The sequence below is a fragment of the Bufo gargarizans genome, chromosome 2 (assembly GCF_014858855.1).
Source record: "Bufo gargarizans isolate SCDJY-AF-19 chromosome 2, ASM1485885v1, whole genome shotgun sequence".
Classification (NCBI taxonomy): domain Eukaryota; kingdom Metazoa; phylum Chordata; class Amphibia; order Anura; family Bufonidae; genus Bufo; species Bufo gargarizans.
In genome coordinates, this window is record NC_058081.1 from 457,925,298 (window position 1) to 457,997,386 (window position 72,089).

At 40.1% G+C, this 72,089-nt stretch overlaps 1 pseudogene; it reads right to left on the reverse strand.

The window, feature by feature from the left end:
- Positions 1-9,411: 9,411 nt before the first annotated feature.
- On the reverse strand, positions 9,412-22,018 carry LOC122926041 (annotated as a pseudogene).
- Between the last annotated feature and the right edge of the window lie 50,071 nt (positions 22,019-72,089).

Here is a 72,089-nt window from a genome sequence, read left to right on the forward strand (position 1 = left end):
ATAGCAGTGCTAAGTTGAAATCGAAATTCGATTATTATAACTTGAATTGCGATTTCAACTTGGACCTGGTTTAGTTGAGACCCAGCAGCAGCATCAAGTTAAAAATCGCAATGAGAATTACGTTGAAATCGCAATTTGATTAATTCAAGTTATAATAATCAAATTGCGATTTCAACTTGGACATGGTTTAATATGGTTGGCATGGTAGAATTAGCGAATATGACGAATGTATTCGTCATATTCCTCAAAACGAAGACAACAAAGTATTCTCCATCTTCTTTTTAGCTACCTATTCGTCAACTTCGCTAATTCTAGCAATCAAATAGGAAGGTTAACTATAGAGACAGCTGTGTTTAATTCGCTATGCGATTATATTACTTTGCTTTTTTTATATAAATAGAATCATTATAATAATAAAGTATTTAACTATTCAATAAAAAAAAGCAAAGTAATATAATCGCATAGCGAATTAAACGTAGCTGTCTCTTTAGTCAACTTTCCTATTTGATTGCTAGAATTAGCGAAGTTGATGAATAGGTAGCTAAAAACAAAGATGAAGAATACTTTGTTATCTTCGTTTTGAGGAATATGACGAATACATTTGTCATCTTCGCTAATTCTAGATATCAAACCAATAGGAAAGTACTAGCCTTAAGTAAAAATCGCAATACACGATTATTTAAATCGCATATTATTTGCGATAAATAAAATAATTACGAATATTAATATTATTATATGTTATATACACCTGTGCTAAGGATTTAAAGCAACACAATATATGTTGCCCACAATTTAAAGACTCTTGAAGATAGAGCACCAGATGATTTATTTAGCATTGGAGTTTTCACAAACATTATATTTATTTTAAGACTGTAATTTGTTATTTGGGGACTACTATTTATACAGTCCAACATTTTTTCTATATATTTATACCCCTAGAGCCCAATACTATCTAATAGTTTCTTTTTATTCCTAGAGGGTCATACTTCCAGATGAATATTTTTTTTTATAGATCTATATTGTGCAACATTGTCTAATAGTTCCTATTTATTTCTATATTTTCCTAGAGCAGTATACAGTTGTAGACTGTTTATATTTAGTTTTGTATTTTTAGTGTTTATATACAAGGGCTATTTTTATGTTTTTTATCTTTTAAAGGTCACACCCACTAATAAAAGAATATTTTAATAATAATCCCCTGCCTTAAGGTGATTCCAGAAATAGAGTGCCAATCCTTTATTATAATTACTTAACTATATGCCCGGGTGAGACATTTCAGGATTAGTGTTCTGCCCATATTGTTCATAGTAAATGTGTACAATGTGCTGTTACAGATTATACTGCAATGTTAGTTTGACGTTGCTGCCATCTAGTGGTCAGAGTTAGTTATTATCTTGCCAGAGCTAGACAGAAAGTGGTATTTTTCTCAGAATGAGAGACAGTAACCTTTTACCTGGAACTGCATTTCCTCCATTTCATGACTGCTCCTGGATCTAGCAGGCTACATGCAGAGGAGCTTTTGATCTATTCCTGGACCTATGATGGAATTGTCTATGTGTACTCTCACTGATGGAGTGAGGCTGATGTATAATGTTTAATGTACTGACACATATGTTTTGTTTATGCTTATGTTGTAGTTTTACAAAGTTATTCAGAAAAAGAATACATACAGATCTGATGTCTCATGTTTCTTGACTTCTGAATTATTGTTAAGCTGTCTGACTAGTGTTATACAACAGTTCAATAACCCGAAGCAGGACAATTAGAGCACCTATTCCTGATAGTCAGCAAATGAGACTCCCTGTTATACTTTATTTCCTATGAATCATGTTAACTTTATTCTATGGGTCATTATTAGTGTTGAGCAAAGTAAAGCATTTGAAGAAGCATTTGTTCCAAAATTTAGGAAAACTTAGATTTACACTAAACCCAATTTTGCGCTTTGTGGTAGCAAAAAAGTTTTTCCTAAAATGGCAGTTAGATGTGTTACAAAGTCAAAGTAAGAAGCCCTGGAATGAAAGATCATTCATAATACCTTGAAACCAGCCAATCCATAGATAGCTATCCCCTTTGATGTCACAGCCCTATAAAACCCTCATCTCGCGTGGTGTCTGCCATTGTCCTGTGAGATAAGCATAGGGAGAGATATGGCAAGCACTCATGCGCTAGGGACAGTGTTGCTGAGAATGATGAATAGAATATTGGATAAGGAAGAGTGCAGGGAGACTTATTATATGTCTGTTTTATTTATTTATTCCTTAATTTACTTATTCCTACATCAGCCTTAAACGAAGATATATAATTCAATGCCAATAAGATGGAAGAATTTATTATTTCACTGCTAGTGTGCCAACCAATACCATCCAATCTGCACCCCTAAGGGGGGGCTAGTTCTTAATGATGACCATCTTTTTTTGGCTTTACTATTTGCAAATTATCCTTCAAAATCTCTTTGTCCAAGGACAGGGATGGCTGACCTCTGGCACTTTAGCTGTGGTGAAAAAACGACTCCCAGAATGCTCCATTCATTTCTATGGAGCTCTGAGAACAGCAAAACAAGTGTATATCTAGGGAGTCATAGTTTTACCACACCTGGACTGCTGGATGTTAGCCATCACAGTCCTAGGAAAAACAGCAAGATACAAAGAGATGAGGAGCTGGATGTCCCTGATTACATACAGGTCCTTCTAAAAAAATTTGCATATTGTGATAAAGTTCATTATTTTCTGTAATGTACTGATAAACATTAGACTTTCATATATGTTAGATTCATTACACACCAACTGAAGTAGTTCAAGCCTTTTATTGTTTTAATATTGATGATTTTGGCATACAGCTCAAGAAAACCCAAATTTCCTATCTCAAAAAATTAGCATATTTCATCCGACCAATAAAAGAAAAGTGTTTTTAATAAAAATAAAGTCAACCTTCAAATAATTATGTTCAGTTGTGCACTCAATACTTGGTTGGGAATCCTTTTGCAGAAATGACTGCTTCAATGCGGCGTGACATGGAGGCAATCAGCCTGTGGCACTGCTGAGGTGTTATGGAGGCCCAGGATGCTTCGATAGCGGCCTTAAGCTCATCCAGAGTGTTGGGTCTTGCGTCTCTCAACTTTCTCTTCCCAATATCCCACAGATTCTCTATGGGGTTCAGGTCAGGAGAGTTGGCAGGCCAACTGAGCACAGTAATACCATGGTCAGTAAACCATTTACCAGTGGTTTTGGCACTGTGAGCAGGTGCCAGGTCGTGCTGAAAAATGAAATCTTAATCTCCATAAAGCTTTTCAGCAGATGGAAGCATGAAGTGCTCCAAAATCTCCTGATAGCTAGTTGCATTGACCCTGCCCTTGATAAACACAGTGGACCAACACCAGCAGCTGACATGGCACCCCAGACCATCACTGACTGTGGGTACTTGACACTGGACTTCAGGCATTTTGGCATTTTCCTCTCCCCAGTCTTCCTCCAGACTCTGGCACCTTGATTTCCGAATGACATGCAAAATTTGCTTTCATCCGAAAAAAGTACTTTGGACCACTGAGCAACAGTCCAGTGCTGCTTCTCTGTAGCCCAGGTCAGGCACTTCTGCCGCTGTTTCTGGTTCAAAAGTGGCTTGACCTGGGGAATGCGGCACCTGTAGCCCATTTCCTGCACATGCCTGTACATGGTGGCTCTGGATGTTTCTACTCCAGACTCAGTCCACTGCTTCCGCAGGTCCCCCAAGGTCTGGAATCTGTCCTTCTCCACAATCTTCCTCAGGGTCCGGTCACCTCTTCTCGTTGTGCAGCGTTTTCTGCCACACTTTTTCCTTCCCACAGACTTCCCACTGAGGTGCCTTGATACAGCACTCTGGGAACAGCCTATTCATTCAGAAATTTCTTTCTGTGTCTTACCCTCTTGCTTGAGGGTGTCAATGATGGCCTTCTGGACAGCAGTCAGGTCGGCAGTCTTACCCATGATTGCGGTTTTGAGTCATGAACCAGGCTGGGAGTTTTTAAAATCCTCAGGAATCTTTTGCAGGTGTTTAGAGTTAATTAGTTGATTCAGATGATTAGGTTAATAGCTCGTTTAGAGAACCTTTTCATGATATGCTAATTTTTTTAGATAGGAATTTTGGGTTTTCATGAGCTGTATGCCAAAATCATCAATATTAAAACAATAAAAGGCTTGAACTACTTCAGTTGGTGTGTAATGAATCTAAACTATATGAAAGTCTAATGTTTATCAGTACATTACAGAAAATAATGAACTTTATCACAATATGCTAATTTTTTTAGAAGGACCTGTATTATCATCAATATTAAATGATGTGGAAAAGAAGGAAAAGCAGATGGCAGAAGGGCTCCCACCTGTAAAGCAGGAGAGTGCTAGGGTTATGGAAGCAGCTAACTAATATTCTTTGTTTACTGTCAAATAACTTGCAGGAGTAGGCAAGAACAGCAGTAATATGTTTATTGTCCTCCAACCTAACCAGCCAAACCCCATATCAGCAACAGCCCCTGTTTAAAGGTGCATTAAAGGCGCTGCATAGCATTAACAATGAAGACCAACTACCGTATTTTTGCCCCATAAGACGCAGTTTTTCCCCCTGAGTTTTATGGGACGAAGACTAATCAACACTTCCATTACGGAAACGCTCACTAGTACCGGAGGACCAGGAAGCGGTGAAGGCTCTGTACTCACCGCTTTCTGGTCCTCTGCTGTCGGCTGTGCTTGAGGGCACTCTGTGACCTATTGCTGTGCGCATCGCGTCAAAGCACAGCTGCAGCAGGAAGAAGATAGAGCGCGTTGGAGGTGAGGCGCGGCGGAATCCAGAGCAGGAGAGGTGTTTTATTTTATTTTATGTGATCTGTTGCATGGAGGCTCATAATTGAGTCTTATATGTGACATGGGGGCTCATAATGGAGCCATATAAGTGACATGGGGGCTTATAATGGAGTCTTATAAGTGACATGGGGGCTCATAATGGAGTCTTATAAGTGACATGGGGCTTATAAATGGCACTGGGGCTTATAGATGGCATGGGGGCTCATAATGGGGCTCATAATGGAGGCTCATAAATGGCACTGGGGCTCATAGATGACATGGTGGCTTATAAATGGTATGAGGGCTGATCTGAGGCAGGGGAGGTGGATCTGAGGTAAGGGAGGCTGATCTGAAATCTGATTGAGGTCTTATTAACATTGGGGGTCTGATTGAAGGTCTTATTAACATTGGGGGTCTGGTCTGAGGTATTATTGAGGGTCTTATTAATATTGGGGGTCTGATTGGGGCTGTCAGCTGAGGTCTGATTAACATTGGGTGTCTGATTGCTGGCCTGATCTGAGGGCTAATGAAAACATTTTTTTTCTTATTGTCTTCCTCTAGAAACCTAGGCGTGTCTTATAGGCCGTTGCGTCTTATAGGGATCAAAAAACGGTGTATAGTGTGGTATTTATTATTAAATGAAAGGCAACTGTGGGCTATTTGGTGCACGGCCGTACCCTAAGGCAGAGTGAACTAGGTACAGCATACCTGATTTATAGCTATCTATTCAAGCCAAATTAATTCAGAATGAATATAATTTCTTGGCTAACTTTGGTGAAGTGGTCAAGTAAAATTTTTCCAAACTTCACAAATCTCTAGTCATTATGATTATCACAATTAAATGGCAACACCCCTTTTTGCAAAAAAATAAATAATACATTGCAAACAAGGTCCACTACTTTTCATTTTTTTTACTTTTTAGAATGATACATTTTCATTTACACCTTTTGGGGCAGAGTACATAAGACTTCAGAAAATGGCTATTCTGGAGCTGTGTTTAATTTTTTTTTATAGCATTTATTTTCTTTTAGTATAGGTCATTATAGATTTTATAATATAAATTAAGTGCAGGGTTTTACAAAAAAAAGTTTCAATAATAAATTAATTTGCAAAGCAGTAAAAGGGTGTTTGCATTTCTTTGTCAGACCGACTTATTTGATAAAATCAGCATTGGTTACACATCTGAGGCAGCATTGATGACGGAATTTGAAGGGTTCAACGGTCAAGATGAGGTGCGAATAAACAGACTAATTAGCAGAAATAGTTTATTAGATAAGCAACTACTTATATTCTTACTCACATTCTGGAAACATTAAAGCCACTGATATGTAACAATTAGAGAGCATATATAAAAAGGTGTGATAACATGATTAAAAGTCCCTCTCCTTGGTTCATCTAAAGCCATTATGAGAAGGGAGGATTACTAAGTTCATATCTACTTTCTCTCCCTACACATTAAAATGAGAGCTGTAAGTATAGTAGTGTATAAGCAGTACTGCATATGCTGTTTTTTCTTCAACCTGCTCTAGCTCAGACTATATCTCAGCAAGATCTATGATCACACTTTTATTTTAAATCCAAGATTAAAACTGCATCTATGTTCTAACCTAGGCCAGAGATTTTTGAGTAACATCTCCCTCTATAGCCACACTACTAAAGCTGTCAAACTGTCCTTTTCCTGAAGTCTGACCAGAACTTTGACCAGAACATTGTGGATTGTACCACAATTAAATATTTAACCTATTAGATTGCTCAAAGCAGGACCAGTTTATATTTGTAATGTTAGTTTTCACAAACTTGTAATGGCATCCAAGTGTTCTTTTAATTCTCTTTCATACTGCCCAACTAATGTGCTAAGTGCCGATGAGAAATATATATACATTGTGGGAATTTGCTCTGGTAGGCAGGTTAGCAGATGCAGTATAGAGGCAATAATAAAGTCTTTAACTTAAACAGTTCAGTGTTTATTCACACGTTTAAGTAAGTGACAACAAAAATCAGTTTCCAGAAAAAAATGTCACCTTGATTCTGGTGTTCTTTTACACCAGGCAGTAATGCAGAAGTCCTTTTATAAAGCAGAGTCCACGTGCTTTCACAGAAACACGGTAGCAGGCCTTAATCCCGGCCCAAACTCCCAGGCCCCAACACAGAGACTGGCAGTGCTACACTGTCAGAGAGAAGACATCCACACCACCTGACAGTGCTGCCTGTGTTTTATATCCCAAACCAAGACCCGGCCTGGAACGTGGGGAGTAGCCACCCGCCCATCACTTTGACTACTCCCAATAAGAGCCATCCCCGGTTAGCTTTGCAGCCAATACTAAAACAGCTGAAGTGTCAGACTGCAATCTGCAAAACTGACACTTTTGGCACTGTTCCGTCCACAATTATTTTGTTTTGTTTATTATATATTCTTTACAGATCCCTTGATAAAGGTCGACCGAAACATTGGGTGTACTACTTAATTAATTATAATGCTTGAATAATTACTCTGGATGGAACAAAAAGTTGATGTATGAACTATCATGAATTAAAAAAACGTTAATTGATGAAATTGTAATGGTGTGCCATGGATTTCCTCTGTGATATTCGTGTGCTCGGCTGAGCACCCAAGGATAATGGAAGTTAATGGGAGACAACCAGGCACCCCCTGCTCAGAAGAGAAGAGAGTGTCTAGTTCATAAAAAAAGGTTAGAGATTGATGAAAATCCCATCAAAATGGTTTGGAAACAGCATTAAAAGGATAGCTGGATGTGTCTTAGACTCCTATTATGGGCAACATACAATGAACAACCACACAAAGGCTATATGCCAAAATCCAGGTATGCGCAAGCCATCAATATATCCATGAGACAGATGACAGGCTTAGTCAGCATACCTTACAATGGCAGCCTTGTGCACTACGAGATATTCCAAACCAGCTCTGACTGAGAACCAGTAAACCTCAAAGTTATTTGGAATTTGTTGGATGGCTTGAGTGGACCTGCACACCTAGATTAATATCATTAGGGCGACAAAACGTTTTTAGATTGTTCTAATATAATATTCAATAACCTTTCTATATAGTACTCATGTGCCTAAACATGGGCATATGGGAAAGACATGCAAATGAGCAGAATCTGCCTTGTTTTTCAGCTGTCATAAGACTATGAAAACCAATAGAGGGCGCTATTGAGTTATGAACAGCGCCCTCTATTGGGTTTCACAGTCTTATGACAAGTCTAATATTCTTGTCAGAACACTATGAAACCAATAGAGGGCGCCGTTCATCACTCAATAGCACTATCTATTGGTTTCATAGTCTTCTGACAAGAATATTAGACTGAGTCTTATGACAAGCTTGACAAACTTATTAGCGTAACCTTTTGCATGGAAAATTCGAGATAAAAATTTGCAATTAGAATATTTGCGATCTACACTAGGATGATATTTGACACTGGGAAAGCTGGGTAATAACTCGTGATCTACACTGAGTTATTACCAGCTTTTCCAGTGTCAGATATTATCACTGACTTACTACATAATTATTTCATAATAGTCGCTATATTGCTATATATTTGTTTTTCAAATATGATCTCAGCGAATAGTCTTGTCATAACACTATGCAACTAATAGAGGGCGCTGTTCATGAGTCATGACTCATAAATCATGACTCATGAACAGTGCCTTCTATTAGTTGCATAGTGTTATGACAAAACTATTTGCTGTTGTGAGTGAATAGTCTTGTCATAACACTATGCAACTAATAGAGGGTGCTGTAATTATGACTCATGAATCATTACTCATGAACAGCGCCCTCTATTAGGGTTCATGAGATATTCTGTTCATTTGCATGTCTTTCCCATGTGCCCATGTTTATGCAAATGAGTTTTTACATGACAAAACTGTATAGAAAGGTTATTGAATATTATTTTATGACAATCAGAAAACTTTTTGTCGCCCTAATGATATTTATCTAGGTGTGCAGGTCCACCCAAGCTATCCAACAGATGCAAAATAAATTTGAGGTTTACTGGTTCTCAGTCAGATGAGAGCTGGTTTGGAATATCTCAGTGTATGAGGCTGCCATTGTAAGGTATGCTGGCTGTTATCTGTCTCATGGATAGGTGGATGGCTTGTACATACCTGGCTTTCGGTATATAGCTTTAGTGTGGTTTTCTATTGTATGTTGTACATAGTAGGAGTCTAAGACACATCCAACTATTCTCTTAAGGACCTGGATATTTTTTGCAAATCTGATATGTGTTACTTTATATGGTAATAACATTGGAACGCTTTTACTTATCCAAGCCATTCTGAGATTGTTTACTCATCACACATTGTACTTCATGACAGTGGTAAATTTAAGTCAAAATATTTCATTTTTATTTATAAAAAAATACCAAATTTACCAAAAATTTTCAAACTTTCCATTTCTCTGCTTTTAAAACAGATAGTAATACCTCCTAAAATAGTTTACTTTACATTTCCCATATGTCTACCTCATGCTTAGATCATTTTGTAAATGAAATTCACTGGTCACACAGCTCCCCAAACATAGCACTAAGGAAGGGCTATGGATGTGTGAGGAGTACTGAAGGGGTTAACTCTGCAGCTGAGCAGGCTAATCCACAGCTTTGATCTCCTCAGCACTAGAGAAGGATAATTACAAGTAGCTCAGTTCTTATCAACTGTGTGTTTACTCACAGTGACAGTTTAACTGCAGGACGAAATTGTTCATCCTAGTGCTTTAAGTACCTCAATGTTAGGATGAGTATTCTCGTCCAAGGTCCTGAACGTGTTAATGCTGTTGCCAAACCATTTTGATGGGGTTTCCATCAATTTCTAACCTTTTTTTATGAGCCAGTCACCTCCTATCTTCCGAACAGGGGGTGCCTGGGGTTCTCCCATTAACTTCCATTGTATTAAATTGTATTCAAGCACCCGAATTATTCAGCCAAGCACTTGGATCTACTGAACATAGCGATGCTCGAGCCGAACAGCAGTTTGGCCGAGCATGCTCACTCATCACAAGTGAACATTAGAGGTTAAGTATAGAAGTATGACATCTATTATTTCTGGTACAAGTAATATACTGGATGATGTTCTACGATATAAGTAGCATTATTATTTTTAAAAATAATACTGAGACAAGGGAGATATCCTATTTAAAACTTGATAGAGATCAGTCTATATTGTACTGTGTTGTTTTTTCATAGCTGATATTGTGATTTTCTCAAATTCAGTTGAAGGATTTGTAACTATAAGATACATGACGAATGCAAACATATCACACTGTGTGTTACCAATTGCTAACATTTTTGTGTAATAAGCAAAACTTCCTAATAATTGCATTTTCAGGAGACAGTCATAATTAGATAACTTAGGTATGAAAATGTTGTAGGACTGTGATTTTTCACATATTTGGCTTAAAAGCTAAATGCTATAAATCCTAAATCCTTGCTTAACATATTTTGTATGTCTTAAATTAAAATAGAAATTGCCATATATAATAATATTGTAAATTATAATTTATTAAATATTTAAAAGGTTTTACAACTCAAATATAAAAAAATACTAAATCATCAATCACTATTATACATATCCTTAAAAGCTAAAGCTAAGTGCATAAATGATGTAATAATATATAGAAAAGCACTCTAGTAAACAATGCAAGAAAAGTTATTAGGTGATAGAAGAGTGGAACAAATCACAGTACTCAAGCACTGTATGGATTTGTCATTATCCAATTGTCATTATTTATGAACTAAAAACATAATAGTTCTAAAACTCATGGAGCATCAAAGGTTTTATCTCATTAACAATATCATTTTAAGTTCACCCCCTCTTGGTGATTTGACAAAGGTTCATCAGTAATCATTAGCTATCAGCTATTATTACCAAAAGAAGCTGTAAAGTTTTTATCCTAGCTTTTCTTTTGAATGACTTACTGTGAAATAGGTTAGGTATAAAATTGAGTTAAATGTCCTCCATTAGGGCATATAAAAAGGGGTTGTTTTTAAGAGGCCCATCTTTAAAAGGGTTTGTCTGTTATTAGACAAGGTCTGTTTTTTCACAAAACAGTGTCACTGTAGTCCATGAATAGTGTTGAGCGCGAATATTCAAAAAGCACATTTTTATCTCGAATATCGCAACTTCGAGAATTTTCATCATTTTTTCCATTTGAACACATGATTCCTCCCTGCTTCTTGCTTGTGGGCCAATGAGTCATTGGCCCACAAGCAACTTAAACAGGAAGGAATCATGACTTTAGATGGAAAAAAATGACAAATATTATAAAAAACGAATATATAGCACTATATTGAATATAGTGCTATATACTAGTTTTTTTGAATATTCGTAATTTTTTTCCATCTGAAATAATAATTCCTCCCTGGTTTTGCGAAGCAGGGAGGAATCATATGTTCAGATGGAAAAAATGACAAATATTCTAAAATCTAATATATAGCACTAGTGCTATATATTCGTTTTTGGCCCACGCCTGTATTGATCACTTAATATTCGCATATTACTCGATCATTACCTTGCCTATTTTTGAGTAAGAAAAAAGAATGTAGAATATAACGAATATTCGAATTTCCAAATATTCAACAAAATATTTGCGAAATATCTCAAATTCAAATATTGTCCCTGCCGCTCATCACTATCAATGAACTGCGTTTGGTATTCCAGCTAAAAAATATATATATATATATATATATATATATATAAATATGTTGAACTGCTAAAAATAAATATTTCTGTATGAAAACTATTTTTAGATACCAATTTTCTGCTAGTCTCTACTCCAATATCATATACCATTGCATCAAATGTGTTCATATCCTTCAAAGACTATCTTAAAAAATCAATGTTGATTAAAAAAAATATATTGTAATATTTTATTTAATTTCTAATCAGAAACAAGCATATTAGCTACTATTAGACCCAGCAATTGAGGAAGTCCAACTTATGTAGCATCATAAGTTAATTCTGAGTTTTAAAGAAGGCCAATATAATGAAAGAAAAGCCAATAAATGTAAAGAACATAGCAGAAACCAGCAACCCCATTCCAGTATTTGCTATAGGCCTTGTTATTCCACTGCTACTAAGATGATAGATATAACCATTTTTTTGTATATTGATCACATACCAATGCTGAATTTTTTATGCCAAGCTTCCAGTATTAGAATTTGCATAACCTAATGATGATTGAGGAAAGCTTGGAGTAAAAAGAATCTAATAATTTTTTGGTGGGACGCCATTTAAGTTGAGTTTATACTGAAGTTGTTGAGAGTAAGTCCAGCTCCCAACAATACTAGGGCACATTCTATTTTGTTTTAGTTCATTAATTTCCTGGGCATATTTATTCCATCTCAGTACTGTATATTTCATCAATGTAATAAGGAATACCCTATATATTAAACAAATAGACAGAATCAAGTCTTTTTTTTTTCCTCTGGAAGCTCAATATCTTTTCTTCTTTCTTTCTTTTGATAAATCTTCACCAGGGTCCACAAATACAAGGAAAACAGTAATTGTTGTTGACATTGCTGGGTCTCCATTATCTTTCAGTATATAGGACAATCTGTGTTCATTATCATCTGACTCCAAAGGTTGACGCTCATAAGAATCTAAAGCATTGTAGCCTGAATCTGCATCAATGGCTTTGATTTTAGTCGCAAAATACGCAAATTTACCTTATCTTGGGACAAGTTCTGCAATTTCAGAGTCAATATTTGCTAAGGGAGCAATAACATATGGAGCATTATCATTAACATCTTCAATCAATATATAGATCATCACTTCACTGCTAAGTGGTGGTAATCCAGCATCTATGTCTTTTATATGACAATGAAGTTGCGCAACCTGTTCATTGTTAAAGGACATAAGTGCAAATAATTTCCCATTCTTTGGATTAATGAATAAAAAAGTTGGTGGATTGCCATTAACATCATTTACTAGAATTTTTAGTTACTGAAAGTTTAGGAGAACCTTCATCTATAGCTATAATTCCAATTTCATATTCTGGTATTGTTTCCCTATGAAGTTGTACATTTATCATTAATGAAAAATATTCTCTTAAGGTAGGAGTTTTTATAAATGGCAGATTTTTGGATATGTGGCAGCTAACCCTCCCATTTTCACCAGAAATATTTATCATAGGCTCGGATGACTGCAACAACTGATCCTTTCAAGGCGTCTCCAGGAACTGGGACATTGAGTTATGTCACCACTATCTCTGGAGTATTGTCATTCATATATATGATATTAACTAATATCTTACAATGCCCAGTCATGGCTATTTGCCCTTTATGAATAGTAGCAAGCTGAATTTCATATACATTTTTCTTCTTATAATCAATTTCACCAGCAACACGAATAATCCTGGTTTCCAATTCTATTTTGAAAGCTGATAACACCTGCTGGGATACTGGTTCATTAAATGTATAGAATACTTCCCCATTTTGTCCTTGGTCAGAGTCTGTTGCATTCAATGTGATTGCAATAGTCCCATCAAGAGCATTTTCCATCATGCTGACTAGATAAAATAGCTGACTAAACAGTAGTGCATTATCATTGACATCTAGCACTACAATAAGGAGTTGTGCAGTGCCACTTAATCCTGGTTTACCTCCATCATATGCAAACATTATTAAATTATGAAAAGGAATCTGTTCTCTGTCCAAATGTTTCTTCAGCACAAGCTGAACAGATTTGATTCCATGTGTGTATATCAAATGCAAAATATCCACTTGCACTGAGTTCGTAATTTGTTTACAAATACAATTTGTACCTATATCTCGGTCAATTGCTCCATCTAGAGGAAAGTGAGATCCAAGTAGCTTCACTTCAGATATAGACAGTTTTAATTCATTTGCAGAGAAAACTGGAGAGTTCTCATTAATATATTCAATTTCTATATTAACATGATGAATCTGTATAGGTTTATCTACAATTATTTCTAGCTGCACTGTGCAATTGCTTATCTCAGGACACAACTGATCCGTGTCTACAATCTTATTCACAAATAATATACCATTTGTTCAGGTTTACCTGGAAATAATTTGTGCCATCTTTTGGAACAATTCTCAATCTCCTAGAGTTGATATTACTGATATGTATTCTGAGATCCTGAACTAATCTTCCAACAAATGTTCCATGCTTAGATTCTTCAGGTACAACATAGTGCAGCTGGAATAGTATTAGATCAGCAGTCATTTGTAAGATGAAAACAAATCCAAGCTTTTGTCGAAATAGGTATTTATAGAAATAAATATTACTTATATGGAAGGAGATTGTCCTTTAAATAAATAAAAAGTCAGAAGCAGTAAAATCTAACACAGTGAAGAAATGGATAATAAGCTGTATTTTTCACAAAATATTTCTAAGAGTGACATCTAGTGATAAAATGTTTAATTGCTATACAAAGAATTTTTTTTCAGAAACTGAACTATAGTTTGCATTTAAAGATACCAAAGTTGGCATTTAAGTTCAGGAAAATAAATTAAGCAACCAATTTATTTTAAATATTTGTTTTCCGTTACATTTTTAAATTAGTTATATATGCTATGACAAAAATAATATATGACAACCTATGCAAATAGTATACAGTGGGTAGGAACGTAGGATAGACTAAGCTCACCTCCATAAGTGAACACAGGGCTGGGTCCCAGGATAAACACGTTGTCTAAAGAGTAGTCTGCTTAGCACTCAGAGAATAAGCATAAAAAATGTTTTTTTCATCTCAGGACATAAACAAATTAAAAACATTGTGTTGACCAGTTTCCGGCAGAGGAGACCTTAGTCATGGCATAATACATCAAAGATAAAATTAGTTTAAATGCAGAAAAGCAAGGCATGCATGGAGAACAACTCTTTGGAAAATCTACAGGGTGGGCCATTTATATGGATACACCTTAATAAAATGGGAATGGTTGGTGATATTAACTTCCTGTTTGTGGCACATTAGTATATGTGAGGGGGGAAACTTTTTAAGATGGGTGGTGACCATGGTGGCCATTTTGAAGTTGGCCATTTTGAATCCAACTTGGTGTGCTTGGTTTTAACATAACTTTATTCTTTCATGAGTTATTTACAAGTTTCTGAGCACTTATAAAATGTGTTTAATGTGCTGCCCATTGTGTTGGATTGTCAATGCAACCCTCTTCTCCCACTCTTCACACACTGATAGCAACACCGCAGGAGAAATGTTAGCACAGGCTTCCAGTATCCACAGTTTCAGGTGCTGCACATCTCGTATCTTCACAGCATATGCTGAACACATTTTATAAGTGGTCAGAAACTTGTAAATAACTCATGAAAGAATAAAGTTATGTTAAAACCAAGCACACCATTGTTTTTAGTGTGAAATTCCCAATAAGTTTGATTTGTCACATGACGCTCTTCCTATTGAAAAAACAAAAGTTGGATTCAAATTGGCCAACTTTAAAATGGCTACCATGGTCACCATCCATCTTGAAAAGTTTCCCCCCTCACATATACTAATGTGCCACAAACAGGAAGTTAATATCACCAACCATTCCCATTTTATTAAGTTGTATCCACCTGTAGAATGGAACAGTGAACTGTGCCTATAGAGACTATGGAAGAAAGCCCAGAAATACATGAAAAACGAAAATGGTTTTCAGTAACATAATGTGGACAGACACCAATAAAAAATAATTATAAAGAATAATCACATAATTCTGAATCGTGCTCCCACCGTTTAAAAATGCTATTTTATATTATTCCATTGTTAAATATCTCGGATAGTTTAATAAGGTCTTAGTTTTGGTTTCGTCCATGGAGAATTTAAGGTGTACGCCTGCATCAGAGAATTTTAATGAACAAAATAGACTATTCAAAGTCAAACAGATTTTTGATTTTAATCCTATGCAGATTAACAAAAATCCTTAGCTAAATATAACCATCACTGAATAGAAGAAATTAATGCTCTCAGTGATACGAACTTATGCACTTAATAGTAACGTATGAAAGTATACACCTGATTGAACTATGTGACAAAATCATCACAGTCACCACACAACTAAAACAGGACATATTCAGAACAATAGGTTAGTTGGATGCACAGGGTGGCTGATACACCAAAAAGGGTGCTCACAATCTTGCAGCGTCACCCTGCTGCTAAAAAAGGCAGAAATATGAGGGAATGATTGGGCACACCTAAGATACTTGGTAACTGATATTTATTAAAGTAGTTAAAATAGTTTGAATAATTAAACAGCAATATAGATTTAACAGCAATATAAATTTACGTAACTGCCACGTGATTAGACAGCATTCAAGTGGAAATCAAGCGTGTTTGTGACCGAAAGGAGGCTCAAAGTGGTCACTTGCAGATGATGTTGGTGACTAGCAGCCTCATTGCGACCACAATAGACAGGAGGAATAGATAATAAACTCCAATAGTAATGAATCAAATAAATACTTGTAAATTTAAAAATGCATTGCAAATGATAAACAATATAAATGTCTGGATGTAACAAGTTGGGATCCCTCAGGTGTTATAACCAACTTAAAGCAGCATGAAAATGTTAAAAAGTGGTTTCGATATTCAGAATCAAAGTTGCTCCGTCACTGACCCAGCGGCGTCCCGCTTACGGTCAGAGATCAATCCAGCAGTGAAACAACAGTCAGTTCAGGAACACTCTTACTAATGTTGGAGGGTTCTCCTGATTCGGAAACACCTCAGCCGTCTGTCGAAACCCTCTTTCGGTTTTTCTCTTTGCGGTTAGGTGGATCCAGCAGTTGTTAATGTGCGTCACTTGTTGGCAGTGCGGTTGCTGCACGTGGTCCCGCTTGTTTGGATCCAGAGATGCCAATTTTCAGGCTAGGTTTCAGATCGGCTCCGTTGGGTACACTGGTTTCGAGTGGTCCTTAGGTCAGTTAGATGCGGTGCACTCGCATGAAGTTGGGGGGTCTTATGAACAAGCTATTACCAACATTTTATAGGACAAGGAAATATATCGCCAACTTAATAGAGACCCAACAAAGGATCTTAGTGAAGCACTCAGACGAATCTTAGAGGAAGGATCTTCTATTGCAGCCATTAGCAATAAGGAAAATGAGTCTCTATGTTTAGCAAACCCTTCCTAAATCTCATAAAAATGTTGCACTGTCATACCGCCCCATTGCATCTTGCTCAGGGTCGTTATTTGAGAAGCTCTGCCAATGGTTGGACAGTCACCTTCAGCCTTTGGCTGCACAGGTTCCCTGTTTTTTGAAAGACAGTAAAAACATTTTGAACGCCATGAATGAAATCCATAGGGACTCTTGTGGGTCGTAAGTTACCTGTGATGTCCAGGCTTTGTATTCCTCCATTTTCCCCTCAGCTGCTATCTCTGCATTATCATCCCACCTTCATATATATAGTGATTATCTGTAGACTTGAAGAATATATATACTTGAAGTCACTGATTTTTTGCTTTCCAATAATTATATTTCTTTTAATAATATGTTTTCTTCTTAAGACAAAAGGCTGCCTTATGGGTGCCAGATTTTCACCTATTGCTAGCCATTTTCTTTGTGACATGGCTTTAGAAAGGCGATATTTACTCTGAGGGTAACCTCTTTTTATATTGATGACCTGTTCATCATCTGTCATGGTCCTGTGGCCTCCATACCAGCCTTCGGACAATAAATCAATGATAGTCCATTTTCCTTATGGTTTACTCATGCTATTCACCCCAATCTGATTACAGTTTTTGACCTAACCTTACCAGGCAATGATACAAGTAATAAAATTACTACTAAACTATATAATGAACTGACTTCTCGTAATACTATACATGCTGCCGATAGTTGTCATCCAAAGGAGACTATCCACAGCATACCTGTAGGTAAATTTAACAGGGCACGCCATGCCTGTTCCCTTGATGCAAATTTTGAAAGAGAGTGCATCACCATTAGTAATCATCTGAAAGAATGGGGATACCCCGTATGGATGATAAAACGTGCCATGAATATCGCCCACACCAAAAATAGGACCCTTTTGCTAAGCAAAAATAAAAATAAACAGCAAACATCAAGCAATGAATGTATTATATTCTCAACTGAGTTTTCTCTTGAGTATAATCACATTATTTCCTTGGTCACCAAATACCTATATTAGATTATGATCCCCAAGTAAAATATATATTATCTAATAGGTGTAGGTTCTTGGTAAGATGGGGTGTAACCCTAGGCAACATGGTATTCTATGTATTCCTCTAAGACCAGCAAACCCACTAAATGGCTTTACTGTAAGGGTTTTATTCAAATGAGGCTTGAATAGATGCCGCTTGTGTAAATATGTTGTAGCCACTAAACAAGTGACATCTACCTACAACAATTAGGCCTCATGCACACGACAGTATTTTTTCCGTGATCCGTGACCGTTTTTTCGTCCATGGGTCTTCCTTGATTTTTGGAGGATCCACGGACATGAAAAAAAAGTCGTTTTGGTGTCCGCCTGGCCTTGCGGAGCCAAACGGATCCGTCCTGAATTACAATGTGTGCGCCCCCCCTCCCTCCCTCTATTGTAATAATATCATTGGTGGCAGTGTGCACCCCCCCCTCCCTCTATTGTAATAATAGCATTGATGGCAGTGTGAGGCCTAAAAAATGCCCTTTTTGTCGCCTTCCATCACAAAAAGTGTAATACCAAGTGATCAAAAAGTCATATGTACCCAAAAATAATACCAATCAAATCGCCATCACTACGGCACTAATTGCCATCACATGGCACTAATTGCCTTCACATAGCACTAAGACAATTGTCACCAAAAATAAAAAAGATTTGGCTCTCAGAAAATGAAGACACTAAAACATAATTTTTTTGTTTCAAAAATGCTTTTATTGTTTAAAACCGAAATATATTTAAAAAAACAGACATATTAGGTATCGCCACATCTGTAACAACCTACTCAACAAATATATCAAATTAGCTAACCCGTCTTGTGAACACCGTAAAAAAATGAAATAAAAACCATGCCAAAAAATTCTTTTTTTTGTCACCTTACATCACAAAAAGTACCAAATCATCAAAAAGTAATATGTACCCCAAAATAGTATGGCTTTTTGAAAATGCTTTTATTGTGTAAAACCAAAGTAAATATATAAAAAAAAAGTTAGGTATCGCCGCGTCCGTAACAACCTGCTCTATAAACATACTACATTATTTACCCTGTCAGGTGAAAACCGTAAAAAAAATAACCTTACGTCACAAAAAGTGTAATACCAAATGATCGAAAAGTAGTATGTACTCCAAAATAGTACCAATCAAAACATCACCTCATACTGCAAAAACTATGCAATTCAAAAAATGGGGGCACAGCCAAAGATAGAGGAAGAGTGCCGGCTCACGGTATACAATGCACAATATAACAAAAAAGAGAAAGAATACCGAAACAGGAGCCGCACATCTAAAATATAGCAAATTTATTCAAGAAGACAGACACAACACAGAATAAGTAAAAATTGTTGTATACAACAAATCAAGGCCCTGTGAACCATATATCAGCACATGCCACCCTGGCTCACCACAAACTCATAGACATGCCCCCACATCAATAAGTATACGACATTATAAAGTGCATGTAATCCATCAACAATGAATAAAAGCTCAAATACTTAACATAGAAGTAGCATGGTGGGGGGTATGCGTGGCGGTCAGGAAAAGAGCCCAATGCGTATCGCTGGCTTCCTCAGGAGTGCCTGGTCCTAAATGACCTATGATCATATATATATATATATATATATATATAGTAATCAAATAATAATAGTCGTTACCTGTGTCTCAGGTCCCCATGTGGAGAGAGGGGGCGGCGGCGGCCACCTCGTTAACATGGAGGAGGAGAGAGGAGAAGGAGGTGGACGGCGCCCCGGGCCTTCAAAGAGCACATGGATATGGCTAATGGAGGATGCCACAAGCAGACGGCAACCGGACGTGCTGTCTGCCCATGCGTACAGTCGAGCCGGCGTGTGCTGCGTTCCAATCACCGGGTGCAGCAAATCACGCAGGCTCAGAAGACATTTGCTGCGTGTCAGCAGCCGGAGGTAACATAACGGAAATAGAACGAAGGTTTGCGCATGTGCATGGGATACTGTGGGCAACCGCACGGCAGCGGAGATAGAAGAGAAGATAGACATACAAAGAATAGGACAACATTTATATATACGGGCAATAATTAATAGATAGAGTCCTTATATGAGACCTAGTACCAATACTAGTTTACAGGATTCAAGGTATTCAGAAAATAAATCAAAATAGAAAGGGGTATAAATATATAAACAGAGAGATACACATAGGAAAACCCATTTGTGAACAATGATGAAAAACAAAAGTGAAACAAACTAATGTGAAAAATTGAATTGTGATCCATACAAATAATCTAATAGAGGATCAATTATATTAGTGAAGAATAATATAAATAAATATAATTCATTGGTGCATAGAAAGGCCCCATCAAAGCCCTAAATTAACCCTATATTTTTATCCTGTGATTAATTCATGTTCAGAATTAACATCAGTCAAATTAGACTTGATATGCTAATTAAACTGCACGATTTTCACCCAAAATTATGTGATTAAACACACGTGCCTCATTTTTATTCCTTACCCCGACCTTCTTATATTTAATTTGTATTATTAATATTTAGTTTTATCTATTTATGTTCTTGGTATAAAATTTATTTTTTCTTTTTATTAAAAATATTCATTTAAAGATATATATTTTTCATTATTTATTTTTTATTATTATTTTTTATATCTTTATCATTTTTTATTTTTTTTTATTGCCATTTTTATTTTTTTTTGTATATTTTATATTTTATATATTTTTTTATTTTTATATTAATGTATCTAACAATTATTTTCAATCTAAATTTTATTTGATTATTATTTTATTATATATCATTCTATCCTGAATACCTCCCTATTCCACATAATATGTTGTACAAATAAAAAAATAAAAATAAAAAGAGAAGAAAGAGAAAATTAGATGAGAAAATTGCTCCGTGCCGTCCCCCACAGGACCCCACACCAAGGCCACAGGGGTGGAAGGATATTACAAAAGGTAACATTCAGGGAGGTGCTACACCAAATAAGTGTACACAACAAATAAAAGTAAAACGTATCAAATGAATCATTCACTACATGTCCAATCAGATGGTGATAATTAGAAATCCTTTTCCATGGTGGTCCAGTGAAATTCTTCCTAATAGGCAGTAGTCGGATCATTCCCGAACTGAAATGCAGAGAAGGGGATAATCCAGCAGGCCCAGGATAAGAGGCCAGATAATCACGTGCAGGTAACAAAAAGCATGTGCATCATTTATAAAGTTGTCCTTTCCCAGCATGAATGGGCAGACATTGCATTGGCCGCAAGGGTGTGTACCCTTCAATTTGATGCCTCTATTTAGTCCCCGTGTAGGATGCTGAAAGTGACTGCGTACAAGTTGGTCTTTGAGTGAGGGTGCCTTACGAGCAATGATCTTCGGCTTATCATCCATATGGGGCATCAACCTATGATCATCCCTAGTTTTTGGTTTCGGGGTGAATAATTTCATTCGATCAGTGCCCTTAGCTTCCTCGTAGGCGTGGGATATAAGTTTCCTGGGATAACCCCTTTTCTGGAATCGTGATGTCAGATCTGCTGAAGCTGTCCTGAAGTCGGTTAAGTTGGTACAATTGTGCCGCAATCTGAGAAATTGCCCTTTTGGTATCCCTCTCTTCATATGGGCTGGATGAAAGCTCTGATAGTGCAACAAATTGTTGGTAGCCGTACTTTTTCAAAAGAGGGCTGTAACAATCCGTTCGTGCTCCTTACGTAGTCTCAGACCCAAAAAGTCCACTGTATCATCCGATATGGTGTACGTTAAATGGATATTCAGATCATTTTTGTTCAGTGTGTCGATGAATTGAACACAGGTCTCTCTGGAGCCCAGGAAGGGGTGGTGGGCTAGCTCCCCCGAGGCTGACTTCTCCAAGAAATAAGTAGTGGCCCTGATACCATCCTTATGCGCAATATTCGTGTACAGAGACTCAACGTCGCAGGTCACCAATGGTACGTCAGAGGTGATTGACACTTGTTCCAACGTTTCAATCGAGTGGAGAGAGTCCCGTACATAAGATGGTAACCCTCAAGGAATTGGTGCTCCTTTTTGGTAATGATAAACATGTCCTGGGCTGATTTCAATAATTGGTCAAATTTCTTCTTGAAGACCATTGTAGGATCAGAGGGTAAGGGTATGTAAAAAGTTCTGTTCTTGAGCTGTCGATTCGCCTCTTGTATGTATAGATCCATATCCCATAGGAGCACGTTTCCACCCTTGTCTGCCTCTTTGATGACAAAAGTGCTGTTGGCCTGTTTCTGATTCGTTTTCCCGCAGGAGGTCCAATCAGGTCCATAAATACCCCACGTTCGTCCTCCGCCAAGGTTTGTAATATTGATGGTTGGGTGTATAAAAGTTTAAAGCAAAGTTGTCATTTAACATTGTTGTAGCCGTCTCTTCTGGAAGAGTGGGTAGTTGTTGCCCCTGCAATGTTGGGGTCCTCTTTTTCTTGGATTTGCGTAATCCCCTCCTTGACCTCCGTCGTCGCTGGCTTCTGATAAAAAATCACCCTCACTCAAACTCTGATCGCTAGGATCAGTATGACCCCCAGCTATTCTTGTTGATGGATTCATGGTGCTACTTCTACCCTGACCACGCATATTCCCTGCATGTTTCCACTTGAAAGCCTGTTTTTTTTCAAAGTCAGTCTTGTCACGTTGGAATTTGGACTTCTTCCCCATCATTATTTCTTTGTCATATTTGTCCAATATTTCCCTTAATTTAATATAATAGTTTTTGACCTTTGTTTTATCATGTGAGGCCAACCTCGCCTCCAAACCAACTAATCTCTGCTTTGTCGAGCGTAGCAATTCCTTATTGTGCTCAATGAGCATGCCCATAAGGATTTTGGAACATTGGGATAGACCCTGTTCCCAGGTGCTCCTGAATTCAGGAGTGACCTCCCAGGCAGGAAATGTCTGCACCCTGAGGCCCCTGGGGATAATACTGCATTTAACATATTCTTCTAAGCTCTCAACATTCCACCATACCCTGGAGAATAATTTGTGTGCATCAGTAAGCTCATTACTCAAGGCCCTAAAGTCACCACCATCCTCCAAATCTCCACCCTCCTGGAAGATCGCAGACACCTGAGAGTTCCAAGCCACCTCCCTGTCCTCCACATGTCACCTCTGGCTGCTGACATGCAGCAAATGTCTTCTGAGCCTGCACGATTTGCTGCATCCGGTGATATGAACGCAGCACATGCCGGCTCGACTGTACGCATGGGCAGACAGCACGTCCGGTCGCCGTCTGCTTGTGGCGTCCTCCATTAGCCATATCCATGTGCTCTTTGAAGGCCCGAGGCGCCGTCCACCTCCTTCTCCTCTCTCCTCCTCCATGTTAACGAGGTGGCCGCCGCCCCCTCTCTCCACATGGGGACCTGATACGCAGGTATAGACTATTATTATTTGATTACTATGTATATATATATGATCATGGGTCAGCAAGTCTGGCGATATGCATTGGGCTCTTTTCCTGACCGCCACGCATACCCCCCACCATGTTACTTCTATGTTAAGTATTTGAGCTTTTATTCATTGTTGATGGATTACAAGCACTTTATAATGTCATATACTTATTGATGTGGGGGCATGTCTATGAGTTTGTGGTGAGCCAGGGTGGCATGTGCTGATATATGGTTCACATGGCCTTGATTTGCTGTATACAGCGATATAACTTATTCTGTGTTGTGTCTGTCTTCTTGAATACATTTGCTATATTTTAGATGTGCGGCTCCTGTTTCGGTATTCTTTCTCTTTTTTGTTATACTGTAAAAACTGAGCGCCTACATAACATAATTGCCCAAAAATTAAAAATAATATGGCTTTCAGAAAAAGACACAAAAACATAATTTATTTAAAAAATGCTATATTATGTAAAATTGAAACAAAAAAAAATGAGACATATTTGGTATTGTCATACTCATAACAACCTGCTCTATAAAAATAGCACATGTTCTAACTATGTAGGGTTGAGCGAACCCGAACTGTAAAGTTTGGGTTCGTACCAAACTTTAGGATATTTGGACCCCGGACCCGAACCCGAACATTTCAGTAAAAGTTTGGGTTCGATGTTTCGCAATTTCTTAGCGCTTTTTGAAAGGCAGCAGAGCAGCCAATCAACAAGCGTTTAACAGTGTGACCTTAGAAGCCATCACACCTTGATTGGCCAATGCAGCATGTCACAAAGCCTCTATATAAGCTGGAGTGACATAGCGCTGCACATCACTCTGCTGTGCTTAGTGTAAGGAGAGGATGCTGCTGCTGTGAGGGAGAGAATAGGACAGAATCTTTAATCAGAACTCTAAGTGAACTCAGCGATCTACATAGATTTAGTTGTATGGGTGCAGTGCACAATCTTTTTACCCTGCCCTGACTCCAGTGGCAGAGAAAAATTACTTTTATCCATCTGGTAGTAAGGTGGGCGGCGGAGGCCATTTTATGCAAGCTCAGTGCACTAGCACTGCATCTGTGCTTTTGTGACATTCAAATCTAAGCTTGAAATACTGCAATAATAATCTGGTTTTAAAAAAAAATACCCTTTTTTGGCAATATCCTACATCTGGTGCCTTTGCAGCATTATTCAGTGTGCAATTTACGCTGCAAATACAGCTATAATTTTGTGGGTATTCAAAAACACCCTTTTGGTGCATCTGCACATGTGAAATTAAAGCGTTATATACAACTGTCATATTATGTTAGTAAAAAAACACCCTTTTTGGGCAAAATACTTAATATTGCAGCCCTTGCTGCATCTCTGATTGTTAAAAACAAGTTTTAAATACTTAAATAACTTTCTTGCTTTGAAAAAACAACCAATTTTTGGCAATAACTTTCATTTTGGGTCTCTGCCGCATTAGTCAGTGTGCAATTTAAGCTAGAAATACAACTATAATTTTCTAGGTTATAAAAAACACCCTTTTTGGGCAAAATACACAATCTTGCAGCCCTTTCTGCATCTGCACATGTGAAATTCAAGCGTTATATACTGCTGTCATATTCTGTTATTAAAAAAACAGCCATTTTGGGCAAAAAACAACATTTTGCAGCCTTTGCTGCATATGGCATTGTGAGATACACCCTTTAGATACTGTGGTTTTATTCTGCAATTAATAAAAAAACTTTTTCTGGCAAAAATCTTTAATTGCGGCCTAGTCTGAATCTGTAAGTGTGAGATACACACTTTAGATACTGTGGTTCTATTCTGCTATTAATAAAACACCCTTTTTGGGCAAAATACAAAATTTTACAGCCCTTGCTGCATCTGCACGTGTGAAATTCAAGCGTTATATACTGCTGTCATATTCTGTTATAAAAAAAAAACAGCCATTTTGGGCAAAAAACTAAATTTTGCAGACCTTGGCTGAATATTGTGATATACACCCTTTAGATACTGTGGTTCTATTCTGCTATTAGAAAAACACCCATTTTGGGCAAAAATCTTTAATTGCAGCCTAGTCTGCATCTGTACATGTGAGATATCCCCTTTACATACTGTGGTTCTATTCTGCTATTGATAAAACACCCATTTTGGGAAAAAATCTTTAATTGCGGCCTAGTCTACATCTGTTTGTGCGAGATACACCCTTTAAATACTGTGGTTCTATTCTGCTATTAATTAAACACCCATTTTGGGCAAAATACTTTAATTGCAGCCTAGTCTGCATCTGTGCGTGTGAGATATACCCTTTGCATACTGTGGTTCTATTCTGCTATTAAAAAAACATCAATTTTGGGCAAAAAACTTTAATGACGGCTTAGTCTACATCTGTATGTGTGAGATACACCCTTTAAATACTATGGTTCTATTCTGCTATTTAACCCCTTAAGGACTTAGGGCGTACCGGTATGCCCTATTTCCCGTACCGGTATGTCCTAAGTTTAAATCGCGATTCCGGCGCCCCGGGGGTTAATCCGAACAGGATGCCGGCTAAAATCATTCAGCCGGCATCCTGTCACAATGCCAGGAGGGGGGGGTCATGTGACCCCCCCGTATCAGCCATCGCCGCAAACCGCAGGTCAATTCAGACCTGTGGTTTGCTGCGCTTTCTGCAGTTTCTGATCCCTGCGGTCCCTGACCGCGGGGATCAGAAACTTTAGTGTGCCTAAAATATCGATTTTGGTTATACCAGAGTGTCAGCATATTGCTGACACTCTGGTATAAATGGCTGACATCTGTGCAGATGTCAGCCGTTTAACCCTTTCCATACCGCGGTCCGTACGGACCACTGTATGGAAAAGGTTAACTGTCAGGGAGCTCCCTCCCTCTCCCATCGGGGGGCTGCTGTGCCTTTGCAGCCCCCAGTTGGATGGGGTGACAGAGGTAGGGAGCCCCCCTCCTTACCCTTCCCTGTCTGCAAAGTTGTGGCCACAACTGAGCAGACGGAGAAGGTTCCCATGGCAACAGGACGCCTTCCCAGGCATCCTGCTGTCCATGGTGCTGAACAGATCTGTGCTAAAGGCATAGATCTGTTCAGACAAAGTGTAAGTAAAATACAGTACAAAACACTATATAGTGTACTGTACTGTATTATACAGACATCATACCCACTGGATCTTCAAGAACCAAGTGGGTCTGGGTAAAAAAAAAAGTAAAAAAAAAGTTAAGATAAAAAAAAACACATTTATCACTGAATAAAAATTAAAAAAATAAAATACACTACACATATTAGGTCCGTAACGACCTGAAACGGTCATGTTACTTTCCCCGCACAGTGAACGCCATAAAAAAAAAATATAAACTATGAGAAAATAGAAATTTTGCCCAACTTACTTCCCAAAAAAGGTAATAAAAGTGATCAAAAAAGTCACATGTACGCCAAAATAGTACCAATCAAACCGTCATCTCATCCCGCAAAAATCATACCCTACCCAAGATAATCACCCAAAAACTGAAAAAAACTATGGCTCTTAGACTATGGAAACACTAAAACATGATTTTTATTGTTTCAAAAATGAAATTATTGTGTAAAACTTACATAAATAAAAATAAAGTATACATATTAGGTATCGCCGCGTTTGTATCGACCAGCTCTATAACAATATCACATGACCCAACCCCACAGGTGACCACCGTAAAAAAATTTAAATAAAAACTCTGTAAAAACAGCAATTTTTTGTCATCTTATGTCACAAAAAGTGTAATAGCAAGCGATAAAAAAGTCATATGCACCCCAAAATAGTGCCAATCAAACCATCATCTCATCCCGCAAAAAATGAGACCCTACTTAAGATAATCGCCCAAAAACTGAAAAAACGATGGCTCTTAGACTATGGAGACACTAAAACATTTTTGGGGTTTTAAAAATGAAGTCATTGTATAAAAGTTACATAAATAAAAATAAATTGTATACATATTAGGTATCACCGCGTCCATGACAACCTGCTCTATAAAATTACCACATGATCTAACCTGTCAGATGAATGTTGTAAATGACAAAGAAAAACAAGGCAAAAAAGCAATTTCTTGTTACCTTGCCGCACAAAAAGTGTAATATAGAGCAACCAAAAATCATATGTAACCTAAACTAGTACCAACAAAACTGCCACCCTATCCCGTAGTTTCTAAAATGGGGTAACTTTTTTGGAGTTTCTACTCTAGGGGTGCATCAAGGGGGCTTCAGGGGGGCTTGGCTGTTAACCCTTGCTTTGCTAGTGAAAAAAATGGGTTAAAATGGAAAATTAGGCAAAAAAATTTAATTCTCAAATTTCATCCCCATTTGACAATAACTCTTGTGCAACACCTAAAGGGTTAACGAAGTTTGTAAAATCAGTTTTGAATACCTTGAGGGGTGTAGTTTATAGAATGGGGTCATTGTGGCGTGGTTTCTATTATGTAAGCCTCGTAAAGTGACTTCAGACCTGTAGTGGTCCCTAAAAATTGGGTTTTTGTAAATTTCTGAAAAATGTCAAGATATGCTTCTAAACTTCTAAGCCTTGTAACATCCCCAAAAAATAAAATATAATTCCAAAAATAATTCAAACATGAAGTAGACATATGGGGAATGTAAAGTCATCACAATTTTTGGGGGTATTACTATGTATTACAGAAGTAGAGAAACTGAAACTTTTAAATTTTCAAATCTTTCAAAATTTTGGGCAAATTAGGTAATTTTATGCAAAAAAAATAATTATTTTTTACTTCATTTTACCAGTGTCATGAAGTACAATATGTGACGAAAAAACAATCTCAGAATGGTAGAAAAATCAATCTCAGAAAAACTCCTTAAGGTTAAATAGGGCTGAGTCCTTAAGGTGTTAAAAAACAATCATTTTGTGCAAAAAACTTGTGCAGCCTTTGCGGCATATGTCATTGTGAGATACACATTTTAAATACTGTGGTTCTATTCTGCTATTAATAAAACACCCCTTTTCGTAAAAATCTTTAACTACGGCCTAGTCTGGATCTGTACATGTGAGATACACCCTTTACATACTGTGGTTCTATTCTGCTATTAATAAAACACAAATTTTGGACAAAAATCTTTAATTGCGGCCTAGTCTGCATCTGTACGTGTGAGATACACCCTTTACATACTGTGGTTCTATTCTGCTATTAATAAAAACCCCTTTTGGGCAAAAATATTTAATTTAGGCCTAGTTTGCATCTGTACGTGTGAGATACACCCTTTACATACTGTGGCTCTATTATGCTATTAATTTTTTTCGGGGCTTTCTTCCATATTCCTTCACAGGTACAGTCCACTGTTCCATACCATATTTTCCAAAGTGTTGTTCTCCATTGCTTTCTGCATTTAAACTATTTTTGTCTTTCATGTATTATGCCATTTCCTCTGCCTGAAACCAGTTGACACAATGTATTTAACTTGTTTATATCCTGGGATGAAATAAAGACATTTTATTCTTATTCTGCAAATGCTGAGCGAACTACTCTTTAGAAAGATAGTATACTGCACCTAATACAAACATCTGTGTCATCTTATTGTTATCCCTAAATTTGCTGTTTTAATCTAAACTAAATACTAATGTCAAATTCTGAAATATTTTATTTTATAACTGTAAAAGCATTCTATCATCATCATCAACTTAAAAAAAGAAATTATTTTCAAAAGAAATCAAATAATTGGAATACACAAAGTGTTCTAAAATATAAATATTATAACAATATTACCAATTATTTGTTAACAAAAAGTATAGTTCATAGGATTGATAAATCTCTCTGTAGCTTTAAATAATACATTTATTTTTAAATTTCATTATATGTAACATATAAAATAGTTATTTTAGCTGTATTTTGATTTTCCTCACTATTACATGATAATTCATTATAATACTAATGTAATATAAAATATTATTTTTTAAATGTATATTTATAAATATATTGGAATATTATATTCTGTCTTAGCTTATCAATGATAATAGTATTCAGCACAATCACACAAAGTACATTTGAAAAAATACTTAATTTATAACTTTTTATTTCTATACTTTACAGGACAATTTCAAACAGGTGCAGTGTTCACCTTTTAAGTAGCATCATAACTTCATATTGGTTTATCCATCTCATATATATATATATATATATATATATGAGTTTCTGTCTGTCTGTGTAGACGTTCTTTATGCACGACCAAACGACTAGACCGATCTTCACCAAATTTGGCACACAGGTACATCAGGTGTCCGGGAAGGCTTTAGACCGGGTATCAGCTCTCTATGACATACCGTTACTGAGATATTCCCAAAAAATAAAATAAAAACAAATACAAGCCTGCAATTCATTCTCTTCAAAGCCCAACTGCCATAAACACAGTTTTACTCCAGGTTTCCATAACAACCCAGCCATATTTCTTTACTGCTAAAAAGGGGCGGTCACTGTGAAAGACACAGTTAATGGGGCGGTCACAGTGAAAGTCACAGTTAAAAGTGAAAATCAGAGTTAAAGGGGCGGTCACTGTGAAAGTCACAGTTAAAGGGGTGAAAACAGTGAAAGTCACAGTTATAGGGGCGGTCACAGTTAAAAGGGCAGTCACAGTGAAAGTCACAGTTAAAGGGGCAGTCACAGTGAAAGTCAAAGTTAAAGGGGCGGTCACTATAAAAGTCACAGTTAAAGGGACGGCTACTGTGAAAGTTACAGTTAAAGGGGCGGTCACAGTGAAAGTCACAGTTAAAGGGGCAGTCACAGAGAAAGCCATAGTTAAAGGGGTGGTCACTGTGAAAGTCACAATTAAAGGGACGGTCACAGTGAAAGTCACAGTTAAAGGGGCGGTCACAGTGAAAGTCACAGTTAAAGGGGCGGTCACCATGAAAGTCACAGTTAATGGGGCGGTCACAGTGAAAGTCACACTTAAAGGGGCGGTCACTGTGAAAGTCACAGTTAAAGGGGCTGTGACAGTGAAAGTCACAGTTTAAGGGGCGGTCACTGTGAAAGTCACTGTTAATGGGGCGGTCACAGTGAAAGTCAAAGTTAACCAGTTAACCACTTCATCCCCGCTAGCTGAAACCCCCTTCATGACCAGGCCACTTTTTACACTTCTGCACTACACTACTTTCACCGTTTATCGCTCGGTCATGCAACTTACCACCCAAATGAATTTTACCTCCTTTTCTTCTCACTAATAGAGCTTTCATTTGGTGGTATTTTATTGCTGCTGACATTTTTACTTTTTTTGTTATTAATCAAAATGTAACGATTTTTTTGCAAAAAAATGACATTTTTCACTTTCAGCTGTAAAATTTTGCAAAAAAAAAAGACATCCATATATAAATTTTTAGCCAAATTTATTGTTCTACATGTCTTTGATAAAAAAAAATGGTTTGGGTAAAAGTTATAGCGTTTACACACTATGGTACAAAAATGTGAATTTCCGCTTTTTGAAACAGCTCTGACTTTCTGAGCACCTGTCATGATTCCTGAGGTTCTACAATGCCCAAACAGTAGAAAAAACCCACAAATGACACCATTTCGGAAAGTAGACACCCTAAGGTATTCGCTGATGGGCATAGTGAGTTCATAGAACTTTTTATTTTTTGTCAGAAGTTAGCAAAAAATGATGATTTTTTTAATTTCATTTTTTTCCTTACAAAGTCTCATATTCCACTAACTTGCGACCAAAAATTAAAAATTCTAGGAACTCACCATGCCCCTCACGGAATACCTTGGGGTGTCTTCTTTCCAAAATTGTGTCACTTGTGGCGTAGTTATACTGCCCTGGTAATTTAGGGGCCCATATGTGTGAGAAGTACTTTGCAATCAAAATCTGTAAAAAATGACCGGTGAAATCCGAAAGGTGCACTTTGGAATGTGGGTCCCTTTGCCCACCTAGGCTGCAAAAAAGTGTCGCACATCTGGTATCGCCGTACTCAGGAGAAGTTGGGGAATGTGTTTTGTGGTGTCATTTTACATATAACCATGCTGGGTGAGAGAAATATCTTGGCAAAAGACAACTTTTCCCATTTTTTTTATACAAAGTTGGCATTTGACAAGATATTTTTCTCACCCAGCATGGGTATATGTAAAATGACACCACAAAACACATTCCCCAAATTCTCCTGAGTACGGCGATACCAGATGTGTGACACTTTTTTGCAGCCAAGGTGGGCAAAGGGGCACATATTCCAAAGAGCACCTTTCGGATTTTGCAGGCCATTTTTTACACATTTTGATTGCAAAGTACTTCTCACACATTTGGGCCCCTAAATTGCCAGGGCAGTATAACTACCCCACAAGTGACCCCATTTTGGAAAGAAGACACCCCAAGGTATTCCATGAGGGGCATGGGAAGGTCCTAGAATTTTTAATTTTTTGTCACAAGTTAGCAGAAAATGATGATTTTTTTTTTTCTTACAATGTCTCATATTCCACTAACTTGCGACAAAAAATAAAAAATTCTAGGAACTCGCCATGCCCCTCACGGAATACCTTGGGGTGTCTTCTTTCCAAAATGGGGTCACTTGTGGCGTAGTTATACTGCCCTGGCAATTTAGGGGCCCAAATGTGTGAGAAGTACTTTGCAATCAAAATGTGTAAAAAATGGCCTGCAAAATCCGAAAGGTGCTCTTTGGAATATGTGCCCCTTTGCCCACCTTGGCTGCAAAAAAGTGTCACACATCTGGTATCGCCGTACTCAGGAGAATTTGGGGAATGTGTTTTGTGGTGTCATTTTACATATACCCATGCTGGGTGAGAGAAATATCTTGGCAAAAGACAACTTTTCCCATTTTTTTTATACAAAGTTGGCATTTGACAAGATATTTTTCTCACCCAGCATGGGTATATGTAAAATGACACCACAAAACACATTCCCCAAATTCTCCTGAGTACGGCGATACCAGATGTGTGACACTTTTTTGCAGCCAAGGTGGGCAAAGGGGCACATATTCCAAAGTGCACCTTTCGGATTTCGCAGGCCATTTTTTACACATTTTGATTGCAAAGTACTTCTCACACATTTGGGCCCCTAAATTGCCAGGGCAGTATAACTACGCCACAAGTGACCCCATTTTGGAAAGAAGACACCCCAAGGTATTCCGTGAGGAGCATGGCGAGTTCCTAGAACTTTTAATTTTTTGTCACAAGTTAGCGGAAAATGATGATTTTAATATTTTTTTTTTCCTTACAAAGTCTCATATTCCACTAACTTGCGACAAAAAATAAAAAATTCTAGGAACTCGCCATGCCCCTCACAGAATACCTTGGGGTGTCTTCTTTCCAAAATGGGGTCACTTGTGGCGTAGTTATACTGCCCTGGCAATTTAGGGGCCCAAATGTGTGAGAAGTACTTTGCAATCAAAATGTGTAAAAAATGGCCTGCGAAATCCGAAAGGTGCACTTTGGAATATGTGCCCCTTTGCCCACCTTGGCTGCAAAAAAGTGTCACACATCTGGTATCGCTGTACTCAGGAGAAGTTGGGGAATGTGTTTTGTGGTGTCATTTTACATATACCCATGCTGGGTGAGAGAAATATCTTGGCAAAAGACAACTTTTCCCATTTTTTTTATACAAAGTTGGCATTTGACCAAGATATTTATCTCACCCAGCATGGGTATATGTAAAATGACACCCCAAAACACATTCCCCAGCTTCTCCTGAGTATGGCGATACCAGATGTGTGACACTTTTGTGCATCTAGGCTGCAAAAGTGCCCAAATTCCTTTTAGGAGGGCATTTTTAGACATTTGGATCCCAGACTTCTTCTCACGCTTTAGGGCCCCTAAAACGCCAGGGCAGTATAAATACCCCACATGTGACCCCACTTTGGAAAGAAGACACCCCAAGGTATTCAATGAGGGGCATGGCGAGTTCATAGAAATGTATTTTTTTGGCATAAGTTAGCGGAAATTGATTTTTTTAGTTTTTTCTCACAAAGTCTCACTTTCTGCTAGCTTAGGACAAAAATTTAAATCTTTCATGGACTCAATATGCCCCTCAGCGAATACCTTGGGGTGTCTTCTTTCCAAAATGGGGTCAGTTGTGGGGTGTTTGTACTGCCCTGGCATTTGAGGGTCTCCGCAATCATTACATGTATGGCCAGCATTAGGAGTTTCTGCTATTCTCCTTATATTGAGCATACAGGTAATGAGATTTTATTTTTTCCGTTCAGCCTCTGGGCTGAAAGAAAAAAATGAACGGCACAGATTTCTTCATTCGCATCGATCAATGTGGATGAAAAAATCTGTGCCCAAAAAAAAAAAAAGGAGGGGAAAGGCGTCTGCCAGGACATAGGAGCTCCGCCCAACATCCATACCCACTTAGCTCGTATGCCCTGGCAAACCAGATTTCTCCATTCACATCAATCGATGTGGATGAATAAATCATTGCCGGGATTTTTTATTTATTTTTTTTACATACAAAGTGTTTGCCAAAGCATAGGAACGCCGCCTCCTCCTCAGCTTGTATGCCTCGGCAAACGTATCTGTTACTGCAGAGGAGAAATCTCGTCTTGCAGCGCCGCATACACCGACTTGCGTGTAATATGACAGCAGCGCAATGCTTCTGTCAGAATGCACATCAGTGCTGCAGCTAGTCGATCGGTTGGTCCACCTGGAAGGTAAAAAAAGAAAAAAAAAAAAAGAAAAAACCAGGCCGCAACGCAATAATTTTATTAACTTTGGAACAGAACATGTAAACTTTAACTTTTTGAACTAAACATTAACCTGTTTGCTTACTGGTGTTTTTTTTTGTTTTTTTGTTTTTTTACCTTTATAGAACAAACCTCTCCTTCCCCATGGGTCAATGTGCAAAGCGCAAATCGCCCAAAGATGTGGCGAAGTGCGTTATGCACTTTGTCCCAGGTGAAAGGAGACGTTTGCAGCAGCTGTGTGAGTGAATGGGCCCTAATAGCCCTGTGTGCCTGTCCTGGTGAGATGATCCCTATGCTAGGTGTACCTGTGTGTGGTACTTCCAGAAACACTCCCCTAAGCATAGGGCAGGGTGGTCAGGACAGTCAGGACAGAAATAGCGGGTGTCACGCCTTATTCCACTCCTGCTACAGACACGACATCTTTTTCGGGGTGACGGGTGGGTTGAGGTACCAGCAACGACATTGGGGAAATGTCGCTCGTGTAGACGGCTAACTACACTGGTGGATGGGGCCACGGAACCTCCTGGGTACAGGAGGTTCTCGATGATCTCTTCCTGAAATTTGAGGAATGATCCAGTTCTCCCAGCCTTACTGTAGAGAACAAAACTATTATACAGAGCCAATTGAATTAAATATAGACACCTTCTTATACCAGCGTCTGGTTCTGCGGGAAACTAAATACGGAGACAACATCTGATCATTGAAGTCCACCCCTCCCATGTGAAGGTTATAGTCGTGGACTGAGAGGGGCTTTTCAATGACACGGGTTGCTCGCTCAATTTGTATTGTCGTGTCTGCGTGAATGGAGGAGAGCATGTAAACGTCACGCTTGTCTCTCCATTTCACCGCGAGCAGTTCTTCGTTACACAGTGCGGCCCTCTGCCCCCTTGCAAGACGGGTGCTAACGAGCCGTTGGGGGAAGCCCGCGCGACTAGTTCGCGCGGTACCACAGGCGCCAATCCGTTCTAGAAACAAATGCCTAAAGAGGGCCACACTTGTGTAGAAATTATCCACATAAAGATGGTACCCCTTGCCGAATAAGGGTGACACCAAGTCCCAGACTATCTTCCTACTGCTCCCCAGGTAGTCAGGGCAACCGACCGGCTCCAGGATCTGATCTTTTCCCTCATAGACATGAAATTTGTGTGTATAGCCTGTGGCCCTTTCACAGAGCTTATACAATTTGACCCCATACCGGGCGTGCTTGCTTGGGATGTATTGTTTGAAGCCAAGGCGCCCGGTAAAATGTATCATGGACTCGTCTACGCAGATGTTTTGCTCTGGGGTATACATATCTGCAAATTTCAGGTTGAAATGGTCTATGAGGGGCCGAATTTTGTGGAGCCGGTCAAAAGCAGGGTGGCCTCTGGGACGGGAGGTGCTGTTATCACTAAAGTGCAGGAAACGCAGGATGGTATCAAATCGTGTCCTGGACATAGCAGCAGAGAACATGGGCATGTGATGAATTGGGTTCGTGGACCAATATGACCGCAATTCATGCTTTTTAGTTAGACCCATGTTGAGGAGGAGGCCCAAAAAAGTTTTAATTTCGGAAACTTGGACTGGTTTCCACCGAAAAGCCTGGGCATAAAAGCTTCCCGGGTTAGCGGTTATAAATTGTGTGGCATACCGGTTTGTCTCTGCCACAACTAAGTCTAAGAGCTCCGCAGTCAAGAACAGCTCAAAAAATCCCAGGGCCGAACCGATCTGACCTGTCTCAACCCGAACTCCAGACTGGGCGGTGAAAGGGGGAACTACAGGTGCGGCTGAAGTTGGGGACTGCCAATCAGGGTTTGCCAGCACCTCAGGGATTCTAGGGGCTCTACGGGCACGTCTTTGCGGTGGCTGCGACGGGGTCACTACTGCACGTGCCACCGTACCAGCTTCAACTGCCCTTCTGGTGCTCGCTACTTCACCATGTTCTACGGCAGTGCTGGTACTAGGTCCAGGAAGGGCTGGGCTGCTGGTGTATGCCTCACCACGTAATCCGACAGCACCAGCCCCACTCTGCTGCTCTTGAAGCGGATCCTGCGCAACCTGCGGTCTAGCGACACAGGGCCAGGTACGCCTGGAGCTATCAGGGACCTCAGCCTCCTCGTCCAAACTTTGGGTCAGAGAGCCACTGCTTTCTACAGGTTCGTATTCTGACCCGCTAGATTCATCAGATGAGGGTTCCCATTCCTCATCCGACTGGGTCAGAAGCCTGTAGGCCTCTTCAGAAGAATACCCCCTGTTTGACATGTGGGCAACTAAATTTAGGGGTATTCCCTGAGACTACCCAAGAAAAAAAAGCAAGCCTGTCTTACAAATGGGAGGCTAGCGAAGTACCGGAGGCTGCGGTTGATAAAAAATATCAAAACTGATTTTTTTTATCGCCGTAGCGCGTGTAAAGTGAATGTGCAGTGATCAAAAAAAAATATTTTTTGTCACTGCGGTGGGGCGGGCGTGGGTGAACGCACGTGTGGGCGACCGATCAGGCCTGATCAGGCAAACACTGCGTTTTGGGTGGAGGGCGAACCTAAAGTGACACTAATACAATTATAGATCTGACCGTGATCAGTTTTGATCACTTCCAGATACTATAAAAGTACAAATGCTGATTAGCGATACGCTAATCAGCGAATAACGGACTGCGGTGCGGTGGGCTGGGCGCTAACTGATCCCTAAACTACCTAACCAAGGGGCCTAAACTATACCTAAAACCTAACGGTCAATACCAGTGAAAAAAAAATGTGACAGTTTGCACTGATCACTTTTTTCCTTTCACTAGCGATTGACAGGGGTGATCAAAGGGTTAATAGGGGTTCAGGGGGGTGATCTGGGGCTAGTATGAGGTGTTTGGTGTACTCACTGTGTAGCCTGCTCCTCTGCTGGATCCAACCGACGAAAAGAACCAGCAGAGTAGCAGGCCAGCCATATAACAGATCATATTTACAAATATGATCTGATATATGGCCTCTGATTGTTTTTTTTAAAAATCAGCAACCTGCCAGCCGCGATCATTGGCCGGCAGGTTGCTGACGAAATACTTTTCGACGAAATGCCGGCCCGCGATGCGCATGCGCGGGCCGGCTGTGACGAAATCTCCCACAACCTCCCGGACGCATCGGCGCGTTAGGCGGTCGGGAGGTGGTTAAAGGGGTAGTCACAGTGAAAGTAACCATTAAAGGGGCGGTCACTGTGAAAGTCACAGTTAAAGGGGCGGTCACAGTGAAAGCCACAGTTTATTGGACGGTCACAGTGAAAGTCACAGTTAAAGGGGCGGTCACAGTGAAAGTCACAGTTAAAGGGGTGAGCTCTATGAAGGTCCCTGTTAAAGGGGTGGTCTCTGTGAAAGTCACAGTTAAAGGGGCAGTCACAGGGGGCATGGCCTTATGCCGGGAGGAGAGGACGCATAGTAGCTGAGCTCCATGTGGAACCCCGTTTTGCGGCTCACAGCTACCTCACAAAGCTCTTTATTTGGACTTACCAAACAGAACCCGAGCGATACTCTCCTCCGGTACCCCTAGTAATGATGACTAGGGGGAAAAAGAAAGGCACACAGCCCCAGAAGCTGACGGCCTTCTTTCATCCGGCTGCTGGAGTTTCTCAAGATGGCGCCAGCTCCCGCCACACAGAAGAAGAGAAGCAATCTCCTGAGGAAGCTTCAGGCCAGCGATCCCCTCGATCTGTCTCTTTTACAAACTCAAGTCCTCCTGCAGGCCAAGAAGTAAAGAGACAAAAAAGGGTGAGTGACACCTCCATACAACTCCCCCTGCAGCCATTAATATCTCTCCATGCAAGGACACATGTATTTCAGTGTCTGTAATGAAGGAGATGCTCATGGACTTGCAAAGATCCATACATGGCGATTTTAGAGATACAATAGCAACCATACATGCTGATATAGTGTCTATAGGAGAGAGAACTGCGCATTTAGAGGAAAAAATTTAGAAATTTGTAACAGATCATAATTCCCGGGTGGATAACCACAATTTGATTGAATATGATCTGGCAGCCATTAAACTGAAAATTGCTGACCTAGAAGATCGCTTAAGAAGGAACAAGTGACATTCCAGAAAGATTTCGTAATGTACTTCTATTTACAGATCTCTCCCCAGCTTCACTTAATAGGAGGAAGGAGTTTCAAAGCTATACCAAAGCACTGAGGGACAATAATATCCCTTACAAATTGGGATACCCTGTAAAGCTGATTGTGAGATATCAAAACTCATCACACATGCTAATATCCCCGCAGGAAGCAGCAGAGACTCTCTCCAGATGGAACATCAACATATCACCAGAGGGCGCCAAAGATAAAGCTTCAGATCCTTCTCCCAATAATTCACGGAGAAAACAATCCAATTTACCTCAAGAATGGACCAAAGCAGGAAAATCTTCTTCTTGAACTCTTCCAAAGGGCAATGACTTTGTCCAACATCGTAATTCCTACTCATTTTCTCTCCCATTGTAGCCGTTCCACACCCTAAATTTTTTAGAGCTCATTTTTCACCTAAGTGCTCTTATTCCCTAATCCATTTACTTACTTCCGCCTTCCAATCCAAAGGAAAGGCTTTAAATACATTTAAGGTCCCAGTTGGGCCATTTGCTAGTCCAATGTTAATTTTATTAATTTTATTTGTTGATGTTCTTTTTCTTCTTAATAACATTACTCTAGGTTGCACTCAAGGGGACAACCTTTCAAATTCAGACTGCCTGAATGTCACCAATCAAGAATTTGCTCCCCACCATTTCCACTCTATAACTCTCTGGGTATTGTACTCTAATGTATGTTTTTTTGCACACATATATATTTTCCGCAGCCAGACTTAGCCCCATTTATGTGAATTAATATTATGGCTAACTCGGGTATAAAGATATTCTCAGCAAATGTTAAGGGTCTTAACCCCTTCACGACCGCAATCTGTATATATACGTGATAGCTGCACATACCCCGTGCAGCTACCACGTATATATACGTTCTGGCAGCTGCAAAGCGCTTGGATTAAAGCTTCTGCCCCTGCCCTGTATGCTGTGTGCAGACTAACCAATCGAATCGCGGCAGTGAAAAAATGCCGGTTTCAGGCTCTGATCTGCGCTCTGCAGATCAGAGCCTGAAATCAGTGTCCTCGTGCCCCCCCCCGATCCGTGCAGCCCCCCTCCACCCCGATCCGTGCAGACGCCACCCGTTCTGTGCCGATCTGTCCAGCATCTCCATGTCCACAGTGCCCCTCCATCTGTGCCCCATCTTGTGTCCTCCAGTGCCTCCTCCTGCTGGCCGTGACAATTTCAAGCTCCCCCTTCCAGCGCTGCCCCCCCCCCCTCGGTCTGTCCCCCTGCTGTGTTTGATGGCGGCGGCTCCATTCCTGAACCGCCGCCATCATCAGAGTGTCAGCTCTATGCTGACACTCTGCTGTAACCCCAGAGATGCCGCGGCAGCGGCATCTATGGGGTTAATAGAGGGAGGGGGCTCCCTCTCTCCACCATCGGGGCTGCTGCGCTGCGATGGCAGCCCCGATGGTTGCCCTGGCAACCGGACGCTTTGCAAAAGCGTCCGCTGTTGCCACTTACAGGGCATCTGAATGTATTACACTTTGCAATGCAAGAGCATTGCAAAGTATAGTACAGCCATCAGCCCCACTGGATCTTCATGATCCAAGAGGGACTTGACCAAAAAAATTAAATGTGAAAAAAAAAGTAAAAAATAAATAAAATAAAAAAATAAATAAATAAAGTTAAATAAAAAAATTGCCTTTTTTTTCCTAAAAAAAATGAAAAATAAAAAACCGACACATATTAGGTATCACCGCGTCCGTAACGACCGTCTCTATAAAGATATCACATGATAGACCCCGTCCGATAAACACCATAAAAGAATAAAATAAAAACTGTGTAAAAAAAAAGCAATTTTTGTCATCTTACATCACAAAAAGTGCAACAGCAAGCGATCAAAAAGGCGTATGACCCCCAAAATAGTACCAAATCAAACCGTCACCTTGTTCTACAAAAAATGATACCCTATTTAAGACAATCGCCCAAAAAATGAAAAAGCTATGGTTCTCAGACTATAGAGACACTAAAACATAATTTTTTTGGTTTCAGAAATGCTATTATTGTGTAAAACTAAAATAAATAAGAAAAAGTATACATATTAGGTATTGCCACGTCTGTAACGATCTTCTCTATAAAACTATCACATGACCTAACTCCTCAGATGAACGCTGTAAAAATAAATAAATGAAAACTGTTCCAAAACAGCCAATTTTTGCGTCACCTTGCCCCATAAAGTGTAATAATGAATGATCAAAAAATCCTATGTACCCAAAAATGGTACCAATATAAACCTCAACACTTTCTGCAAAAAACGAGCCCCTGCACAAGACGATCGGCAGAAAAATAAAAAACATATGGCGTTCAGAAAACCAATCCAGCACAATCTGCCTTCCAAAAACCGTATGGCATTCCTTACCTTCTGCGCCCTGCCGTGCGCCCGTACAGCAGTTTACGACCACATGTGGGGTGTTTATGTAAACCGTGGAATCAGGGTAATAAATATTGAGTTTTGTTTGGCTGTTAACCCTCAATGTGTTAAAGAATTTTTTTTTATAAAAAGAAAATCTGCCAAAAATGTGAAATTTAGAAATTTCATCTCCATTTTCCTTTAATTCTTGTGGAACGCCTAAAGGGTTAACAAAGTTTGTAAAATCAGTTTTGAGTAACTTGAGGGGTGTAGTTTCTACAATGGGGTCATTTATGGGGGTTTCCACTATGTAAGCCCCACAAAGTGACTTCAGACCTGAACTGGTCCTTAAAAAGTGGGTTTTGGAAATTTTCTAAAAAATTGTAAGAATTGCTTCTAAACTTCTAAGCCTTCTAATGTCCTAAAAAAATAAAATGACATTTCCAAAATGATGCCAACATAAAGTAGACATATGGGGAATGTTAAGTAATAAATATTTTATTAGGTATGACTTTCTGTTTTAGAAGCAGAGAAATAGAAATTTGGAAAATTGTGAATTTTTCCACATTTTTGGTAAATTTGGGATTTTTTCATAAATAAAGGTGAAATATATTGACTCAAATATATGATTATCATGAAGTACAATGTGTCACGAGAAAACAATGTCAGAATGGCGTGGATAAGTAAAAGTGTTCCAAAGCTATTACCACATAAAGTGACGCATGTCAGATTTGAAAATTTTGACCTGGACATTGGGGCATCAATGACCCTTGGTCATGAAAGGGTTAATAGCCCTTTTAAACGATCTACATGTTGGGCAGAGGTAAAAAGATAGAATGCATATATTATCTGCATACAAGAAGCTCACCTTAATGAGGATGATTTTCGTAGATTTTATAATCCCTCTTTTCCACACATTTTCTTCTGTTCAGCTGAAAAAAAAAAAAAAGAGGAGTTATATTAGGTCTCAAGAATACTTTAGCTTTCCATTGTCATAACGCATTAATAGATGAAGAGGGAAGATATATTATTATAATATGTGATATTACCAACACTAGATATACGTTATTGAACCTCTATGCCCCTAGTAATGACTAGCTTAGATTTATTAAACACACTATTAAATTAGCCCAGGACATCAAACAAGGCGCTTTGCTAATATGTGGTGATTTCAATATGTGTCCAGATTCTTCTATAGACAAACTCCCCCCTGCTCCTCCATCCCACAAAAACTCTTTACTTCAAGATTATCTGCTTAAAGAAGGTCTATATGACACATGGAAGGCTTTTCACGCTAATGAGAAAGATTTTACTTTTACATCCTCATAATACCTATTCTAAAATAGATCTGTTTGTGATGGATAAATGGCTTCTTCAAAAGGTGATGTCTGTAGCTATTAATAATATCACTTGGTCTGATCATGCGTTCTCTACCCTCATACTAAATGATAGGTACAACAATAGAGTTTTTTCTCCATGGAGACTTAACAATTCCTTACTACAGAACTCTACAATACATTTAGATATTGAAAGGTCTCTAAGGGAATATTTTGAGAATAATGATAACAATATGATATTAGACACCACCCTGTGGAGTGCCCACAAAGCCTATATTAGGGGTATTATGTTAAAACATGTGGCTTTTTAGAAAAAAAAACTAGAATGGGAAAACTAGATGCATTACTGACTGATATTCAAAACCTTGAAAAAGCTTCCAAGTCATCCCTAGAACCTAACATTACTTGTAAACTAAAATCAGCTAGACACCAGTTATATTTGCATTTACACAACAAGTACGAGTTTCATCTTCTCAAAATGAAGACTGATCATTATTTTTATTGCAATAAAGCCTCAAAAAAATTAGCAAATAGAGAGAGGCTAAAACTAGAATTCCTTATTTATATAACTCTCAAGGAAAAAAATTATTTTATCCCAAACATATAGATGAGGAATTCGCTAAGTATTATGCGGAATTATATCATTTAGAAGACTCCCAGGAATCTTTTCAGCCTACGACTGAATCTATCGACAGATTCCTTAATTGTATTTCCCTACCTGTTCTATCTTCTCATCAACGCCAATTACTTAATTAAAAAATTTCCTCTTCTGAGATACTGGAGGCGACTTAGTCCCTTAAACATAATAAATCCCCCGGCCCAGATGGGCTTACAAATGAATATTATGTTTTCCCCTATTTTGACCCCATTTTTTAATAGATCTTTTAACCTGATTGCTGATCAGGGTTACATTCCTACATTCCTGCTAAACGCTCTAATTATCACCTTACCGAAACCCGGCAAACTTTCAGACAGGCCAGCCAATTTTAGACCAATATTTCGCAAAAATCTTAGCTAGAAGTTTAGTCAACATCCTTCTTTCTTTGATTTCAAATGACCAAATAGGCTTTGTGTTGAATAGACAAGCCTCAGATGGAACAAGAAGGTTTATAGACCTTATAGATGTGGCCCATGCCTCTCGGACGCCTTCTCTGCTCCTTTCTCTGGAAGCAGAGAAGGTGGTTGATAGGATTCATTGGGACTAAATTAATAGAACTTTGAAAAAAAAATTAGATTTTTATCTATCTGCAGTTATGTCCCTTTACTCTAATCCCTGTGCCTAAGTATATTCCTCTAGTTTTTTATCTGCTCCATTTAACATTAAAAATGGAACTAGACAGGGCTGCCCCATGTCACCTCTAATTTTTGCCCTCGCAATGGACCCGTTCGCTTAACATATTAGATCATCCCCGGACATCAAGGGTCTAAAAAATGGAAATGTTGATCACCGTATAGGATTATTTGCAGATGATGTATTAATCATTACATCCAATCCTACATCTGCATTATCTGTTATAAACGAGATCATAACCCAATTTGGAGAAGCTTCATTCTATGAAGTAAACGTTAATAAGTCTCAAATGCTCGACCTGGGTCTCCCCCCGCTGATAAACAACTAATCACTAGTCTATATCAGTTCTCATGGGCTAACGATTCCATAACCTATTTTGGGCATACAACTAAATTACCTCACTAACAAACTATTTAAAGACAACTTTTGGCCTCCCCTCAAAAAAGTAAAAGAATCACTTGATAACCTGCATATAGAATCATTATCTTGGCTAGGGAAAATAGCTGCAATTAAAATGGTTATTCTCCCCAAAATAACTTATATATTCCGTAACATTCCAATTACAATCCCCAACTACTTCCTAACAAAACTTCAAACATTAATTAACCACTACATTTGGGGTAAACTTAAACCTAGGGTGAGAGCAAATATCCTCTACAAACCCCTCTCCTCAGGGGGTCTAAATGTTCCCTCAATTAGACACTACTACTTTTCTTCGATATTATATCAATTGTGATATCTTATCAGAAAAGATCTATCCAAGAATTGAGTTTCCCTGGAAAAACACTTTTTAAGTGCATCTAATATTTTATTACACCTATCCTCTATAGCCTCCTTCGGCACCAAACATATCTATCCTCTATCTGCTATAGCAGCAATTTCTAAACTGTGGTATTATTTAGCTAGAACAGAAAAGAAAGTTCCCACTTCTATCTCTTCAGCCCCCTTGAAGATATGTGAGTTAGCATTATCAAACCTATACATTGAAAACTGGGTTATTTCAGGTATTACCAATATCTCACAGTTATGGAAAGATGGCACATTTATTGAGTTTTCCCAGATTCACAAATCTTTTGATATCCTTACCAAAGATTTTTATAAATTTCTAAGAATTAGACATGTATTGCAATCTCCAAAAACCTTCACATTTACGCCATCTAACTCATCCTTATATGAATGGCTTCTTTCGCCTAGAATTTCCGATAAGGGTATAACGAAAGGATATCAACTCTTAAAAGAATCCAACTCTGATCCTTTGGCTAATATACTTAAGTTATGGAATTCTGAAATGGGTATTATAATATCCGACCTAGAATGGCGTGAGTCATTTACAATGACTTCCAAGCTTTCAAGATGTTCTGATCATCTTGAAGGAGCTAGAAAAATTATTTACCGATGGTACAGAACGCCTCATTTATTAAATAACATTTTCCCTGATCATTCACCTTACTGTTGGAGATGCAATAAAGCTATAGGTACTTATTTACATATGTGCTGGGAGTGCCTGCCAGTTAAAAAATTATGGTTTAAAGTTTTTGAATTAATTTCTACCATATGCTCAATGTATATTAGTCCTTCACCTAAACTGGCTCTGCTTTCTGTTGGTTTGGGGTACCTTCCTATATATTCAAGATCAATTATAGGTCATACTTTATTTGCTACCCGCTCAAAAATTGCATCATGTTTGAAGTCTGATGAGGTTCCCAATATCAAAAGAATATTCAGAGAATTAGATAATAATTACTTGTATAAGGGACTTTGGGCTTCTTCCAGGAACTCAAAAGCTTTCTTTATTTTAAAATGGGATATCTAGCTCAATCATAAGTTGTGTAAGATTCCTCTAAATTCCTCCATTAGATCATAAGATGTTCAATATATGGATGTATAATTTTACAACTTTCACTTATTTCTAATCCCATGTTAATGTTGATATGTGATCATACACATTAGATCGCTGTAATTTATATCCATTGTACTCCTATAACCTTCTTCTTTTATGACATATTGGATTCATTACCCAATTTTGTACTATTCCAACTTGTACAAGTATCTATTGTTAAAAAAAAAAAAATAGAGGCGGTCATAGTGATAGTCACAGTTAAAGGGGCGGTCACAGTGAAAGTCATAGTTAAAGGGGCAGTCACAGTAAAAGTCACAGTTAAAGGGGCAGTCACAGTAAAAGTCACAGTTAATGGGGCGGTCACTGTGAAAGTCACAGTTAAAGGGGCGGTCACAGTGAAAGCCACAGTTAAATGGACGGTCACTGTGAAAAATCACAGTTAAGGGGCGGTCACAGTTAAAGTGGCGGTCACAGTGAAAGTCACAGTTAAAGGGGCGGTCACAGTGAAAGCCACAGTTAAATGGACGGTCACTGTGAAAAATCACAGTTAAGGGGCGGTCACAGTTAAAGTGGCGGTCACAGTGAAAGTCACAGTTAAAGGGGCGATCACTGTGAAAGTGACAGTTAAAGGGGCGGTCACAGTGTAAGTCACAGTTAAAGGGGCGGTGAAAGTGAAAGTGACAGTTAAAGTGGCGGTCACAGTAAAAATCACAGTTAAAGGGGCAGTCACAGTGAAAGTTAATGGGGCGGTCACTGTGAAACTCACAGTTAAAGTGGAGGTCACAGTGAAAGCCACAGTTAAATGGACGTCACAGTTAAATTCACAGTTAAAGGGGCGGTCACAGTTAAAGGGACAGTCACTGTGAAAGTCACAGTTAAAGGAGCGTCACTGTGAAGATCACAGTTAAAGGGGAGGTCACTGTGAAAATCACAGTTAAAGGGGCGGTGAAACCGAAAGTGACAGTTAAAGGGGCGGTCACAGTTAAAGTGGCGGTCACAGTAAAAGTAACAGTTAAAGGGGCGGTCACAGTGAAAGTCACAGTTAAAGGGGCAGTCACTGTGAAAGTGACAGTTAAAGGGGCGGTCACAGTGAAAATCACAGTTAAAGGGGCGGTCACTGTAAAAGTCACAGTTAAAGGGGCGGTCACTGTTAAAGGGGCGGTCACTTTGAAAGTCACTGTTAAAGGGGCGGTCACTGTGACAGTCGCTGTTAAACGGGCAGTCATTGTGAAAGTCACTGTTAAAGGGGCGGTCACTGTTAAAGGGGTGGTCTCTGTGAAAGTCACTATTAAAGGGGCGGCCACTGTAAAAGTCACAGTTAAAGGGGCGGTCACTGTGAAAGTCACAGTTAAAGTGGCGGTCACAGTGAAAGTCACAGCTAAAGGGGTGGTTACTGTTACGCGGGAAACAGTTGATTTTTTTTACGACACACGGAAACATAAAATGAAATAGATGAAATATACCCGTGCGAAGCCGGGTCCTTCTGCTAGTCTCTAATATATATATATAAAAATTAGTTTATGTCTGTCTGGACGTGTCCGGGAAGGTTTTAGACTGGGTCTCTGAGATATTCCAGAAAAATTAGCCCCCCACCAATACAAGCCTGCAAGTCTTTCTCGTCAAATCCCAACTGCCATAAATAGAGTTTTACTCCAGGTTTCCATAACAACCCAGCCATTTTTCTTTACTGCTTAAAGAGGCAGTACTGTGGAGGTCAATGTTTTTAAAGGGGCAGGAACAGTGAAGGTCACTGTTTTTAAAAAGGTAGGCACAGTGGAGGAAACGGTTATTAAAGGGGCGGGCACACTGGAGGTCACTGTTATTAAAGGGGCGAGCTCTATGAAGGTCCCTGTTAAAGGGGCGGTCACTGTGAAAGTCACAGTTAAAGGGCCAGTCACTGTGAAAGTCACAGTTAAAGGGGCGGTCACAGTGAAAGTCAAAGTTAAAGGGGCGGTCACTGTGAAACTCATAGTTAAAGGGGCGGTCACACTGAAAACCACAGTTAAATGGATGTCACAGTGAAAGTAAGAGTTAAAGGAGCGATCACTGTGAAGGTCACAGTTAAAGGGGAGGTCACTATGAAAGTCACAGTTAAATGGGCGGTCACTGTAAAAGTCACAGTTAAAGGGGCGGTGACAGTTAAAGGGGCGGTCACAGTGAAAGTCACAGTTAAAGGGGCGGTCATAGTGAAAGTCACAGTTAAAGGGACGGTCACTGTGAAAGTAAGAGTTAAAGGAGCGATCACTGTGAAGGTCACAGTTAAAGGGGAGGTCACTGTGAAAGTCACAGTTAAATGGGCGGTCACTGTAAAAGTCACAGTTAAAGGGGCGGTCACTGTGAAATTCACAGGTAAAGAGGCGGCCACTGTGAAAGTCACTGCTAAGGGGGCGGTCACTGTTAAAGGGACGGTTACTGTAAAAGTCACTGTTAAAGGGGAGGTCACTGTGACAGTCACTGTTAAACTGGCGGTCAATGTGAAAGTCACAGTTAAAGGGGTGGTCACAGTAAAAGTCACAGTTAAAGGGGCGGTCACTGTAAAAGTCACAGTAAAATGGGCGGTCACTGTGAAATTCACAGTTAAAGAGGCGGCCACTGTGAAAGTCACTGTTAAAGGGGCGGTCTCAGTGAAAGTCACAGTTAAAGGGACAGGCACTGTAGAGGTCACTGTTATAGGGAAACTGTTGATATATTTTTTACGACACACGGAAACATAAAATGAAATAGATGAAATATACCTGTGCAAAGCCAGCTCCTTCTGCTAGTCTCTTATATATATATATATATATATATATATATATATATATATATAAATCGTTTTTGTCTGTTTAGACGTCTGTCTGGACATTCTTTATATGCAATCAAATGACTGGAACGATCTTCACCTAATTTGGCACATAGGTACATCAGGTGTCTGGGAAGGTTTTAGACTGGGTCTCTGAGATATTCCCCCAAAATGAGGCCCCCCAAATACAAGCCTGCAAGTCTTTCTCATCAAATCCCAACTGCAATAAACAAAGTTTTACTCCAGGTTTCCATAACAACCCAGCCATTTTTCTTTACTGCTTAAAGGGGCGGTACTGTGGAGGTCACTCTTTTTAAAGGGGCAGGCACAGTGAAGGTCACTATTTTTAAAAGGGCAGGCACAGTGGAGGTCATGGTTATTAAAGGGGCGGGCACACTGGAGGTCACTGTTATTAAAGGGGCAAGCTCTATGAAGTTCCCTGTTAAAGGGGCGGTCACTGTGAAAGTCACTGTTAAAGGACTGTCACTTTGAAAGTCACTGTTAAAGGGGCGAACACTATGAAAGTCACAGTTAACCCCTTAGGGACCGGGCTCATTTTCACCTTAAGGACCAGGCCATTTTTTGCAAATCTGACCAGTGTCACTTTATGTGCTGATAATGTTAAAACGCTTTGACATATACAGGCCATTCTGAGATTGTTTTTTCGTCACATTTTGTACTTCAAGACACTGGTAAAATGGAGTCAAAAAATTATTTTTTATTTATAAAAAATACCAAATTTACCAAAAACTTTTCAATTTTTCTACTTCTATAATACACTAGCAGAAGGACCTGGCTTGCACAGGAATATTTCATCTATATTTCATTTCATTTTATGTTTCTTTGTGTCATAACAAAATATCAACAGTTTTCCCTATAAGGCCTCTTTCACACGACCGTTTTTTTTTTCCGTTTTGCGGGCCGTTTTTTGCGGTCCGTATACGGTCCGTATACGGAACCATTCATTTCAATGGTTCCGCAAAAAAAACGGAATGTACTCCGTGTGCATTCCGTTTCCGTATTTCCGTTTTTCCGTTCCGTTTAAAGATAGAACATGTCCTATATTTGGCCGCAAATCACGTTCCGTGGCTCCATTAAAGTCTATGGGTCCGCAAAAAAACGGAATGCATACGGAAATGCATCCGTATGTCTTCCGTATCCGTTCCGTTTTTTGCGGAACCATCTATTGAAAATGTTATGCCCAGCCCAATTTTTAATATGAAATTACTGTATACTGTATTTGCCATACGGAAAAACGGAACGGAACAACGGAACGGAAACGGAACCACAACGGAAGCAAAAAACGGAACAACGGATCCGTGAAAAACGGACCGCAAAACACTGAAATGGACATACTGTCGTGTGAAAGAGGCCTAACAGTGACCTCTACAGTGCCAGCCCCTTTAAGTATAACTTTCACTGTGACTGTCCCTTTAACTGTGTCTTTCACTGTGACCGCCCTTTTAACTGTAACTTTCACAGTGGTCGCCCCTTTAAATGTGACTTTCACAGTGGTCGCCCCTTTAACAGTGACTGCCCCCTTAACAGTGACTTTCACAGTGGCTGCCCCTTTAACTGTGACTTTCACAGTGACTGCCCCTTTAATTGTGACTTTCACAGTGACAGCCCCTTTAACTGTGACTTTCACAGTGACAGCCCCTTTAACTGTGACTTTCACAGTGACCGCCCCTTTTACTGTCACTTTCACTTTCACCGCCCCTTTAACTGTGACTTTCACTGTGATGGCCCCCTTAACAGTGACTTTCAAAGTGGCCGCCCCTTTAACTGTTATTTTCACTGTGACCGCCCCTTTAACTGTGACTTTCACTGTGACCGTCCATTTAACTGTGGCTTTCACTGTGACTGCCCCTTTAACTGTGACTTTCACAGTGACCGCCCCTTTAACTATGACTTTCACTGTGACCGCCGCTTTAACTGTGACTTTCACAGTGACTGACTCTTTAACTGTGACTTTCACAGTGACCGCCCCTTTAACTGCGACTTTCACTTTGACAGCCCCTAAACTGCGACTTTCACTGTGACCACCCCTTTAACTGTGACTTTTACTATGACCGCCTCTTTAACTGTCACTTTCACTTTCACCGCCCCTTAAACTGTGACTTTCACAGGGACCGCCTCATTAACTGTGACTTTCACAGTCACCTCCCCTTTAACTGTGACTTTAACTTTGACAGCCCCTTTAACTGTGACTTTCACTGTGACCGCCCCTTTAACTGTGACTTTCACTGTTACCACCCCTTTAACTAACTTTCACTGTGACCGCCCCTTTAACTGTGACTTTCACAGTGACTGTAACTTTCACTGTGACCGCCCCTTTAACTATGACCGCCCCTTTATCTGTGACTTTCACTGTGACCACCCCTTTAACTGTGACCGCCCATTTAACTGTGACTTTCACTGTGACCGCCCCTTTAACTGTGCCTTTCACTGTGACTGCCCCTTTAAGCGGCAAAGAAATATGGCTGGGTTGTTATGGAAACCTGGAGTAAAACTGTGTTTATGGCAGTTGGGCTTTGAAGAGAAAGAATTGCAGGCTTGTATTGGGGGGGCTAATTTTTTGGGAATATCTCAGTAACGGTATGTCCTAGAGAGCTAAGACCCAGTCTAAAACCTTCCCGGACACCTGATGTACATGTGTGCCAAATTTGTTGAAGATCGGTCCAGTCGTTTGGTCGCGCATAAAATACGTCTAGACAGAAACTCATTTTTATATATATAAGATATAGTAATACCTCAAAAATTGTAGTTACTTTGCATTCCCCATATGTCTACTTCATGTTTGGATCATTTGGGGAATGATATTTTATTTTTGGGGGATGTTACATGGCTTGGAAGTTTAGAAGCAAATCTTGGAATTTTTCAGAAATTTTCAAAAACCCACTATTTAAGGACCAGTTCAGGTCTGAAGTCACTTTGTGAGGCTTACATAATAGAAACCACCCTAAAATGACCCCATTCTAGAATCTACACCCCTCAAGGTATTTAAAACTGATTTTACAAATCTCATTAACCCTTTAGGTGTTCCACAAGAATTAATGGAAAATAGAGATACGTGGTCATAAACTGCAGTACGGGCACACGGCAGGGCGCAGAAGGAAAGTAATGCCATATGGTTTTTGGAAGGCAGATTGTGCTGGCCTGGTTTTTTGACACCATGTCCCATTTGAAGCACCCCTAATGCACCCCTAGAGTAGAAACTCCAAAAAAGTGACCCTATTTTACAAACTTTGCTAACCCTTTAGGTGTTCCACAAGTTTTAATGGAAAATAGAGATACAATTTCAAAATTTCACTTTTTTGGCAGATTTTCCATTTTAATTTTTTTTTTCCAGTTACAAAGCAAGGGTTTACAGCCAAACAAAACTCAATATTTATAGCCCTGATTTGGTATTTTACAGAAACTCCCCATATATGGTCATAAACTTTTGTACGGGCACACGGCAGGGTGCAGAAAGAAAGGAATGCCATACGTTTTTTGGAAGGCAGATTTTTCTGGACTGGTTTTTTGACACCATGTCCCATTTGAAGCCTCCCTGATGCACCCCTAGAGTAGAAACTCCAAAAAAGTTGCCCCATTTTAGAAACTATGGAATAGGGTGGCGGTTTTGCTGGTACTAGTTTAGGGTACATATGATTTTTGGTTGCTCTATATTACACTTTTTGTGAAGCAAGGTAACAAGAAATAGCTGTTTTGGCATCATTTTTATTTTGTTTTATTTACAACATTCATCTGACAGGTTAGATCATGTTGTATTTTTATAGAGCAGGTTGTCACGGACGCAGCGATACCTAATATGCATACTATTTCTTTATTTATGTTAGATTTTACACAATGATTTCATTTTTGAAACAAAAAAATCCTGTTTTAATGTTTCCATAGTCTGAGAGCCATAGTTTTTTCTGTTTTTGGGCGATTATCTTGGGTAGGGTATGATTTTTGCGGGATGAGATGACGGTTTGATTGGCACTATTTTGGGGTGCATATGGCTTTTTGATCGCTTGCTATTACACCTTTTTTTATGTAAGGTGACAAAAAAAGTAGTTTTTTTACACTTAGTTTTTTACGATATTCACTTGAGGGGTTATGTCATGTGATATTTTTATAGAGCATGTTATTATGGACGTAGCGATACCTAATATGTATACTTATTTTTTTATTTATGTAAGTTTTGAACAATGATTTCATTTTTTAAACAAAAAAAATCATGTTTTAGTGTTTTTAGTGTCTGAAAGCCATAGTTTTTTCAGTTTTTGGGCGATTCTCTTGGGTAGGGTATGATTTTTGTGGGATGAGATGACGGTTCGATTGGCACTATTTTGGGGTGCGTATGACTTTTTGATTGCTTGCTATTACACTTTTTGTGATGTAAGTTGACAAAAAATGGCCTTTTTCACACAGTTTTTTATGGTGGTCATCTGAGGGGTTAGGTCATGTGATATTTTTATAGAGCAGGTTATTACGGACGTGGCCATACCTAATATGTATACTTTTTTTATTTATGTAAGTTTTACACAATAATATCATTTTTGAAACAAAAAAAATCATATTTTAGTGTCTCCTTAGTCTGAGGGCCTAAACACATAGTCCCAAAAATGCCCCTATCTTGAATTAACTTCATTTCAAGGCCTCTCTGTACCAGTAGCATGGTCAAAAGCCTACTTACTTCTTCTTGATTGTTTTTTTCAGGCAATGTAATGCTTCATTTCTACTATAGTAGCACTGCAGAAAAATGGAATACTTACTGACATGTTTTCCCACAGATTAGTTGATAGCTGTTAATCAGAGGAGCCACTAATCTTGTGCTCACCGTATTATCAATAGAATTGTCTAATAAAAGTACATTTTCAATGTAATCTATAGAGATGGAAATGCGGTTCGCGCGGCCGTCGTCTTGCGGCAAACTTTGCTCGTTCACGGTTCGTCGAACAGGCGAACATATGGCGATGTCCGAATTGAATTGTGTCGAACTTTGACCCATGACACATCCATTAGGTGGCACAGAGCAGCCAATTGAGATGTTTCAGAATATGGAAACACCCCTTACCCTATAACTAAACCCGATCTGGCCGCCATTTTACATTCAGTGTTTTGCCTGTGTAGAGGGAGAGGTTGCTGTGTAAAGCAGGGACAGACTGTTAGAGACACCAAACACTAGCTAATAGGGCCACAAAAGTTATTTTAAGGACTGGAATAGGTGTGCTATCAATACGTGTGACATACTGAGGGGTGTGATATACTTATAATATACTTTCTAACATAGAAAATATATTATAGTGCATTTGTATTGTGCAGCAGTTGTGTGCGGTTCTGCTGAGATACTGCAGATATACAGAGGGACAAAAGCTATTGGAACAACTAATTGCAACTGGTGTTATATACTAGTTGCCCCATAAAAAAACTGATTGAGGCAGGGGTGTTAGATACCTATAATATAATTTATATATACTGCATTTGCATTATGCAACATTTGTGTGCTGTTCTGCTGAGATATCGCATCTATACAAAGGGATAGATGCTATTAGATTAACTAATTGCAACTAGTGTGATATACTAGTTGCCCCCTAAAAAAACGGATTGAGGCAGGGGTGTGATATACCTATAATATACTTTCTATATAGTGCATTTGCATTATGCATCATTTGTGTGCGGTTCTCCTGAAATATCGCAGCTATACAGAGGGATAGACGCTATTGGAACAACTAATTGCAACTGGTGTGATATACTATTATATATATATTGAGGCAGGGGTGTGATTATGGCTTACAGCGTATCAAACCCCAAAGTCTCAATTTTTAGGTACCTTTTGCTCAGGCGGTATGGATTAATTAGCTGACTAGAGTTCTTTGAGCCTAAAATATTGAACCTGTTCACAAAATTCTAATTTTAAGCTGCATTAATGCAATTCCTTTTAATTCACATTACTGAAATAAATGGACTTTTGCACGATATTCTAATTTTCGAGTTTCACCTGAAATTTCTATATAGTGCATTTGTATTGTGGAGCAGTTGTGTGCGGTTATGCTGCGATACTGCAGCTATACAGAAGGACAAACGCTATTGGAACAACTAATTACAACTGGTGTGCTATACCATTTCCCCCCCCCCAAAAAAAAAACTGATTGAGGCAGGGGTGTGATATACCTATAATATACTTTCTATGTAGTGCATTTGTATTGTGCAGCATTTGTGTACAGTTCTGCTGAGATACAGCAGATATACAAAGGTACAAACGCTATTGGAACAACTAATTGCAACTGGTGTGATATACCTGTTGACCCTAAATAAACTGATTAAAGGGTTTGATATAACTGCTTCCAGCAATTACTCATTAAGGAGTTCTATATACCTGCTTCCACAAATCATTTTGAAAATGACAGGCAGAGAAAGAGGCAGGCCATTCCGCAGGTGTGGTAGGGGTCGGGCAGGTGCACCAGGCCACAACCTTAATGGGAAGTTGGAGAAGGTGCGGCAAAGGACGCACCAGAGTTGGTTGAGTGGCTCACTTAGCCTTCGGCTTCTGCACCGGCTTCGGCTTCAGCGGGATGGCATACAGTGTGAGTAGACCGAGCCTCTAGGTGCTGAAAAGATGCCCCCATAGCACCTAGAGGCTCATTTGCATAGGAATAAAAGTTAGTTTTTTAATGAAACGGCTCCACACAAAGGTCTGAGAATTGCATGGTTATGGAGATCAGACACTAGCAGATCGCTAGTGTCTGAAAGCTAATTCGGTCAAAATGAGGAGGTAGAAACCCTTTAAATTTTAGTCTCATCAGACCAGATCACCTTCCTCCATACATTTTTGGAGTCTCCCAGATGCCTTTTCGAAAACTCACATTGTGCCTTTTTGTTTTTATCTGAAAGTTATGGCTTTCTTCTAGACACTCTACCATAAAGCCCAACTCTATGGAACGTACGGCTTATTGTCATCCTATGTACAGATACTGCGGTCTCTGCTGTGGAACTCTGCAGCTCCTCCAGGGTTACCTTAGGTCTATGTGCTGCCTCTAAGATTAATGCCCTCCTTGCCCGGTCCATGAGTTTTGGTGGGCGGCCATCTCTTGTCAGGTTTGCTGTTGTGCCATGTTCCCATTTGGTTATGATAGGTTTGATGGTGCTCCTGGGGATCATCAAAGATTTGGATATTTTTTTATAACCTAACCCTGACCTCTCAACAACATTGTCACTTATTAGTTTGGAGAGTTCCTTGGTCTTCATGGCAGTGTTTGGTGGACCGCCTTAACCAAGATCCTTCCACCCTCACATAAATGACACCTGTGTTTAACTTCCAAATAGCACAATATGAATCATAATATAAAACACTTTGTACATATATATTAAAGGAAGTTGGAGAAGGTGCGGCAAAGGACGCACCAGAGTTGGTTGAGTGGCTCACTTAGCCTTCGGCTTCTGCACCCTTCTCACTCTCTGCTGTGTGCACCCCCAAAGACACCACTGCATACAGGGGTCAACTGCATGATATAAGAAATATGCGTATATGGAGACAGAATTTTGAATATATGCATATTAAAACATTGTATGATTTCTTATTATATAAACAAATACATAAAAACAATAAATCTTGGAATACCCCTTTAAATATAACAACTGTCCACTAGAGGATTGAATATACTTTTAGGAACATTACTTGTGATGGATGAACATTAGTCGAGACGATTCGCGATTCAAATGTTCACGAATCGCAAGTTTGCGGCAGGCCCCATTCACTTTAATGGCAGGTATTAACACTTTTCAAGGCACTGTATTAGGTTGTATAGGGATCCATTCAAAACAGATCCTTTATAGCTGATTTGGCTATGTTTTGAACAGAAGCTACTGTATATGCCTTATGAACACAAAGTTTTAGATTAAACAAAACTAAAAATATATTGGCACCTTGGAGTAAATATTGAAGCAAAATTGTTTTGCATTGAGGATAACCACTAATACCTCAAATTAAAGCCTATACAGAAAATTAAACAGCACTACTCACTGGATGTATTCAAAAAAAATTGTCTAAATGGTGGCGGTGCCAGCAGTGTTGGGTCCAAGCCTAACGGCCTCCAGCAATCCATAAAAGAGAATAATTACTACAGCACTCTCTGTCTGCACTTATATACGATTTATTCACCAACTATGCGATGTTTCAACTTCACAGAGTCTTTTTCAAGCATATGAATTATAACAGTTAAGAGCCTACAGTTGTGCCTTGCAAAAGTATTCACCCCCTTAACTTTTTTTTTCATATTTTGGTGCCTCACAACCTGGAATTAACATAGATTGTTTGAGGATTTGCATCATTTAATTTACAGAACATGTCCACAACTTTGAAGATTTTTTTTTTTATTGTGAAGCAAACAACAAATATGACAAAATAACAGAAAAGGTCAATGTGCATAACTATTCACCCCCCTAAAGTCAATACTTTGTAGAGCCACCTTTTGCGGCAATCCAGCTCCAAGTCACTTTGGATAAGTCTCTATGAGCTTGCCACATCTTACCACTGGGATTTTTGCCCATTCTTCCTTTCAAAACTGCTCCAGCTCCATCAAGTTGGATGTTTGTGTTTGTGAACAGCAATATTTAAGTCTGACCACAGATTTCCTTAGTGAAGTGTTGCTTTAGCAGTGTGTTTGGGGGTCATTGTCCTGCTGGAAGGTGAACCTTCGTCCTAGCCTTAAATAACGCACAGAGTGGTACAGGTTTTGCTCAAGAATATCCCTGTATTTAGCACCATCCATCTTTCCCTCAACTCTGACCAGTTTCCCAGTCCCGGCTGCTGAAAAACATCCCCACAGCATGATGCTGCCACCACCATGTTTGGGGATGGTGTTCTTTGGGTGATGTGTTGGGTTTGCGCCAGACATAGCATTTTCTTTGATGGTCGCAAAGTTAAAGGGCTTCTGTCACCCCCAAAACTCATTTTTCATTTTTGGGCATATTAAAATCCTTATTGGACGACTATTCCCTATATAGGGCTCTTACCTTGTTCTGTGGCTTGGTTTCACTAAAAATCGATCTTTTAAAATATGCAAATGACTTCACTACCAGCAAGTAGGGCGTCTACTTGCTGGTAGCCGCCGCATCCTCCTTTCAAAAAAACGTCCCCTCCTCCTGCTGATTGACAGGGCCAGGGAGCACTCTCCTCCTCCGACTGGCCCTGTCTGCAATTCAAATCCCGTGCCTGCACCTCATTCGGTGCAGGCGCTCTGAGAGAAGGACGCTCGCTTCCTCAGCACTTCCTCAGTGCGCCTGCGCCGATGACGTCACCTCTAAACCCGAAAGAGAAGACGTCATCGAATGAGGTGCAGGCGCGGGATTTGAATTGCAGACGGGGCCAGTCAGAGGAGGAGAGTGCTCCCTGGCCCTGTCAATCAGCAGGAGGAGGGGGTGTTTTTTTTTAAAGGAGGATGCAGCGGCTACCAGCAAGTAGACGCCCTAGGCCGCTCTCCTGATGCCGGCTTCCTCACTGTGACGTAGTCGGCGCAGGCGCAGTGAGGAATCCGGCACCAGGAGCGCATCATTCGCTCACTGCGCCTGTGCCGAAGACAGAAGTGAACAGCGTAGGTGCGAGAATTCATCTGATGGCTGAGATGGGGGCAGGCATTCAAGACGAGATGGGCGGGCTTGACGGACGAGCGGGATGGCATACAGTGTGAGTAGACCGAGCCTCTAGGTGCTGAAAAGATGCCCCCATAGCACCTAGAGGCTCATTTGCATAGGAATAAAAGTTAGTTTTTTAATGAAACGGCTCCACACAAAGGTCTGAGAATTGCATGGTTATGGAGATCAGACACTAGCAGATCGCTAGTGTCTGAAAGCTAATTCGGTCAAAATGAGGTGGTAGAAACCCTTTAAATTTTAGTCTCATCAGACCAGATCACCTTCCTCCATACATTTTTGGAGTCTCCCAGATGCCTTTTCGAAAACTCACATTGTGCCTTTTTGTTTTTATCTGAAAGTTATGGCTTTCTTCTAGACACTCTACCATAAAGCCCAACTCTATGGAACGTACGGCTTATTGTCATCCTATGTACAGATACTGCGGTCTCTGCTGTGGAACTCTGCAGCTCCTCCAGGGTTACCTTAGGTCTATGTGCTGCCTCTAAGATTAATGCCCTCCTTGCCCGGTCCATGAGTTTTGGTGGGCGGCCATCTCTTGTCAGGTTTGCTGTTGTGCCATGTTCCCATTTGGTTATGATAGGTTTGATGGTGCTCCTGGGGATCATCAAAGATTTGGATATTTTTTTATAACCTAACCCTGACCTCTCAACAACATTGTCACTTATTAGTTTGGAGAGTTCCTTGGTCTTCATGGCAGTGTTTGGTGGACCGCCTTAACCAAGATCCTTCCACCCTCACATAAATGACACCTGTGTTTAACTTCCAAATAGCACAATATGAATCATAATATAAAACACTTTGTACATATATATTAAAAGAAGTGCATTTTACATACCACACTTGCTCCCCATGTCTCATAGAAAGCCCACATTGAAAGCATCAAATTAAAGCCTATGCACACCTTTGGTGCATTTTATAATATTGGTTTTAATTAGAGATGAGTGAATTTCTCAAAAATGTAATTCAGCCGGTTCGCTGAAATTTCAGAAAAAATTTGGTTCGATCCAAATTAATTTGTGCCGAATCACATTAAAAACAGCTATTTCCTGGCTGCAGAGAGCCTTCATAGTGGTGTAGAACACTATGCCTTGCAGTAAAACGCATAGAGAGTCTGCTGTGGTAGTGAAACAATACTATGAGTCAGTATGACATGTAGATGACAGGCGTCGCTTTTAGAATCACTGCACACTTAACTTATTTGGGTAGTTACGGGGCCAAAACTGACCAAATAACTGAAGTGTGACCTCAGCTTTACAGGTCATGTTAGCGCCAGATATAAAGGACCGTGCAGAGGCCCAAAAGTCTACTATAGTGTGAAAGAGCGCACTCCTTTTACACCAAGTCACTGATTCCACATAGATTTCTACAGAACCTGTTCTATTAAACGCTTATACAAGTAAAGCTCTCCCGACAGAGTGGAGTGGGTGTTAGAAGTAAGTTTGTGTTGACGTCACTGATTATTTTGCCCTTCCTCTGATCCATCAAAACAATAACCCCCAAAAAATGGATCCTGTCTGTGGAGCATCCGCCTTCATTCGGTCAGCATTTGATCAGTAATCCATCAGTATTGCTAAAGCCAATAAAAACAGGAATGGATCCAAAACAGAGATGACACGTGAATGGAATATTTGCATGTCTTCTGTGTTTTGTACTCACTTCTGCTTTTGGCTACCAAATCATAACCCAATTCTGATGCAAAATAGGGACCATGTCATGCAGGCCTTACAGCTGTTACATAGACTGGATCCGTTGTGCGTCTCATTTTTCCTTCCTTCTGACATATCAGAAGAAGGGTAAAAAAAACGATGATGTCAGCCAGGCCGAAAAGCAAAATAGTGGCCCAGTCATGAAGTGTAGAGGGTGGTAACAGTATCACAAGTCCACAGAATGGCCCTATGACATAGTGGTGAGGTTAAAGCAGCAGAGTATGGAGGTGGCAGCAGCATCAGGAGGAGGCCACAGAGTGGCACAATGACAAAGTGTGGAGGTGGCCACAGCAGCAGCATCAGGAGCAGGCCACAAAGTGGCACAATGACAGTGTGGAGGTGGCAGCAGCAGCTTCAGGAGGTCACAGAGTGGCACAATGATAGAGTGCAGAGGTGGCGGCAGCATCAGCATCAGGAGGAGGCCAAAGAGTGGCACACTGACAGTGTGGAGATGGCAGCAGCATCAGGAGGAGGCCACATAGTGGCAAAATGACAGTGTGGAGGTGGCAGCAGCATCAGGAGGCCACAGAGTGGCACAATGACAGTGTGGATGTGGCAGCAGCACTATCAAGAGGCCACAGAGTGGCAAAGTAACATAGTGTTGTGGTAGCAATGGCATCAGGTGACCACAGAGTGGCAAGGTATCATAGTGTGGAGGTGGCAGGAGCATCAGGAGACCACAGAGTGGCAAGGTGACAGTGTGGAGGTGGCAACAGCATCAGGAGACCACAGAATGGCAAGGTGACATAGTGTAAAGGTGGCAGCAGCATCAGGAGACCACAGAGTGGCAAGGTGACATAGTGTGGAGGTGGCAGCAGCATCAGGAGACCACAAAGTGACCCAGTGACAGAGTGGGGAGGTGGGTGGCAATACAGGTACCAGCTGAAAATGTTGGGTGAAAGAAGGAGCACTTGGCATCAGATGTGTGGCATCAGGCGGGTGGCAGCATCATAATAGTAGCTAGGCAGGTAGCCAGAAGAAACCAGTCTCTTTTGTCAAATTGTTGGTGTGGCACCATGGATGATCTAGTCTGATGCATCGAGCATTAGTGGGTGGAAATCCTGGCTGATCCACACCTGATTCATCTTGACAAAGGTCAGTCTCTCCCCATTTTGGGTGGACAGGTGAGCTCTTTTTGGGGTTTCTATGTTCCCCACTGCACTAAACACCCACTCTGGTGCCACACTACTGGCCGGGCAGGACAGCTTTTCCAGGGCAAACCCGGCCTGTTGCAGCCACAAATCCAGTTTGGCTCTCCAGTAGTCTAGCAGATTTTCAATGTGGGTTGGCAGGGTGCTGCCCACCTGCAGGTTGAGGTCCTGCTCCAGGTCTAGCTGCTGCTGGTGAGTAGTTTTTTCACTAGGCGGGTGAAGAAAGCTGCTCATTAGTGACTCTAGACTCAAGTTGCTGCTGATGGAGTTGGCACTGCTCCTACCCCCCCCCCCTGCCATAGCAGCCATGGCAGAGGTACGTGAGCGCAGAGGGCCTCCCCAGTCAGACCTGCAAGATGATGGATGATGGCAAAGATAGGCAGCGGCCAACTGACTACATAGGATGTCTCCATAGTAGTTCAGTTTGTCCTCCTTCTCAGCTGGTATAAAAAAGGCCCCCATTTTGGACTGGTAGCAAGGGTCCAACAAGGTGGAAAGTCAGAAGTCATCCCTCTGCCAAATGGTGACAATTCAGCTGTCACTACGCAAGCAAGTGAACATGCATCAGGCCATTTGTGCAAGTGACTCAGAGGGACTCCCTGCCTCCATCTCCACTGCATACTGACACAGTGTGTCTGGGTCCTTCATCATTGCCCTGTAGCTCCTCTGGCAGTTCCTGCTCCTCCTCTCCTGTCAGCTGTGTATAAAAACAATACTGACAATACATAGAAACTTGAATCATTGCCAGCAAAACCACATGCAAGTTGTTACCAAATCTTAAAGTATACTTCAACTGATATTGATGCAACCTTTTATGCAACTTTTTTGCAAACTCTTTTTACTTTTTAACAACTACGATATATAAACAACGTCATGTGTTATTACTATTGAATTATCATTTTATGTATTCCTAATGTACTAACTTGTGTATTATTGTTACTGAAGCAACTCAGATTACGGCACTTATAGCCCTTGTGCAACTTCTTTCATGTTTTATGTCTACATTTTATGACGGTCTTTTATGATAATTGATATTTTATCCAGAACAAATGGTATTTATTAGCATAACCTTCCAACTCATATACACTCACCTAAAGAATTATTAGGAACACCATACTAATACGGTGTTGGACCCCCTTTTGCCTTCAGAACTGCCTTAATTCTACATGGCATTGATTCAACAAGGTGCTGATAGCATTCTTTAGAAATGTTGGCCCATATTGATAGGATAGCATCTTGCAGTTGATGGAGATTTGAGGGATGCACATCCAGGGCACGAAGCTCTTGTTTCACCACATCCCAAAGATGCTCTATTGGGTTGAGATCTGGTGACTGTGGGGGCCATTTTAGTACAGTGAACTCATTGTCATGTTCAAGAAACCAATTTGAAATGATTCGAGCTTTGTGACATGGTGCATTATCCTGCTGGAAGTAGCCATCAGAGGATGGGTACATGATGGTCATGAGGGATGGCCAAATTCAGACTCTACCATTTGAATGTCTCAACTGAAATTGAGACTCATCAGACCAGGCAAAATGTTTCCAGTCTTCAACAGTCCAATTTTGGTGAGCTCGTGCAAATTGTAGCCTCTTTTTCCTATTTGTAGTGGAGATGAGTGGTACCCGGTGGGGTCTTCTGCTGTTGTAGCCCATCCGCCTCAAGGTTGTGCGTGTTGTGGCTTCACAAATGCTTTGCTGAATACCTCGGTTGTAACGAGTGGTTATTTCAGTCAACGTTGCTCTTCTATCAGCTTGAATCAGTCAGCCCATTCTCCTCTGCCTCTAGCATCAACAAGGCATTTTCGCCCACAGGACTGCCGCATACTGGATGTTTTTCCCTTTTCACACCATTCTTTGTAAACCCTAGAAATGGTTGTGCGTGAAAATCCTAGTAACTGAGCAGATTGTGAACTACTCAGACCGGCCCGTCTGGCACCAACAACCATGCCACGCTCAAAATTGCTTAAATCACCTTTCTTTCCCATTCTGACATTCAGTTTGGAGTTCAGGAGATTGTCTTGACCAGGACCACAACCCTACATGCATTGAAGCAACTGCCATGTGATTGGTTGACTAGATAATCGCATTAATGAGAAATAGAACAGGTGTTCCTAATAATTCTTTAGGTGAGTGTATATATGAAGTACAGATGGTGAGTGCCTGCTATTTCGTTATATGTGTATAAAAACCACCCATTTCGCTACTAGTGTTGGGCGCGAATATCCGAATAGCGAATATTAATTGCGAATATCGGCACTTCGAGAAATCGCGAATATTTAGAATATAGTGATATATATTCGTAATTTTGAATATTCAAGATTTTTTTTCATCAGTAACCTCCCGTCTTGCTTGTGGGCCAATGAGAAGGCTGCAATGTCTTTGTAAGAGCTTAGCAACATCCCTAGCAACCAATAGGAAAGTTGCCTATCCCTTACTATTTAAGAACCTCCCCAGCAGCCCTTGTATGCAGCATTTTACAGATCTGAGAGAGACAGCCGTGTTATTGCTCTGCTCTCTGCTTTCCTGTGTCATTACATTAGATAGTTAGTTAGTTTGCTTATATATACAATACAGATAGTTAATGGGAGATAGTCAGTATAGGTTAGATAGTGATATAGTGTAGCTGATAGGTTCTGCTGTCCATACATAGTGCTATATATATGTATGTATGTATGTTTGATACATACATACATACATAGTGTTGTGATGTCAAGTTCACAAGAATACTTAGTGCACCAATCACTAATAAGTAGTCAGAACTGTTAAAATGTGAAGTTGCACGTATTGCGCCCGAATAGTTGCATCATTAGTGCCGATTTCGTAATCGCGAATATATTGGATCACTCTATCTGCATATAAAGCTCTTGTAATGTTCTGCCATGCAAACCATTTTCTCCAGTCTCAGGAAACTTCTAGTAGCTTGAAAAATGTAGCGATAGTGACCCATGCCTGAATTTCGAGCGCATTACACGAATATTACATTGACGATTTTTCGCGATCAAGAAAATATTCTCAAATATGCGAATATATGACGAATATTCTACCAAATATTCGTGAAATATCGTGAATTTGAATATTGCCCCTGCCGCTCATCACTATTCATTACACATTGCTTGTGCTCCAATGTCCTTCTTCTCCTCCACTTCAGCCCCACTAGGCTTCACGTCTCCAGTCCCCTGACCAGCCAGATTTACCAGCATCTGTTCCGGGACATGAAGCAGTGGAATTATGCCATTCATCCCGTAGTCCTGGTGACTGACAAATAACATGGCCTCCTCAAAGGGCCTGAGCAAATGGCAGGCATCGCGCATGAGCTGACTCTGGCTGACATCGAAATTACACAGGGGAGTACTCCTGTCCGCTTGGATCATCAAGAAATCATTTATGGCCTTTCTCTGTTCGTATAGTCGGTCCAACATTTGGAGGGTGGAATTCCAACGGGTGGAAATGTCGCATATCAGCCTATGTTAGGGGATGCCGTTCTGCCGCTGCAGCTCAAGGAGGGTGTGCTTTGCGGTGTAGGAGAGGCTGAAGTGCATGCAAGGTTTCCTGGCCATTTTTAGAATGTCTTGCAGACGGGTGGAAGACTTCAGGAACCGCTTGACAACCAGATTGAACACTGTGCCATGCAGGGCGCATGGCTAAGCCGTCCAAGATGCAGCGCCAACACCATGTTCTTCCCGTTGTCGGTTACCATGGTTCCGATTTTCAGTTGTCGTGGAGAAAGGCAGGATTCTATTTTTAGAAGGACACGGAGCAGTTCCTCTCCTGTGTGACTCCATTTGCCCAGGCAAACAAGGTGCAGAACAGTTTGACACTGCCGTGCCCTACACATGTGGTATGCTGGAGGGGCACTGTGCATTTTCCCTGCAGTGAAAGTTGAGAACAGGGTGGAGGATGAAGAGACAGAGGCGGACATTGCCGCTGGACCAACGGTGTGGCATTGTGAAGGCAGAAGCGGCATCACCTGGCCAAGTTGCTGGTGTGCCTGAGCAGGAACGACATTCACCCAGTGGGCTGTAATGGACATGTATTGTCCCTGACCCTAGTTATAGCTCCACACGTCAGTGTTACCGTGCACTTTGGCAGACACGACAGGCTCAAGGACTAGTCCACCTTCTGTTCTACATACATGTACAGGGCTGGTACTGCTTTTTTGGCAAAGAATTGTCAGCTTGGGACTCTCCACCTCGCCTCAGCACAAGCAATCAGTTCTCTGAAAGGTGCAGAGTCTACTTTTTGGAAAGGGAGGTACAGTAGCACCAGCAACTTGGCCAGGAGCACATTTAGCTTCTGCACCGTTGGATGAGTGTAGGCACACTATTGTCTCTTAGCATTCGCTTTGGTGATCGATTGCTGATGAAATGACTAATGAGGAGGAGGAGCAGGAGCATCAGAACTGTCGTGTAAATTTATATTAGCGTAGGATGACTATAGTGGACTTTCTCTTTAGCTTAGGAATGTTATGTAGATTTATTTTGTATATGCCTCCCTGTGTAAAATCTGACTGGATTACGGTTATAAAAGAGCGTGATCGGGTCAGGACGGTACCAAGGAAATTCTATTGATCAACACTCGGGTTCCTACACCCCCATGTAAAAGCTGCCACCTTGGTTTGAGGGGGATCTTAAGGCTGCTGGCTCTGAGAGCAATGTTCTTAGTGAAAGCTGCCAGCGGGTCCTCATTAGCAACGGTGGGGTATAGCACACTGATGCCAGTCTCACTGAACCATGGAGCCGCAACATGCTGATAAACATTTGTTGGTGGGACTGGTGTCCATATGAATGTTATATCACCTTTTTTGGTTGACCCTGTTTTAAAAGACCTTCCTCAGGGACTGATCCCCCCTTTCAGAACCATGTCTAACAGAGGTTCACTTCGGGTCAGTAGGAGATTTTCACTGGATTAAATAGATGTTGTCCGATTAGAGAGCAATATCTGTTTAAGGAAAGGCTGATTAATTTGGAAGCATTTGCACATAAGCTCTACCCACGGCACTCTCAGGAGGTGTCCAAATATGTCCCTTCCAGTTCAGAAATGTATTTCTATTGGTCAAGGCATGAGGTGGATTGTACCTGCCTATCTGTAATATTATTGGGCGGTCATGTGCCATGGAGGGCGGGGTTAGCACGGTAAAATGTCTGAGACATGTTAGGTGATGGTGGTTTCTCATCTTCCTGTATATCATCACTTCCCATATAATTTGTTATATGAAGGAAGTGGTCGGGTGATGGGCCTGCCCCTTTCTATTGTTACACCTTTTGTGGATATAAAATGAAGGGAAGAGACTAGGTAGGAAGAGGGAGAGTGCTCAGCAGAAACTCAGGATGAAACACCTTGTCTGACTCTTGATGAGTGTGACCTGTCCTTACACAAAAGAGCTTGATGCATGTGCTGTTAAGCACAGGGGAAATTCTTTGTTGTTGGCGTACTTCGGTGCACTTTTAGCGCAGCTTGGATATGTGCGTCTAATGCAAGCAAATTTCTACAACAGGACCAGCAGATGATAGAAAGGACAAACAGCTACCTTTGGCTGAGGTGGAGGAGCCTTGACTGCCTAAAATCGTGTGCGTTCCACTGGGTGATGCAGCTGTTGCTGCGGCAGGCTGGGCCACCACATAGGAGCCACGGTTCTCCCAGGCCACTTTAAGATGATGCTGCATATGTTGACACAGGGTCGTGGTGCATTCTGCCCACAGATTCTACAAATGGCCATGTTCACCTCCTTTGGCGGCTTAATAAAAAAACTGCCACACTGCCGAGTAGGTGATTTTACCCCCAATACTCCTCACTGACTTACTGCTACCACCACCACTGCTTCCGTGAACCTCTGCACCACTATTTTTGGGCAGGCAGTCTCCTGTGAAGCGGTTGATCTACCCCGGGAACATTTGGCTCCTCACATGCTGCCACCCTGCTGTCTCTCAGCCATGCTAATGACTTTCTGGCTCCACCTCTGCCGCACGGGCAAGCTGCCACCCTCAGCTACATCATAATCATCAAGTACTGTCTGCAAATTACTGATGTCCTCCTCAACGGTTTCTGGGTCAGGAGCCTGACTGCTGGCAACACCAGCTCCCACGCCACTCTCCTCATCACTACTTACCCGCCTTCTGGAGGAAGCAGCGGATGTATCCTCCACATCTTGGCTATTTAGTAGCTGGCTATGTAGTGGAGCTGAGCCCAAAGCCCAAAGCATATAATACTTGTATACAGTTGCAAGAAAATGTATGTGAACCCTTTGGAATGATATGGATTTCTGCACAAATTGGTCATAAAGTGTGATCTGATCTTCATCTAAGTCACAACAATAGACAATCACAGTCTGCTTAAACTAATAACACACAAATAATTAAATGTTACCATGTTTTTATTGAACACACAATGTAAACATTCACAGGGCAGGTGGAAAAGGTATGTGAACCCTTGGATTTAATAAGTGGTTGAACCTCCTTTGGCAGCAATAACTTCAACCAAACGTTTCCTGTAGTTGCAGATCAGACGTGCACAATGGTCAGGAGTAATTATTGACCATTCCTCTTTACAGAACGGTTTCAGTTCAGCAATATTCTTAGGATGTCTGGTGTGAATCGCTTTCTTGAGGTCATGCCACAGCATCTCAATCGGGTTAAGGTCAGGACTTTGACTGGGCCACTCCAGACAGTGTATTTTCTTCTGTTTAAGCCATTCTGTTGTTGATTTACTTCTATGCTTTGGGTCGTTGTCCTGTTGCAAAACCTATCTTCTGTTGAGCTTCAGCTGGTGGACAGATGGCCTTAAGTTCTCCTGCAAAATGTCTTGATAAACTTAGGAATTAATTTTTCCTTCGATGATAGAAATCCGTCCAGGCCCTGATTCAGCAAAGCAGCCCCAAACCATGATGCCCCCACCACCATACTTCACAGTTGGGATGAGGTTTTGATGTTGGTGTGCTGTGCCTCTTTTTCTCCACACATAGTGTTGTGTGTTTCTTCCAAACAACTCAACTTTGGTTTCATCTGTCCACAGAATATTTTGCCAGTACTGCTGTGGAACATCCAGGTGCTCTTGTGCAAACTGTAAACGTGCAGCAATCTTATTTTTTGGACAGCAGTGGCTTCCTCTGTGGTATCCCCCCATGAAATCCATTCTTGTTTAGTGCTTTACGTATCGTAGATTCACTAACAGGGATGTTAGCATATGCCAGAGACTTTTGTAAGTCTTTAGCTGACACTCTAGGATTCTTCTTCATCTAATTGAGCAGTCTGCGCTGTTCCCTTGCAGTCATCTTTACAGGACGACCACTCCTAGGGAGAGTAGCAGGAGTGCTGAACTTTCTCCATTTATAGACAATTTGTCTTACCGTGGACTGATGAACACCAAGGCTTTTGGAGATACTTTTATAACCCTTTCCAGCTTTATGCAAGTCAACAATTATTAATCGTAGGTCTTCTGAGAGCTCTTTTGTGTGAGGCATCATTCACATCAGGCAATGCTTCTTGTGAAAAGAAAACCCAGAACTGGTGTGTGTTTTTTATAGGACAGGGCAGCTGTAACCAACACCTCCAATCTTACCTCATTGGTTAGACTCCAATTGGCTGACACCTCACTTCAATTAGCTCTTGGATATGTCATTAGTCTAGGGGTTCACATACTTTTTCCACCTGCACTGTGAATAATTACATGGTGTGTTCAATAAAAACATGGTAACATTTAATTCTTAGTGTGTTATTAGTTTAAGCAGACTGTGATTGTCTATTGTTGTGACTTAGATGAAGATCAGATCACATTTTATGACCAATTTGTGCAGAAATCCATATCATTCCAAAGGGTTCACATACTTTTTCTTGCAACTGTAGCTGAGGGAACAGAAAAGGACAGAAGTAGGTTGAGGACAGATGAGGGCACAGGGCCTGCTCCCGGGCCATGAATAACTAAGGATTGTGTCTGACAAACCCACTGACTCTTGGCTGGGGGTGTCACTTGGGATCAAGTGGATGACTGAGTCAACCATTCAAGAACCGCAGGGTTGTTGGTCAAGACATAACTGCTAGATGATACCGGGAGCTCAGGCCACTCGCTGCGACTCTTGCTGCCACACCCCCTTACTCTGATGTGACCTGTGCCAGAAACATTTAGGCCTCTGCCACTCCCCGGTGCAGGGCCTGTCACTTCTCTGTCTGACATACTGTTAGATCAAATAAATAAATAAAAAGGAAATTAAAACACCCAAAAAAAGTCTGAAATTTTCTCACTTCACTACACAACGGCTAATAATGTTATTTTTTTCCACTAATACATGCCAAAGAAGGCTTTAGAACATATAACTGCACCACTGAATGGCAAATAGGCCCTTACTTTTTTCCACTTATACACGACACAAAAGGGTTTAGCACTGTAAAGTTCAGGTTCGTACTGAATTTTAGGATTTTTGGACCCCGAACCTGAACATTTCTGTAAAAGTTCAGGTTCGGGTTCAGTGTTCGGCGATTTCTTAGCGCTTTTTGAAAGGCTGCAGGGCAGCCAATCAATAAGCGTTTAACTGTGTGCCCTTAGAAGCCATCACAGCCATGCCTACTAATGGCATGCCTGTGATTGGCCAGTGCAGCATGTGACCCAGCCTCTATATAAGCTGGAGTCACGTAGCGCTGCACGTCACTCTGCTGTGCTTAGTGTAGGGAGAGGATGCTGCTGCAGAACTCCAATTGAACTCAGCGATCTACATAGATTTAGTTGTGTGGGTGCAGTGCACAATTTTTTTACCCTGCCCTGAGCACAGTGACAGAGGAAAAAAACTTTTATCCGTCTGTTAGTTAGGTGGGCGGCGGTGGACATTTTATGCAAGCTCAGTGCACCAGCACTGCGTATGTGCTTTTGTGAGCTTGAAATACTGCAATAATAATCTTATTTTTTTTTAAACACCCTATTTTGGCAATATCCTACATCTGGTGCTTTTGCAGCATTAGTCAGTGTGCAATTTAAGCTAGAAATGCAGCTATAATTTTCTGGGTTTTAAAAAACACCCTTCACATGTGAAATTCAAGCGTTATATACAGCTGTCATATTCTGCTAGTAAAAAAAACAAACACATTTTGGGCCAAATACTTAATATAGCAGCCCTTGCTGCATCTGTGATTGTTAAAAACAAGTTTGAAATACTTCAATAATGTTCTGGCTTTGACAAAACACAAATTTTTGGCAATAACCTTCATCTTGGGCCTCTGCCGCATTAGTCAGTGTGCAATTTAAGCTAGAAATACAGCTATAATATTTTGTGTTTTAAAAAACACCCTTTTGGGGCAAAATACACAATTTTACAACCCTTGCTGCATCTGCACGTGTGAAATTCAAGCGTAATATACAGCTGTCATATTCTGTTAGTAAAAAAACACCCTTTTTGGGTAAAATACTTAATATTGCAGCCCTTGTTGCATCTGTGATTGTTAAAAACAAGTTTGAAATACTTCAATAATTTTCTGGCTTCGAAAAAACACACATTTTTGGCAATAACCTTCATCTTGGGCCTCTGCTGCATTATTCAGTGTGCAATTTAAGCTGGAAATAAAGCTATAATATTTTGTGTTTTAAAAAACACCCTTTTTGGGCAAAATACACAATTTTACTCCCCTTGCTGCATCTGCACGTGTGAAATTCAAGCGTAATATAATGCTGTCATATTCTGTTAGTAAAACAACACAGTTTTTGGGCAAAATACTTAATATTGCAGCCTTTGCTGCATCTCTCATTGTGAGATACACCCATATGTGAGATACACCCTTTACATACTGTTGTTCTATTCTGCTATTATTAAAACACCCATTTTGGGCAAAAAATGTAATTTTGCAGCCTTTGCTGCATATGTCATTGTGAGATACACCCTTAAGATACTGTGGTTCTATTCTGCTATTAATAAAACACCCATTTTGGACAAAATAACTTTAATTGCAGCCTAGTCTGCCTCTGTACGTGTGAGATACACCCTTTATATGCTGTGGTTCTATTCTGCTATTAAAAAACACAAATTATGGACAAAAAACATAATTTTGCAGCCTTTGCTGCATATGTCATTGTGAGATACACCCTTTAGTTACTGTGGTTCTATTCTGCTATTAGAAAAACACCCATTTTGGGCAAAAAATAATAATTTTGAAGCTTTTGCTGCATATGTCATTGTGAGATACACCCTTTAGATACTGTGGTTCTAATCTGCTATAAAAAAAGACTCATTTTGGGCAAAACACTTAATTATGCAGCCTTTGCTGCATATGTCATTGTGAAAATACACACTTTAGATACAGTGGTTCTATTCTGCTATTAATAAAATACCCATTTTGGGCAAAAATCTTTAATAGCGACCTAGTCGGCATCTGTATGTGTGAGCTACACCCTTTACATACTGTGGTTTTATTCTGCTATAAAAAAAATACCCATTTTGGGTAAAAAACTTTATTTTGCAGCCTTTGCTGCATATGTCATTTTGAGATACACCCTTTAGATACTGTGGTTCTATTCTGCTATTAATAAAACACCCATTTTGGGCAAAAATCTTTCATTGCGGCCTAGTCTGCATCTGTATGTGTGAGATACACCCTTTACATACTGTGGTTCTATTCTGCTATTAATAAAACACCAATTTTGGGCAAAAATCTTTAATTTCGGCCTAGTCTGCATCTGTACGTGTGAGATACACCCTTTACATACTGTGGTTCTATTCTGCTATCAATAAAACATCAATTTTGGGCAAAAAACTTAATTTTTCCGCCTTTGCTGCATATGTCATTGTGAGATACACACTTTAGATATTGTGGTTCTATTCTGCTATTAATAAAATACCCATTTGGGGCAAAAATCTTTAATTGCGGCCTAGTCTGCATTTGTACATGTGAGATACACACTTTAGATATTGTGGTTCTATTCTGCTATTAATAAAATACCCATTTGGGGCAAAAATCTTTAATTGCGGCCTAGTCTGCATTTGTACGTGTGAGATACACACTTTACATACTCTGGTTCTATTCTGCTTTTGAAAAAACACCCATTTTAGGCAAGAAACTTAATTTTGCAGACTTTGCTTCATATGTCATTGTGAGATATACCCTTTAGATACTGTGGTTCTATTCTGCTATTAATAAAACACCCATTTGGGGCAAAAATCTTTAATTGAGGCTTAGTCTGCATCTGTACGTGTGAGATACACCCTTTACATACTGTGGTTCAATTCTGCTATTAATAAAACACCCATTTTGTGCAAAAAACTTAATTTTGAAGCCTTTTTCTGCATATGTCATTGTGAGATACACCCTTTAGATACTGTAGTTCTATTCTCCTAATAGAAAGACACCCATTTTGTGCAAAAAACTTAATTTTGAAGCCTTTTTCTGCATATGTCATTGTGAGATACACCCTTTAGTTACTGTGGTTCTATTCTGCTATTAGACAAACACCCATTTTGGGCAAAAATATTTAATTGAGGCCTAGTCTGCACCTGTACGTGTGAGATACATCCTTTAGATACTGTGGTTCTATTCTGCTATTAAAAAAACACCCAATTAGGGCAAGATCCTAAATTTGAGAAATATGAGGAGAGCGTCAAATAAGGGACGTGGCCCCGGGCGTGGCACTGGTGATGGAGCTCCTGTTGCAGGGAGAGGATGTGGTCGATCTGTGCCAGCTACACGCACAAGTTAAACACCTTCCTCAGGAGCGAGTAGGCGACAGAACCTGCAGCGGTATTTGGTCGGGCCTAATGCGGCACTACGAATGGTGAACAAGTACAGGCAATATATATTTACAAATGCCTAATTAGGCAATAGAAACCTATCTTGGCCCGGGTTACTTTAATACTTCACTTTTATTGAACACATTGTTAAAAAAGTGTCACTAGACATAGTGAACCACATTTGGAGTAACACAGACAAAACACAAAATAACTACTAAGGTGTTAAAAACACAGTAGTGGCCCTCCACAAAAAT